The sequence below is a fragment of the Mercenaria mercenaria genome, chromosome 1 (genome assembly GCF_021730395.1).
Source record: "Mercenaria mercenaria strain notata chromosome 1, MADL_Memer_1, whole genome shotgun sequence".
In the NCBI taxonomy this organism is placed as follows: domain Eukaryota; kingdom Metazoa; phylum Mollusca; class Bivalvia; order Venerida; family Veneridae; genus Mercenaria; species Mercenaria mercenaria.
The window spans coordinates 100,123,785-100,184,732 of record NC_069361.1 but is presented as its reverse complement, the minus strand read 5'-3'; the positions used below and the strand labels follow the sequence as shown (position 1 = coordinate 100,184,732).

Sequence of the window (60,948 nt, the reverse complement as noted above, 5' to 3'; positions counted from 1 at the left end):
GTGCCACACATTCATGCGTAGTTATTTTAAAATCCATGCATGAATGACAAAGATATGGACCGGACATGCCCATCATTGCACTATCATGAAATATGACCTTTAACGTCTAAGTGTGACCTTGACTTTTGAGCTACGGACCTGGGTCTTGCACGCGACACGTCGTCTTACTGTGGTACACATTCATGCCCAATAATTTTAAAATCCATGCATGAATGACAAAGATATGGACCGGACACGCCCATCAATGCACTATCATGAAATATGAACTTTAACGTCTAAGTGTGACCTTGACCTTTGAGCTACAGACCTGGGTCTTGCGCTCGACACGTCGTCTTACTGTGCCACACATTTATGCTTAGTTACTTGAAAATCCATCCATGGATGACTAGATATGGACCCGACACGCCCATCAATGCACTATCATGAAAAATGACCTTTAACGTCTAAGTGTGACCTTGACCTTTGAGCTACGGACCTGGGTCTTGCGCACGACACGTCGTCTTACTATGGTACACATTCAGGCCAAGTTATTTGAAAATCTATCCATGGATGACAAAGATATGGACCGGACACGAAAATTGCGGACAGACCGACAGATGGTTCAAAAACTATATGCCTGATCCCTTCGGGGGCATAAAAAAAAAAAAACATCGAACATGACAAGTAATTGGCAGTCTCTTAAGTTAATAGAACATTTTTGTGTTGAAATGATGCTGACTGTTGATAAGTGCTTTTCTAAAAAAGACAATGAGACAAAATTCTAAAGCATCCATTTATTTGCTTTTTTATCAATTTGAATAAGTTTATGTGAAGTACCAATAACTTCTTAGAGAAGACAAATAATTAAGGCCTATAAGAATAGCGTTTTGTTAATTGAAGATATCTGCACATCACAAAACCACTTCAGCAGTTGAGCAAACACTTGTGCCATACACATTTCGGAAAACCTGGACCAAGGGGAGTAACTATTTCAATTAGTAATTTTAGTAAAACAGTATTGACTCCCCTTCTCCAAAAGCTCACAAGTGTAAATTAAGTCATGGTATCATAATTGTTCCTGTAAGAAGAAGTAAAATACTTCTTTGAGATTTATTGGTTTCTACCACACTTTGATATAAAGAAGTGTACAATGTATGTTTGTGTGTAACTGTGTACATGTTTGACCTAACTGATGTAAATTTTTGGTAAAAACTTCCAATGTTTTAGGGTATTCAAGTAGCAGTAAAAATATATTCGATATACTTATACTCCAATAGTTCACTGAAAAACATGTAAATGAAATGTCTGAAACGAACATCCACATCAGTCTTATTCATGTTTCAATTTAGAAGTACAATCATTTCAAAACATTTAAAATTTGTTGTTATTCTATTTAGAAAGTTAAGATTCTGCCACTATTACCATAACTGGTCTAAATACCAGAAATCTGAGAACTACCATATTTTTAATGTTTTTATTTGTTAAATATTTTTATTCATAAATATACAGTATTTTCTCCATTTACAGCAACCAAGAGATTTAGAATGCTGTCTGGACATAGGATCTTCACAGCCGGATTGAGGTTGGAGCATTTATTTGTATGACTCAGATCATAATTATTAATGCTCCAAAAAGATTTTTCTCTTTGTCACGAAGTACTTCTACATTTATACAAATGCAGTTAGACAAAACAATATCACAGAAATGCAATGCACATGTACACATTCAGCTATAAATAGAACAAAATATGAAATATGAAGAAGGAAAATATCAATGAATTGTCTCAATGAAAGAAAGGTGTATTCAGACATCATAATCATCTGTTTACCTTTTTGTATTTTGATAACTACATCTTTTTTATTCTTGGAGTATCTATCTAGTATTGCAGATCCTGGTAAGTTTTCAAAAGGCACTAAACTCCAACAAAACAAGTAACTTTTTAAAGAAAAATGCACATCTTCAAATCTCGTAATTCTTTATTCAATGAACATAATAATTATTTCTTTTTTAAGTCAATTAATGCATGATGACAGTTCTAATCCTCATCACTTCCCTCCTCTTCTTGCTCCTCCATGTCCTCCGCAGCCTCAGCTGCTTCCTGGCGTGCCGCTCTCAATGCTGCCTCCTCCTCGGGTGTCGGATCCTCAGCCTCGGTGATCTCGGGTCCGCTTGGGAACTCATCCATTATGTTAGGTACTGATGGTGGACTGTAGTTGTCTTGTGAGTACTTGTGTCCCCAACCAATGTAAACATTCTCAAATTTCCTACAAATACCACAAATAAAATGTTTTAAACAGTATTATATAGATAAAGCCCTGTTTATAGCTGACGTAATGTCTTATTTGTACCTTTCAATTTTCGTTCCTTCAACAGAGTATACCTTTAAAATAGTTTTTATTTTAAATTCTCCCTAAATTGATGAATATTGAAATATACCAATGACAATGTCTAGCTGAGATACAATAGTACTTGAACTTTAGGTAAAGTAAAAACTCAGAATACATGTATAACAGTTAACAGTAAATAAAGCATTAATATTTGTTTTTTCTTTTGCCTCTGGAAAGACTGTTACCATAACTAAGTACTTTATTTATCTATTTTGTGGTGGGTTTAACCTCGCACCAAGACTATTATAGGTCATATGGCCACTTTCCAACTTTATTGGTGAAGGAAGACCCCAGGCGCCACTTTGTGTATTATTTCATCATGAGCGGGCACCTGGGTAGAACCATCGACCTTCCATTAGCCAGCTGGATGGCTTCCTTACATGAAGAATTCAACGCCCCGTGTGGGGCTTGAAGGGAGAGTGATTTGAAGTCAGCAACCTTAACAACTAAGCCACGGAAGCCACACCATAACTAAGTAAGAACTTCTTACGGTATCTGACCAAAACTAATGTGTAAGCAGAGCTGACTTACTTTCCGGTGGCAAAAGCATGAGCACCAGGCCAGAGATTTGAGTGTATGCAGGCAATGGCATATTGTGGAATGAGATTAGATGAAAGTTTTGCTGTCCAAGGTGGTAAGTTGCCTATTTCAGCATCCTCAGACAGGGGTGTAAGGAGTGGTGGCCCCTGTTCAGGTTCTGGCTCATCCGGTTCTTCTCGTTCCTCCTCCTCTTCCTCATCCTCAAACTCGTCCTCGTTCTTCTGAACCGGATTCCACCAGACACATCGACCCTACATTATAAAAGATATATTGTAAATTGATACACCTACAAAACAAATAATACGAAAATGTAAGTCTTTATCAAATAAGTGAGACAGCAGTGTGAGACCAAAGTGACTAATTCTTAAATGTAACGTTGTAGATTCAAATTCCAATAAAACCTTGAAGGAAAATATAGTATACCTCAAAACTGTTTTGGAACCTTACAGAATTTTTGTGAATCAAATCAAGTATTTTCATAACAGAAGCTCCAGTATGATAAAGTGGGAAACAGCTGATGTATATGCCTGGAGCTGAATAAAGGTACCAAACTGTAGAACTTAGAAAATGACAAACCTGTGGCAGTATATGTTGTACATGATGTACCCAGTTTGACAATGAAGGGTCAGTGAGTTCTTTAGTTGGGATACCTTCAAAGTCAAGGTTCTCAACAAAGTTATCACGGCCTGAAAACAAACAAAATTATAATTTTTACAAGGACTGTTTAAGAATGACCAAACAACTGACTTGCCAAATTGATATGACGAAAGAAATTTCATAAATAAGTGTATTGACACCTCAGTTTCCTGATACTGAAATATGTCTTTTTGACAAATTCCAAATACACATAAACAGAATTTTTGTGTGTGTGTTTTTTTTAAAAATATGAGGCGACATCATAAAATGAATAACAAGAGGACCATGATGGTCCTGAATCGCTCACCTATCCCCACATGACCCAGTGTTGAACTGAGTATGAAGTCGTTATTTCTATTATTTGACAAAGTGACCTAGTTTTTGAGCACATGTGACCTAGATATCATCAAGATAAAAAATTCTGACCAATTTTCATGAAGATCCATTGAAAAATATGACCTCTAGAGAGGTCACAAGGTTTTTCTATTTTTAGACCTACTGACCTAGTTATTGACCGCACGTGACCCAGTTTCGAACTTGACCTAGATATCATCAAGGTGAACATTCTGACCAAATTTCATAAAGATCCCATGAAAAATATGGCCTCTAGAGAGGTCACAAAGTTTTTCTATTTTCAGACCTACTGACCTAGTTTTTGACCGCACGTGACCCAGTTTCAAACTGACCTAGATATCATCAAGCTGAACATTCTGACCAATTTTCATGAAGATCCATTGAGAAATATGGCCTCTAGAGAGGTCACAAGGTTTTTCTATTTTTAGACCTACTGACCTAGTTTTTGAACCTACGTGACCCAGTTTCGAACTTGACCTAGATATCATCAAGGTGAACATTCTGACCAATTTTCATGAAGATCCATTGAGAAATATGGCCTCTAGTGATGTGGAATAACTGAGTTTGAAGCAAATCCATCAAGACATAACAATAAAACTAACCAAGGTGTTGATGTTGATACTGACTGGAATGTTGATGCCTGGGCGAGTAGGATAGCTCTTCATAGCCTTTGTATAGTCCAGCTAAAAACCCTCTCTCTTTGTATTTGATAAGAATTATAAACCATCTGTTTAGATTTTGGTCCTTGGGATCAATTTTAATTGAATTCTTATTGACGGATATTTATTGTTATCACCTAGTGTGAAGGGGAGTGGTTGTCTGTTGATTAAGGTGTCAGCCACTCGACCTGGGGGTCATGGGTTCAAGATCCACTGGGGTCATAACCACACCGTCTCATATGACACCAGTACTGGTTTTTGAAGTTTTCATCACAATCAGGCAACAAGAGCTGTCAGTGGACAGCGCGCTTGACTATTCTCAGTGCTTTGATAGTATAATATAAGCAATGAGTAAAACTTTAACATTACAATAAGCATATTCTAAGTCAAAAAGGGGCCATAATTCAGTGAAAATGCTTGATAGAGTTGCCTCCTCCTTTTTTACAGACTGGGGTCATGATGGTTAACAAGTATGCAAAATATGAAAGCAATATCTCAATGGACTTCGAAAATATTTGGGATGGTACGCAAACTTTAACATTTGTGACGCTCACGCTCTCGCGGACCACAGGGCGAGTAGGATAGCTCCCCTATTCTTTGAATAGTCGAGCTAAAAATGAGCTAATGTCGAGAACTAAGAAATGATGATAGTGTTCTTATTTTTATTAAGAGGGGAAGGACAAAGGGGAATGCGAATTCTTTTTTAATGTCAATATTTGGGGAAAAAAGCATGATTTGAACACAATGGTTAAGGCATAATTATGGTTTTGGATGGTCAGCCAGTATTCCATGATATTGCATCAGTACTAACTTGTTCTTCACATGTAACTGACAACTTCCCATTTGGGAGAGAATAAACAAGATAAACTATGATCAGGAAGGCAAGGTGAAGAACATGTTTAAAGTTTATGGTAAAAATCTATTTCATGCAAGGCAATACATACACATTTTATTAGCAAGACAAATATGAAAGACATTTTTAAGTCAATAAATATATATTGTACACTATATACACAAAAGCACAAAATGCAGTGTAGCACAAAGATAAATAACAATAAGGTAACAAACATTAACAAACAGTTATCAGAATCTGCATTTACGTTGACAGTAGAACACGGTCATTGTGAATTTGGAATAAATCAGGAATTTTTACGCTGCCTACCAGATAACACATCAGTCTTGCACAGTACAGCTGCAAGACAGAAACAAAAATCCAACCAACATTTTTCATTGGTCTGACTAAGAATAGATTTTGCCCAACTTATTTCAAATTCACAATGAAATTATTGAAAAACACAGAACACTTATATTGCACAAATTATTGATGAATGATGAATAAATGAACTCAGAATTTATCACAGAAAAAAATGCAGAAAAAAAATATCACATGGAAGTGAATGAATATCACATTATTAAAGCCTTAACTTGAAGACATATCACAATTGTATAAACATCATATATCACAATTTGAATACTGCGTATGATTTCACATAACTATCTCAGAAATAAGGTAATTTCAAAATTTATCATAACCAAAAGTTTCTGGCCCTTAAATACTTGTGTCATATTCAATAAATTCATTTTAGGTAGTAGTAATAACAGATTCAATATAGCACATTACAAGTGGAAGATAATCTGACAGATATCAACAGTATTTTGTTCTGTCTAAGATGGAGGACAGTTGTTGTATATAGTAAGCATTGTCTTTATCTGGTTTACTAGCATCTCTAGCAAGCTGATGACATATTTCCATTAAACGACCTTCCATCTCCTTCTTCTGCTTCTTTGGACGTGTGTTGTTGCTACGATTACGTTTGTTGGCAAACCAGGATTTAACTTGACCGATTGAGATTCCGCCACGTTTTGCAAGATCTTCCTTTTCAGCTTTTGTAGGGTAGGGGTTTTCCAAATTTTTCTCATACCACTCATTCATGACTAATAAAGCATTATTACTCAGCGGTTCATTGTGGCGGCGACGCTTACTGTCCGAAGATGATTCACTTTCATTCTTTCGTTTGACAGCTTTCACAGCTTCAGCTTTTGTTTTCTTAGCCATCTGGTAATCTGCCATAGTTTTGAAATTTTTAATGTTAGTGTTTGTATTAGCTTCAGGTTTCTGCAAGGTTGATTGAAGATAGCCTCCTGGTTGCATTAGTAAATTGTCTTGCATGGGTTCATTGCACTGAGGTTTTGTTATAAACTGCGGAGTTGGAATTTTGAATTTTGGTTGAATGAATTGCTGAGGCATTGGCACAACATTTTCCTTGTTAAACTGATGTACATTTGCCACTCTAAGCACAGGTGAAGGTTGTGGTGTTGACGTCTGCTTACGCTGGAGTAGTTTGATGTTGCCATCCTGCAGTTGAATAACTGGTGACACGTTCAGATCAGAATTATATCCACTGTCATGTTTTGTATTATTGGAAGATTTATTTATAGATTCCTCGAATGCCGCTTTACAGTTGTAGTTCATTGCTAGAGAATGGTTTGGTCTTGGAGGAGAATCCAGTTGGTTTAGGGAGTTGAGAGCCATAAGGTACTCTGGCGTAGAACATCGTGTGAATTCTAGACCAGCAGTGTTCAGATTAGCCAGTGGATCATGGTGTTCAGTCTTGATCTGGTGTTGTGGTGTGTCTGGTCTGTCCAGGAATGGTGTATGGCTAGGTATAGGACGGTCCCACACATACTCGGGTTTCCATACGGGAGCTCCAATACAGTAATTACCCACATAGTTATGAATGTTAACACTTTGATGGTATGTGATAGTATTTGGATAAACAAACTCACATGCTGGATTGATAAGCGGCTGATGTGTGACCTGTGCTGGGTACTGGACTGGTGCAACACTCTTCACTGACTGACATTGGGCATTGGATTCTGGTTTCTGATTGGCTGAAAGTACAGATGAAATTTGTTTAAAAGAAATACAATAAAATGTCCATCTTATATTTTACTTTAGGTACAATTTTAAATATCAAATTTATTAAACTTGACAAAATATATTCTGTGTTTGTGGAGCTACATTCACAATCAAATGTCATGTGCTATACTAAGTATTGTGTTAGGTGTTTACCAGGACTCAGAAAAGTTACAAATTAGCAAAGCTAGAAATAGCTATAAAACCAATAACAGTCGATTTCAAATATAAAACAATTATCCCATCCAAATGGTTTATAAGACAAAAGACAGTCACAAAGAACGCAAAGAATGGAGATCTATGCAGTTTCAGTATGTTGTGAATTTCTGTGATAAGTCATTACTAAATTTGTATTATCAATAACATTAAAAATTCTGAAAAAAATATATTGTAAATTGTTGCCTTGGGAAGCTTTTGTAGAGATTCAATCTAATACAAATAGTTGTTACTGAGATATTGCTTGATAATTAGTTGCATGTAAAACTGATTTTGAAAAAGGGTCATAATTTAACTAAATTCAACCAAGAGTTGTCTAACTTGGTTATTTCAGTAGCTCTAGGAAGCCTTATATAAATTTTCAATTTAATACTTATAATCTTTCGATCTAAACACTTTAAATCAAAAGGCTGGATTTAGCTTTAGTGTTGAAAACTAAAAAATCTTTATTAAAACAATCATTTCATTACAGTTACATTATTCATTCATTTAAACAACTTGGTATTTCAAATAAATTTTACAAGAAACACTTTCTCATAAAACAAAATTTCCAAATAATTTGTATTTTGAAAATTTGATGAAAGAAAGTTAATTTTCTATCTATGAAATAAATTTGGGCATTCCAAAATGAGTGTTTTAATAATTCTTTCATTGATTTTCATTGCTTAAGCTAAAACATTCTGTCTTTCAAATGAGATATCTGTCATTTACTTCTTAAATGCATGTTAAAAATCAAAATGGTAGGTTTATGACCAGCAGTATTTATGGTCAGTTAGGAATTTTAATCTTGAAGATCTAGCAAAATTTCAATCTTCAACTTAGACAGAAAAAATATTTTGTGAACATGGGGCCAGGTCAAAATCCCCAATTTTAAGCCTTTAAAATGAAATGTTTTTTTCTTACCTTCACAATGATCCAGGTGTTCATGATCACTGTTGTCCTCGGTGATGGGTGAGAATGTCCATGAGCCAAAGCTCATCGTGCTTGAAGGCCGACTCATGTCCGCAGCATTCCCACAGTCCGTCACTTCATTGTCCATTGATGTGTATAAGTCATCTAGTGGTAGTGAACTCAGTTTATCATCAAAGTTTATAAAACTTATATCACTCAGATCTTCCATTCTTGATTAATAGATAAATAAATGGTGATAATTTATGTTGAAATTTATTCACTGATCTTATATTTCTTATGCAGATAATCTTTTCCTGAGGTGCAAATATCATGTACAGTTTATCCTTTGAGTGAAACTATTTTGAAAATTTTCAATGTCAAAGTTCATATTATAGCCCAAGTGGTAATTGTTAAAATTGTTCTGATTGGTCAGTGTGCCTTAATTCTGTCAGTTGATTGGGTAATATGATGATTGAGTGATGTACATGCTTAATTCAATGACGTGTGAAATACACAACTGGGCACCTTTGATTGTTTGTTTGTTGGGCTTGCAAACATATTGGGAAAGTGTTTACTTAGCTGTCAGTCAGAAATCAATCAACTATTGACAGACTATTAATTGGTTGGCTGGTCATTGATTACTCACTGATTGGACACAATTCATTCATGGCAGTGGCAGATTATTGACTTTTGTTAATTAATTGATATTCCTATTGTTTTAAAAATAAAAAAAAATGAACATTAATTATAATGTAAGTCTGATTGAAATAATATGAAAAAAAAACTTGTATAGGTATTATTTCCTTTTTATTTCAAGACATAGTTATATCTCATATGAAAAATTTCAGAACTTAGAATGTCCCTTTAAAAAATGCTACTTTGGTAATTTTCAGATGGGAAAAATTATATTTGATGTATATTTTGGAGGTATTCTTGATTAAATTTACTTTGGAATACTTAACTTAAAGGATTTTGCATAATTTAGATATTAGTTATTACAGTGCATGCCCATTTTAAAGCAAGAGTTGTAGGATGGGCCAGGGGAGCATATTTGGACCTGTTTGCCCTGGAATGGAAGCTGTTTTGCTATTTATAGTTATGCTGTAGGAAAATGTTAAACTTAATGCAATTGATATTGCAACATAATCAGTTTACAGAGCAGTACAAGAAAATAAAATAGAAAAATACCCAAGTAGTGCCTGAACATTTGAAAACTGATTTTTAATGTCTGCAACACCATTTTTAGCTCATCTGATTTTAAAAAAAAAAAAGATGAGTTATTATCATCACTTGATCTGCGTCGGCGTTGGCGTTGTCTGGTTAAGTTTTATGTTTAGGTCAGCTTTTCTTCTAAACTATCAAAGCTATTGCTTTGAAACTTGCAACATAACTCCATCCTGCTTTTTGCAAGAATTATGGCCCCTTTTGGACTTAGAAAATATCAGATTTCTTGGTTAAGTTTTATGTTTAGTTAAACTTTTCTCCTAAATTTTGAAAGCTATTGCTTTAAAACTTGCAACACTTGTTCACCATCATAAGCTGACCTTGGAAAGCAAGAAACATAACTCCATCCTGCTTTTTCCAAGAATTACAGGCCTTCCAGCCATTCCTAGTTTTTTAAAAGAGCTCCTAGTTTTTAGCTCGACTATTCATAGAATAGTAGAGCTATTGGACTCGCCCATGCGTCGGCGTCTGCGTCCGCGTCCCGATTTGGTAAAGTTTTTGTATGTAAGCTGGTATCTCAGCAACCGCTTGTGGGAATGGATTGAAACTTCACACACTTATTCATTGTGATAAACTGACCTACATTGCACAGGTTCCATAACTCTATTATGATTTTTTACAAAATTATGCCCCTTTTTCGACGTAGAAATTTTTGGTTAAGGTTTTGTATGTAAGCTGGTATCTCAGTAACCACTTGGGGGAATGGATTGAAACTTCACACACTTATTTACTGTGATAAACTGACTTACATTGCAGAGGTTCCATAACTCTATTTTGTTTTTTACAAAATTATGCCCCTTTTTCGACTTAGAATTTTTAGCTCGACTATTCATAGAATAGTAGAGCTATTGGACTCGCCCATGCGTCGGCGTCGGCGTCCGCATCCGCGTCCGCGTCCCGATTTGGTTAAGGTTTTGTATGTAAGCTGGTATCTCAATAACCACTTGTGGGAATGGATTGAAACTTCACACACTTATTCACTGTGATAAACTGACCTACACTGCACAGGTTCCATAACTCTATTTTGCTTTTTTACAAAATTATGCCCCTTTTTCATCTTAGAAATTTTTGGTTAAGGTTTTGTATGTAAGCTGGTATCTCAGTACTTACTAATGGGAATGGATTGAAACTTCACATACTTGTACACTGTCATGATCTGACATGCACTAAGCAGTCCCATAACTCTGCTCTTTTTTTTTTCAAATTATGCCCCTTTTTCGACTTAGAAATTTTTAGTTAAGGTTTTGTATGTAAGCTGGTATCTCAGTAACCACTTGTGGGAATGGATTGAAACTTCACACACTTATTCACTGTGATAAACTGACCTACATTGCACAGGTTCCATAACTCTATTTTACTTTTTTACAAAATTATGCCCCTTTTTCAACTTAGAAATTTTTGGTTAAGGTTTTGTATGTAAGCTGGTATCTCAGTACTTAATAATGGGAATGGATTGAAACTTCACATACTTGTTCACTGTCATGATCTGACATGCACTAAGCAAGTCCCATAACTCTACTCTTTTTTTTTTTCAAAATTATGTCCCTTTTTTTGACCTAGCAGTTTTTGGTTAAGTTTTTGTATGTAAGCTGGTATCTCAGTATCCACAAATTGGAAAGGATCGAAACTTCACACACTTGTTCACTGTCATGATATGACCTGCAGTACAGAGGTTCAATACCTCTACTTTGCATTTTACAAAATTATGCCCCTTTTTCAACTTTTGTATTAATTCAATTGACAAGGCTGTTGAATAGTCGAGCGTTGCTGTCCTCCGACAGCTCTTGTTTGGTTAAGGTTTTGTATGTAAGCTGGTATCTCAGTACTCACTAATTGGAATGGATTGAAACTTCACACACTTGTTCACTGTCATGATCTGACATGCACAAAGCAGGTCCCATAACTTTATTTTGCTTTTTTTCAAAATTATGCCCCTTTTTAAACATAGAAATTTTTGGTTAAGTTTTTGTATGTAAGCTGGTATCTCAGTATCCACTAATGGGAAAGGATTGAAATTTCACACACTTGTTCACTGTCATGATTTGACGTGCAATGCAAAGAGTCAATAACTCAACTTCGCATTTTACAAAATTATGCCCCTTTTTCAACTTAGGAGTTTTTGGTTAAATTCCTATATGTAAGCTGGTATCTCAGTACCCACTAATGGGAATGGATTGAAACTTCACACACTTGTCCACTGTCATGAGCTGATAAGCACTATGCAGGTTCCATAACCCTATTTTGCTTTTTTACTAAATTATGTCACTTTTTCGACTTTCGTATTCATTCAATCGACAAGGCTGTTGAATAGTGGAGCGTTGCTGTCCTCCGACAGCTCTTGTTTCTAAAATGCTCCTAGTATTCCTAGTTTTTCATTTGCAGCATTATGTCTGAAAGTTTCAATGTAGAGATGTTCAGCTGACTTGCCTGTGTTACTGGCAGTAGTGGTTTGGTGTCACTGATACATTTTGACTATGCTTAAGTGATGCCAAACAGGAACTGCAGAAGCAAATTTACAGTCAGCTGAACACCAGACCCTGAGCCATGGCCGGGCCAAGGGGGCCCATGCCCCCTGTTGGCTGAGAAGTGACCTATACTCATCAAAGATGCAACCTACTGTTTTGGCAAAGGAATAATTTTTTCTCAAAATTTAGACCCAGAAATGCACCAGAGGCCACCATTTCATACCTGAATTTCAAAATTTTCCAGGGGGAGAGCCCCCTGACCCACATCATCAAGAGGGGAGTTACCCCTCCATTACTTACTTATTTATTGACATTTAAGATCAATAGCATAAAACACAATAACGAAGGCAATAAATATAATATCACAGCATATAAAAACTACCTAAAAATTTAGACCTAAAAATTCACCAGAGGCCACCATTTCATGCCTGTATTTCAAAAATTTCCAGGGGGAGAACCTCCTGTCCCTCCCCCCTCCACCCTAAAATGAGGGCTGTACAGCCACCAATAAGTGGATGCAGAGGCCATCAGTTCATACCTGCATTTCAACAAAATTCCAAAACCCTCTAATATGGGCAAAGGCACCCTCCAATACCTCGCTAGGCTTCTTGGCGGTGACATCTTTGTTCTAGACTGGTGACCACTCCCCTCCCCCACCCAGTAAAAAATTTCTTTATAGCTTATATGTATAGTAATTGGATAGAAAAACAGCAACAAGGTAACACTTTATCTGATAATACCTCCTAGTTTTTGTCTCAGTATTCCTAGATTTTCCTAGTTTTTTCCTAGTTTTCTGCTTGAAAAATTCCTAGATTTCTCCTAGTTTTTTCAAATGTATTGCTGGAGAGCCTGGAATTATGGCTCCTTTTGGACCTAAAAAATATTAGATTTATTGGTTAAGTTTTATGTTTAGGTAAACTTTTCTCCTAAACTGTCAAAGCTATTGCTTTGAAACTTGCAACACTTGTTCACCATCATAAGCTGACCCTGTATAACAAGAAACATAACTCCATCCTGATTTTTGCAAGAATTATGGCCCCTTTTGGACTTAGAAAATCAGATTTCTTGGTTAAGTTTTGCGTTTAGGTCAACTTTTATCCTTAACAGTCAAAGCTATTGTTTGAAAACTCAGAGCAATTTTTCGCCATTAAAAGCTGACTCTGCACAAGAAGTACCGTAACTGCATTGCTTTTTGCAAGAATTATGGCCCTTTTTGGACTCATGGGTAGGACAATATTTCTATTATACAGAGACAAAAAAATCAGATGAGCGTCTGCACCCGCAAGGCAGTGCTCTTGTTAACTCTTCGAGATCTGAACAAAACAGCTAACCCACCATTAGTTCTTTAGCCAGTTATGTAAAATTTCTGAATCATTAGAATGTACAATTTTGAAATTAAGTCTGCACTTAGAACAATATGCTGTTGATAAGTTTTCACAATTTCAAAAAAATCTAATTATGCTATCATATAAATTTGGTCATTTTACAACTTCAACCCACCTTTGAGAAGCCACAAAAATACACTAAAACATCTAGAATTTACAAACTTGTGAAAAACGTTATGAGGGAAGAAAATGACAACAAAAACAAAATAATGGCATTGTCATGCCCTATCCTAAAAAAAACATTTAATATGTTTGTGAAATTGAAACATTTCCTAATAAAAAAAACCCCAAAAAAACCCACTTCCTTACTTCTTTAAATTGTATATCGTCAGTCTCAGTCGAAAGGGACGTATGTGCAAGATAACAACTTTTCGGAAGACAAAAAAACACCAAAAATTAGAAAAACAGCGTATCTGCAAATAGAAGTATACAATTTGAAATGTGTCAGAAAGACATAATTGCAAAAACTGTCATAAAAAACCACACCATTCCACTGCATGAATATGATTTAAAAGAATTCCAAATAGCTTCATTTATTGCATTTCATTTTTCAAACACTCAAAACTATGTACTTTCGTGCCAAATGGTGCTTTCATTGCAAATACGTCTTTTTCACCCGTTGGTGAAATTTATTTTACGTCCTTTCCTCGTGTGACAATTTTTGACCATTGTGATTGGCAGTTGTGTCCGATATCTTTGCAAAAGATGCTGGAACTCTTTACCTTTTCGTAAATGATTTAAAAAAACTTTGGCAAAAATGCAGGTACGTGCTTTTCTACTGAGAACGACAATATATTCATTTTCTGAAAACTTTTGTGTGTATTTTTGTGACTTTTTTGGATGAATTTTGAAAGTATTTGATATGGTATAATTACTTGGGATATGCTAATTGTGTTGATTAGTCATGAGTAAATGGCTGGTCATCAACGAAAAGGTTTCATTGTTGATGAATAATTTATTCTAATGCCACAGCAATTCTCCAAAATAAAGCTAATGCTATATTATAGTCATGCCTTGACAGAATTTGCATGCTTAGATCTGCTTTGTTCGCTGTTCAATCAGTATCTTTTTGGTATTAGCACCCCTTTTAACAGTTAATGGTACTGTCCAAATTAAAGGATGACAAGTTTGTTGTAGAAATTTAGCAGGGTAGAGGTTAAAATCAAAGTAAAATGTTTGTATGGTTTGTGAATGATCAGTATTGTGTAACTGTTAAGTTATCCCCGCCTTAACCAGTAGGATCAACAAAAACATAAATATTAGAATACCCAGCCATAGTGTGTTTTCTGTACAAATCCTGGGATGTTACAGTTGATTAGCATCAGTTAAAGTGACTTATACATTATTTTGCCACAGTATTAATTTACTCCTTAAACCAGTAGATGACAAAATTACTCAATCTAATAAGATCCAAGCACTAACGTGGGAAAGATTCCTGATTGTCCATCTTTTTCTTTACAATGTAGTTTTTCGTCGCATCTGTAAAACTCAGTACATGATAAAATAAAAGAATACATGTATATGTTTTCTTATTAATCTTTAGTTACATTTAAAACATATTTTTAACACAGTATATATTGTTTATGTTTTTCAGCCAATTCAAATTTTATGAGTCATGAGGAAATGGCATTGCCGACAGGCTGGTCAGTGGATTGGACATTCCGAGGTCGCAAGTATTACATAGACCACAATACTCAGACAACCCACTGGAGTCATCCACTGGAGAAGGAGAGTCTACCAACTGGCTGGCATAGGATAGAGTCTAAGGAATTTGGTGTATATTATGTGAAGTAAGTACAGGATCAGAACAGTGCTGAAACAGGTCATTTTCATCTCCATTTCTTTAAACATAAGTTATATATTACATACTTTTACAGATTATATACCAATAAAAGAAATTGTTCTTTGTTTCAACTACAGCATGAAAGCATATTTTTGACCCAGTTTTGCTATATATTATAACCTACAATTGCTGGATTGGATTAGAATGAAAGACATGTTTTACAGAATTTGTCTCCCTTTGGCAACTGGTCTGAATGGACAACTTTTCTGAACGGATATGGAGTTTTTATGGATAGGAAGGGTAGCCTATGAAAATTGCAAGGTCTTTCTGTGTTCCTGTTTTTCCATCCATCCAGCCATTAGAAATACCGTGTTAGGTCTAAAACATTGTCATGCATCAAGGGACTTTTAGGACTTGTGTGTTTGTTATGTACATTCCTAGTTTTTCAAACTAAACAATCAAAAAGTGATATTTTTGCTATATTTTGATATTTACCAATCTGCTAGGTTACTGGTATATTTTGTTCCCTCGTAAAATAATAGACTATCTTTTAGCAAGTATTTCTTGACAATACAATATAGTAGAGCCCCTTTAAGCAAGTCATTCTCTGTACCAGGTTTTTGCCCTTTCCCAGATATTCTCCTGAATATTTGATGCCTGAAAACTGGATACCAGGTTATTCTGGATATTTGACAACTTTGCAATGAAAAATGTATAAAACCTTTTATAAATACCTCCAAAAACTGGTTGTGGTATTTTTAGATCTGTAAAATTCGAACATTAAAATCTACTGCATGTCGCCCATTACGAAGAGGGGATTGTATAAAACTACAAACAAGAAATAATATAAAATGTCCTACTTTAGAGAAGAGGTAATAGGACATAATTGCAGTTTAATTACTGGGTAGAACAGTTGCACGTTTGCCAAGGTTTTGAATTCCTTCCACTAGATACCTATACAGAAAGCTAGGGCCCAATACCCTCTGTTTTAGAGGGGTTCTTCTGTATATATCTGAACATCATTACATAATTTAGTATGAAGTAGAATAAACCCTGATAACCTTTAGCCTGCTGGCGGCAAGTGATTCTGCCTTTGCGACCAGTGCAGACCAGGATCAGCCTGCACGTCCGTGCAGTCTGATCATGGTCTGCACTGTTCACTATTCAGTCAGTTTTTTTTCAGTGAACACCCCTTTGAATAAAAAGTGGTACTGCACAAATTGAATGATGGACCAGTCAATTTTAGAAATTTAGCAGGGTAAAAGTTAAAAACATATCAGTATTTTCAGCTTTTGATGATTGCTTACTAACAGACTATATTTTAGAAGAAACAGAACTGTATGTGAATTTGACATGTTTTTAGCTCACCTGTCATGAAGTGACAAGGTGAGCTATTGTGACCGCTTGATGTCCGTCATGCGTAGTCTGTCGTGTGTAGTGCGTCGTCCATCAACAATTTCTAAAAAAGTCTTCTTCTTGAAAACCACTGGGCAGAATTACACCAAACTTCACAGGAATTATCCTTGGGTGGCCCCCTTTCAAAATTGTTCAAAGAATTGAATTCCATGCAGAACTCTGGTTGCCATGGCAACCGAAAGGAAAAACTTTAAAAATCTTCTTGTCCAAAACCACAGGGCCTAGGGCTTTGATATCTGATATGTAGCATCATCTAGTGGTCCTCTACCAAAATTATTCAAATTATCCCCCTAGGGTCAAATATGGCCCCGCCCCGGGGGTCACATGGTTTATATAGACTTATATAGGGGAAACTTTGAAAATCTTCTTGTACAAAACCACATGGCCTAGGGCTTTGATATTTGGTATGTAGCATCATCTAGTGGTCCTCTACGAAGATTGTTCAAATTATTCCCCTAGGGTCAAATATGGCCCCGCCTCGGGGGTCACATGGTTTATATTGACTTATATAGGGAAAACTTTGAAAATCTTCTTGTACAAAACCACATGGCCTACGGCTTTGATATTTGGTATGTAGCATCATCTAGTTGTCCTCAATGAAGATTGTTCAAATTAATTCCCTTGGGTCAAATATGGCCCCGCCCTGGGGATCCCAAGTTTTACATAGACATATATAGGAAAAAAAGTTTTAAAATCTTCTTGTCTGAAACCACAACTCTTAGATCTTTGATATTTGGTTTGTAGCATTGTCTTATGGTCCTCAACCAAAATTTTTCAAATTGTACCCCTTGGGTGAAAAGAGGCCCTGCCCTGGGGGTCCTAAGTTTTATAAAGACTTACATAGGAAAAAGCTTTAAAAATCTTCTTGTCTGAAACCATACGACCTAGGCTTTTGATATTTGGTATGATGCATTGTCTAGTAGTCCTTTACCAAAATTGTTCAAATTATGTCCCTGGGGTTAAAAGAGGCCCCGCCCTGGGGTCACTTAGTTATTATGTTAGTTATATAGGAAAAATACTTAAAAAATCATCTGATCCTATTTCCAAGACTGTTTAATTATAATTACCTGATGACCCCACGACGTAATATGTCACTTGACTGTGACCTTGACCTACTTTCTTGTTTTTAGCTCACCTGAGCACAAAGTGCTCGGGATGAGCTATTGTGATCGTCCGGCGTCCGTCCGTCGTCCGTCCATCCACACTTTCCTTTAAACAACATCTCCTCATAAACCAATAAGCCAATTTCATCCAAACTTCACAGAAATGTTCCTTGGGTGAAGCTCTACAAAAATTGTTCAAAGAATTGAATTCCATGCAGAACTCTTGTTGCCATGGCAACCGAAAGGAAAAACTTTAAAAATCTTCTTCTCAAAAACCAGAAGCCCTAGAGCTTAGATATTTGGTGTGAAGCATTGCCTAGTGGACCTCTACCAATTTTGTTCAAATCATGACCCCGGGGTCAAAATTGACCCTGCCCCAGGGGTCACTTGATTTTACATAGGAAAATCTTAAAAAATCTTCTTCTCAAAAACCAGAAGCCCTAGAGCTTAGATATTTCACATGTAGCATTTCCTAGTGGACCTCTACTAAAGTTGTTCAAATCATGACCCTGGGGTCAAAATTGACCCCGCCCCAGGGGTCACTTGATTTTACATAGGAAAATCTTCAAAATTTTTCTAAAAATAAATCAGAAGGCCTAGAGCTTAGATATTTCACATGTAGCATTGCCTAGTGGACCTCTACAAAATTTGTTCAAATTATGACCCCCTGGGGTCAAAATTGACCCCGCCCCAGGGGTCACTTGATTTTACATAGGAAAATCTTCAAAAAAATTCTGAAAATAAACCAGAAGGCCTATATCTTAGATATTTCACATGTAGCATTGCCTAGTAGACTTCTACAAAATTTGTTCAAATCATGACCCCTGGGGTCAAATTGACCCCGCCCCATGGGATTACTTGATTGTACATAGAAAAATCTTCAAATTTTCTTAAAATAAACCAGAAGGCCTAGAGCTTAGATATTTCACATGTACCATTGCCTAATGGACCTCTACAAAATTTGTTCGAATCATGACCCCCGGGGTCAAAATTGACCCCGCCCCAGGGGTCACTTGATTTTACATAGGAAAATCTTCAAAATTTTTCTAAAAATAAACCAGAAGGCCTAGAGCTTAGATATTTCACATATAGCATTGCCTAGTGGACCTCTACAAACTTTGATCAAATCATGACCCCCGGGTCAAAATTGACCCCGCCCCAGGGGTCACTTGATTTTACATAGGAAAATCTTCAAAAATTTTCTAAAACTAAACCAGAAGGCCTAGATCTTAGATATTTGACATGTAGCATTGCCTAGTAGACTTCTACAAAATTTGTTCAAATCATGACTCCTGGAGTAAAATAGGCCCAGCCCCAGGGGTTACTTGATTGTACATCGGAAAATCTTCCAAAAAAATTCTAAAAATCATCAGTTTGACATTTGAAACATGTAGCTCATATTACTCTGGTGAGCGATCCAGGGTCATCATGACCCTCTTGTTTAAGATACAGTCTTGAAATTTGGATGACATGTACAGTTTTGCACACCGATCTTAAAACTGACTTTCAGTGACCATAAATATGACCTACTAACCTACTTTCTAATATTTTAGCATCAGTTTACTATTTTAAACATGTGGCTCATATTACTAAGGTGAGCGATTCAGGGTCATCATGACCCTCTTGTTTAGACCCTTTGATTACTAATTATGGTTTGATGTATGCCAGTATTAACTAAATAGTAAACATAAATATATTACAGCCACTACACAAAGCAAGCCCAGTATGCTCATCCTTGTTCCACTGTGATGGCTTATCAGTTTGGTCACCATAGTAACCAGTTACCAGTGACATCACAAGCCCAGCCTCGAGGAAACCTGGTACCAGCCAATCCCTATCTCAATACAGGTACACATTACAGACCAGTAAACAGTGAAGGGAGTGGTGGTCTAGTGGTTAAGGTATTGGCCTGTCCACAAAGGGGTTGTGGGTTAGTGTCCCACTAGGGTCATGACCACACCTCATGTGACACCAGTACAGGATTTTCAAGGAAGCAGACTTGAGTGTGGTTTAGATAAGCTTGAAGCTTTCATTACAATCAAGCTAAAATGAATTAGTGTAAACTAGACCAGTAAACGTTCACTTAGTCTAAGGAATAATTGACCAATCACAACTTGTTTAGGTTCCCATTAGACACACATGATCGTATGGCTTATTGTAACCATTTTCTTATTGGTACAAAAATTTACAAAATACATATACCAGTAATAGATACGTAGCTAAACAAAATTTCTCTGTTAAAGAAATTAAGGTGTATGCATTTGTCATTTAAGAAGTATTGTTCAATGAACATTATAATATAGGCAAAATTTAATGAATAGACACTAATAGGCCAACAACATTTGTGTCGCGCCATGAGATTTTTGGCCCAAATGCGGCGCTACGTCATTCGAGAAAAACCCGATTAAAGTTACGTCACAAAAATGAGTGGAGTTCAACACGTTTTCGCGTCAATTAATGCATTTTATCAATTAACACTATACTATTGGGACGATAAATGAATGAAGAGACAAACGTCATTTACCAAGCAGGTATTGTAACAGTTCCGTGTTTTGACATTTCGTTTCATTATCAAATAATTGACAATTTATCGCCCTTTGTATCAACACGCCATTTGTAAACATGAAAGGTCGTGTGAAAGGAAATTTTTAAACAGTAATTTGACGATTGATTTAAAAGGGATAATGAATGTCATTGAGCGATTTACTGGTAAGTAGTAATATTTACACAATATGTAGAGTTTTAAAATATTAATGAAATCCATATTGACCGTTTTGTCCTTCGAAAATATCCCGGAATTGTCATCTAGGCTTTAATTCTAGCTAAAAATATTCAGTTCAGAGATGTTTATTTGCTGTTACGGATCTCTGATGGTAATGGGAAATAATCAGAAAATTAAAACAGCGTCAGTTAAATTATGTCAGCCAGAACACCCGCAGTTTTTCAAAAAAGGAAATCACCCCCTCCCGGAAACATTTTACCCCCCTTCTCCATTCCACAACTGGGTTACCTCAAATCACCCCCCTTCCCATCAACTTCCTCCAAATATCTCCCTTCTCTTTCCCACCCATTGTCATACGAAATACACCCTTCCTCAGCTTGAGAACTGCTTCCACACTACATTTATAAACTAAATACACCCCCTCTCCCCCCTCCTCCGTTCCTTTTAACTGTAAATTACCCCCCTCCTATATCCTCCAAATAAGGGGGATTGGGGGGGGGGCATTCATGAAGCTTACTTTTTTCCACAACAGTTTTCACTCTTATTTCTGATCAGTGTGTCAGTATGAAAGACCAGTATGTCAAAAGTCACAGCCTTATCCATATTTATGTAGTGACTTACAGGAACAGTTGTCAGTTTAAATAAATTATTTCTTATTCATGTCAAACTCACTTCAATTAAAAAAGTATAAAGAATAGCTGTTTGTTTTTATTTTGTATAAAACAGATGCTCAATAGCTTTTCATGTAAGTTTGCATTCAGTTCATTTGGCCATGATTGTTGGATTCCTCATCACTACATAATGTTCTTTACAAGTTACAAACAACTTCTACACATTAATAAAAATTATTTTGCCTAAAAATAATTACATTTATTTTCTCACGAAATGAATGGATATCTTGTTGCTAGGTGTGTAAACTAGAAACTATCGTTGTTGTCAAGTGTTCTGGTTTTGTGATTTATTGGTTACCTGTCTAAACACAATAGAGTAATGATGAACGCCTTAGCGTCTGGGAACCACTCAAGCATTATATTAACTTCAGATCACGTGCAATATTCACAGTTGAATTTAAGGTGTACTGGCTAGCGTTTCAGATCGATGTTAAATTGAATAGCTAGATCTACATGCCACGTGGACGATACAGAGCGCGCCAGGAACGTAGAGGCAAGCCAGCTTGTTTGGAGGATGACCAAGGAAAGCAAACAAAAGACGGTGGATTTGCCAATAAATCTCATGCATCAAACAAATGCTGGTATGTCTTTTGTTATTGATTTGAAACACGCAAATAATTTTGTAGTCTAATAATTACCGTTCTTCCGTTGAGAATCTAAATATGGGGTGTGGCGGCCCTAATTCTTATGATTTGCAGATTCGAACCAAACCATTAGGGTTTCTCGTTTAACAACTGTAAAATTTGTTTTTCTGGTACTTCGAAAACACGAGATTCACAAATAGCATTTCCGCTAACTATTCGCAAGGTGCTCGTAGAGCAAGTTAGTGACGTCACGTTGCATAGGACGAGGACACTTTGCACATTTATTTCTAGCAATTAAATAGCATATTTGCAGAGGGTCTTACATTAATCTCGCCTTGGAATCTAAAAGGGACCGTTGAATTGTCTAAATAGTGAATGGCCCAGTATCATGAGTATGCGGGTTAAGTTTGGACGAGTTTATCGGAACTGGGCAGAAAGATTGTAAGGAAAAACTAGCGTCTTAGATAGTAGATAAATTTGTTTTATTATTTATACTAGTAGCTTTGTGTCAATTGATGTTCAAGTAATTTTTTATCATACATGCGCTTACAATCACCGGCTGTCATCCTGCGATAAGTAGCACAGGACCGGGAGAATCCACCGGCATGCGTGAAACGTAGGCACCTGCACAAGTCTGACCAGGTCACACAGCATAGTTCTATCGGGATCTTAAAATCAGCAAATTCACTAGTCAAAATTTATGATTTGGAAGTACTTACAAATTTGCCCCTGAATGATCTCATTAATGTATACGAGTCCACGTGCATTCAGATAATAAGAATTTAAGATCCACTGTTTAATTTCCGATTGGATAAAATCTAACATAAATAAAGAGGTCGAATTTGTTAGGGTTGCATGTCGACCTTTGAAATGTTTTTCTTTGTAATACAGGTAATATACAGCTATACAAAGTTGTCAGGTGTAAATTTAGGCTGTTCCTGGATAAATTGGTTGTGCAATGTTATTTGCAAACTTATTTATACAATATCTTTTCAGCATAGTTTTTAAAGGATAGATGAATAATTGCCTAATATTGCAGAAACAGAGTGATTGAAATGTAACCAAATACATGGATGTAGATTTACATACATATTGCTATATTAATTCAATAAAATGTTTAGACATTAAACACATTGTCTTGGCCTAGAATATGTCACGGTCAATTTCAAATTGAATTCTTGTGTACCTCTTATTTTTCATGCAAATCGTGTATAGTTACCGTCATTGAATACAAACGAATACAGTTCTTTAATATATAGATCTAGTTATAAATAGAAAATGATAACGTTATTAGAAAAGTTGAAAAAAGGTGCTTTTCTTTTCTTTATATTAAATCTGGTTTTTCTTTACAGTCAGTCAGTACGATTCAAAAGTAGTACAACTGTTTCGTAATGGATAATTGTTTCAATATTCGATTCCCCTTTTATCAAAGATATCGTTACAAATAATCTTACTTTATCTTTTTATTCATATCTACGTCAAATGCTCACAAGAGGTTTTAAAACAAAATGCATGCGGTCTTTTGTGTTAAGAAGTTGAAATGTATTTAACAGTTTTTTTTTTTTGTTTGGTGTTTTGGACCCGTCCGATACCGGAGAATGTTGCATTACTGCGTTTTTGTTTTGGAGTTGGAGAGGAATTTTTTTGTCAAAGCTCGAACTTTCGTACATGACCATTAGCTACATTAAATGTTTGAGAGGCTGTTTTTGCATTCCCTGTAATACATATAGTTTAAAGTAAACAACGCTCAATTGGTCTTAAACATTTCTTGGATATAAAAAAAAAAAAAAATCTGGGCGGACCGAGTTAGTAATGTTATGAACTTGCGGTCCAGCCCAACTATTTCATTATTCTTAGAATGTTTTGTTTTGTATACACAGTACATGTATTTTTTTAAAAAAGGAAGGAAGGTTTAATTGAATTAAGTCAAATCACCTTAATTATATTAATTAATATAGTTTGGGATTATATCGGTATGACCATGAGAATATTAGAGTAAAATAAATAAATAAATAAATAAATAAATATATAAATAATGTGGTTAGCTTTTCTACAAAATTTAAGGATTGTCATTAATTCTTGATAGACATTTGTTTCGAATTCTAACATACAGCTGTTACATATTTATTTTGAAGGGCTTTACTTCTAAGGTTACTTGTGTCAGGTAACATGTATTTTGGATGGTATTCACGGGGGATAACAGCAGATATAACTGTTTTTTTCAATTGTTCCCCATTGACAGTGTCACTGTTTTGTTTGTAATTAAAGATTATAATAGAATATCATAGTTGTAAATATAAGATAAGCTGGTATGTTTTAGGCCAATTCCAACATCGCGTATCATATTGTTCTTAACACTTCTTTTAAATTATCAAATTCTATTACAACATACTTGGCTGTTCAGGACAAGTTTATCATTTGTGTAGCGAATTTAGAAGGTTGTCACAGGAACGGGTAATACTGGGTTTAGTTGATCTATACCAGCTGTCCGCTAAGTTATATATTATAAAAAAAAAAAAAATCGTCTTATTTTTGGTATGGTCTGAGTAGGCAAATTGTCAACACCAAATCATTTTCGAATAGATCATATAACACATGTCAACGATATAAATTTGTATCACGATAATCGGTATTCGATGTTTGTAAGTCACATCAGACATCAAAAGAGCAAACCAGTTTTAAGCTTCTGCTTAATAAAGGTCAATTGTAGCCACAGTCTAAAACTTCTGGAATTCTTTTAGAAATGCGACACAACATTGTGTAAGTGTTGGCAGGGTCAAAACGGGTTTTTAAATCAGTGTATGTAGAATTTACAAATTAGTCAAAATTATTCGATGTTCAGATTCTTTTATATTTATGACGGGGCAATCTTAGCGAGTAGGGATATTGTCCATTATGAAAACTTATCTCAATAATTCCGTGGATCGCGCAAAATTTGTTGGATTAAGATCATCATTACCGAATTTGCTATATAAACAATTTAAGTCTAAATACATTAAATATTTCTTTGAATTGACAAAACTTAACTGATACTTTTACTAAAGACAGACATGTTAACGTCATTTATAGGCATTGGATTGAATCTGTATTCGTGTGCGTGTTGAAGATTTTGAAACATCATGTAAGTTTCAAGTTTATTCAAGTTCTCAGTTTATATACATACAAAAATACGAGATAAATACAAGTTTTTCAAAGAAAACATTTCATTTAGTCACGCAAATATGAAGGCAACACATTGACTTTGTTTTGAGGGAACTATTTATAGATATTCAAACACGATTACAAGGTTAAAATTGGGTCATGTTATGTCAGTCAGAGAAGTGTGTCGTTAACCGAAGCGAAGTGTAATATTGAAACAGACACGTGCTTGCCTGACCATTTATTCGTAATGGGACTTCAGTGCGATTGTGCTATCTATTTATAGAATGGTTTGTTGGTGCTACTGGACCGAGGAAATCTATTGTATGTACTATTAAGATTTGTATAGAAGTGAATTGTATATCGTCATGTCTAATACGACCAATTTCCGAACACGTTGAAAGGAGACAGTTTTTATCGCCTAAATTAATGGGGTAAGAGGTTGGATTCAGATTTTAAATTGATTGATTGGGACATAATTCTTTAACTCAAATTTGTATTCAAAGCAAATAAATTTTACCTAATCTATTACTTATTTCGTTCAAAGGTTGAACCTGAGTTGTATTATACACCATTATCACGAAAACAACGATTTGGTTAAAAGTTCTTTCTAGATAAAAAGGTCTTATACACAGGTTTAACGTGATTTCATTTAATCTGCACGTGATGTTGGCAAGATTTGCCGTGCATGTTATGTCTGTTAAGTTGCCAATTTATTTATATTTAAAGTTACATGGTTCAATTAGGTTCGTTTATAGAACAAATATAATTGTGATAAAAGTACTATATTTGATTTAAGAAATCTTACTCAGAATTTTTGGGGGATAAATTTTGGCAAATTTATTGTGGCCGAGAAAAATTCTGTCGACCGCGGGGGCGATCGGGCGTGCTTACGAACGTTGTCATAGTATGGATGTTACTGTGTAAAAGGTATTGCTCTAGTGCTTTGGCAATATCTGACTAGCCTTGCTTAAATGTGTCATAGCCTTGCTTATGTCATAGCCTTGCTCATTATAGTATAGTTGCCTTGCTTAGAATTACAGTACGTTGCCTTGCTCCGTTGGTCCGCTAAATATTCCTTCATTACTTTGGCAGCCAACCGTCGAGTTATGGGGAATGTTTAATTTACTGTGGTGTACTGTAGCCTTGCTCCGTTGGTCCGCTAAATATTGTGGTGTACTGTAGCCTTGCTCGCTTTGCTTAGAATCACAGTACATTGCCTTGCTCCGTTGGTCCGCTAAATATTGTGGTGTACTGTAGCCTTGCTCGCTTTGCTTAGAATCACAGTACGTTGCCTGGCTCCGTTGGTACGCTAAATATTCCTCATTACTTTGACAGCCAACCGTCGAGTTATGGGGGTGTTTGGTTTACTTTGGTGTACTGTGGTATCCCTTGCGTTCGTGTGGTGCTGATTGTTGCTTCCACAGCAAACCGTGGAGTAATGATGTGGTGCTTTACAGGCGCGTCTGGTTTCCTCCCGGTTGACAGGGTTACTACAAACAATGGAGTGGCCAAACTTTGCCATACTATTTATAATAACTTTCATATATAAGTGTGAATTACATAATTAAAGTTGTTGCTTGCAGTATCATATGCACCTATAATCAGTATAGCCTATGTGAATGTCATAATACCTAAATGTACAAATAAACATGTAGTAAACTGTGAATATTGCAGTTGTTTCTTGTGTAGAATTTCGGGTAGTAAAATAATAAAAATTATTTTGCCTAAAAATAATTACATTTATTTTCTCACGAAATGAATGGATATCTTGTTGCTAGGTGTGTAAACTAGAAACTATCGTTGTTGTCAAGTGTTCTGGTTTTGTGATTTATTGGTTACCTGTCTAAACACAATAGAGTAATGATGAACGCCTTAGCGTCTGGGAACCACTCAAGCATTATATTAACTTCAGATCACGTGCAATATTCACAGTTGAATTTAAGGTGTACTGGCTAGCGTTTCAGATCGATGTTAAATTGCCCACCCGCCACACCCCAATAATAAAAATTTCTGTTGTTATGCTAAAACTAATTATATTATCGCATTTTTAATTCTGCTATGGCAATCTGACTGTTCTGTGAAGTACTTATGTTACAGATGATATGCTGCCATTTGGATGTTAACATCGGAAGTGAACAGAATGCAGGCACCTTACACAGATACAGAACTGAACAGATTCCTGGGCTACAAATCAATCGTGAAACAGACAAATCCAATTTGGCATTAACTTTTTCCAGATGGCTGATGATGAGAAACCTAGATGACAGTTTACCAAGTTATGCATTGAGGACCAAAAGAAAAAAAAAAAAAAAAAAAAATATAGACATTTTAGTTATACAGATAAGAATTTATTTAAAGTGAATCTAAAATTCAAATTAATCTTCTTTATCCTTTTACTGATGTCACTCCTAATATATTAAGGGCCGAGAAAAATTCTGTCGACCGCGGGGGCGATCGGGCGTGCTTACGAACGTTGTCATAGTATGGATGTTACTGTGTAAAAGGTATTGCTCTAGTGCTTTGGCAATATCTGACTAGCCTTGCTTAAATGTGTCATAGCCTTGCTTATGTCATAGCCTTGCTCATTATAGTATAGTTGCCTTGCTTAGAATTACAGTACGTTGCCTTGCTCCGTTGGTCCGCTAAATATTTCTTCATTTCTTTGGCAGCCAACCGTCGAGTTATGGGGAATGTTTAATTTACTGTGGTGTACTGTAGCCTTGCTCCGTTGGTCCGCTAAATATTGTGGTGTACTGTAGCCTTGCTCGCTTTGCTTAGAATCACAGTACGTTGCCTTGCTCCGTTGGTCCGCTAAATATTGTGGTGTACTGTAGCCTTGCTCGCTTTGCTTAGAATCACAGTACGTTGCCTGGCTCCGTTGGTACGCTAAATATTCCTCATTACTTTGACAGCCAACCGTCGAGTTATGGGGGTGTTTGGTTTACTTTGGTGTACTGTGGTATCCCTTGCGTTCGTGTGGTGCTGATTGTTGCTTCCACAGCAAACCGTGGAGTAATGATGTGGTGCTTTACAGGCGCGTCTGGTTTCCTCCCGGTCGACAGGGTTACTACAAACAATGGAGTGGCCAAACTTTGCCATACTATTTATAATAACTTTCATATATAAGTGTGAATTACATAATTAAAGTTGTTGCTTGCAGTATCATATGCACCTATAATCAGTATAGCCTATGTGAATGTCATAATACCTAAATGTACAAATAAACATGTAGTAAACTGTGAATATTGCAGTTGTTTCTTGTGTAGAATTTCGGGTAGTAAAATAAATGAATATTTTTTAAACTTTAAAGACATTTTGTTAAGAAAGTCATGCTTTTGATTGAAACATATTACACTCATAGTATAAATCTTTGTGTTCTGTGTCCTGAGGTAACTAGCTAGGCCATCTTTATCTCACATATCAGCTTTTTTTTTAAAGTATTTTTTAATTTTACAGATCAACTATTGATGAACTACTGAGAAACATCTGGCATATTGCTATGACCTTAAACAAAAAAAGGAATTCTCAAGGCATGCCTACATACCACATGTTGGAAGAGTTTGTGGGTTTGTAATTTTCTGCATTTTTGCAGTTTTTCTATTGTAAGAAAGATAAATACATCTTAAGAATATATGCAAAAATAAATTCCTCTTAAAATAAGTACAAGTAGATTTATCTAAGTTAAATAAATCTTAAAATATCATACACATAAATGACCTGATTGTATTAATAGCATTTTGAAAGAAATCATTACTAGTCTAATAGATTCATTCAACAAACATATCTAGCATAAAAAGAGGAGAGTGGGGAAATATGCATAATGATTGAATATCATCATACATGTATTTTCCTAAGAAACTGTTGCAGTATTTGAGTATTTATTTAGTTAGACTGAATGAATTAATTCTTTTAAGTGTATGTCTACTAGTATGTCAGAAGATTAGCTAGTTTTTTGTATTCTTGAAAATTATGAAATTGATGGATGGATGGATACTTAGTAGTCATGCTTTTATGTAGATTACACAAAAAGACACTTTTATTTTTAAAAAATGCTTCACAGTATTCTATTCTATAACTTTCTACTTAAAGGTACTAATGTATTTTTGTTTTGCAGAATGGCTGAAGGAAGAAAGAATTTCCAGCCAGAAAAATAAAATTCTTTATGAATTTGTGAATGGAAATGAAACCCAAGGAACTAATATATTTGCTTACCATCCAGTTGAAAGTATGCCAATGGAATAAAGTGCAACTGTCAAAGAAGTGCACAAAATAAGGTCATGTTTTCTGCAAAAGTTCACCAAGCTGATTCAAACTACATATGGGAGTCAAGAAAAAAGTAAAACTAACTGAACTGCCACAGTTCAGCTGTGAGAAATGTTTGGTAAAAGTATGTTTTGTTGTCAGAACAGCAGTGAAGTGGTTAGAGTAAAACTGTCTTCATTGTTTAAGCAATACAGATTTTTTTTTAAAAAAACATACTCCATGCATAATATATCTTGAGTGCTCTTTTTTATTTAAATAATCATACAGTTTCAAGAAATTTGACAATAAATGCTATCTTTAATTTTATAAGAAAATAGTGCATTGTTGCCATGGTATTAAACATTAATCTGACAATAAATTATTGTAAAACATCTTTCATGTTTATATGTTCTATTTGTTAAAATAAATAATGTAAGGTCATATTCTTTTCTAAGTAGTAACTGCATCAACAAAACATTAAGTTATCTTTGAATCTGCCTTAAGGAGGTAGGTTACCTTTATATTTGTATGTGCGCATGTCCAACCGGAAGCTAACGTGACGATTTACGACGACGTTTACGACAAACTAAATGTGTTTGTATATTCATTCTTCTGAAAACAAATCATAGACCTGTCTTCGATCTGACGCTTTATGGTTTAATAATGCAGAAATAATGAATAAATTGCCGCAGAAAGGCTTCAAAACAATGTTGCCTTAAAATGACGTCATTGACGTCATGACATTACGTGTCAGTTACCGCGCAAAATTAATAGCTTTTATCTTGAAAGTACGTAATTCTGTGCATTTTCTTTATTCAAACTATTTTCAGATAACCATTATTTGCTGAAATATTTTTTATGAGTCTTTTGCTCTGAATAATAATCAATATTTTGCTTCTTTTATGTAGTTATATTGAAATGTTATGCGGAATGTAAGAAAATGGATGATGGTAACCAGTGTTATTTGGAATATAGTTTGGTGAGAACCTACTTGTTACGGCCATTTTCAAATAAAAAATCTAGCAGTTTGATTTGTAATACCTATTTTACAGGTTCCGTTGATAATTTGTTACTTATATACTAAAACTAAGATCTAAAATTGTTCAAATTTCAGTAGAAAATTGTGGTTTCTTGAATTGAATTGATGTTACCATGGAAACGAAGCCCGTGACCTATGTATCTAAATGTAAAATTCAAAAGTGTTGACACTAGTCTATTTAAGAAACACAGCTTCGGCTTTTTATTTTCATTTCAACAATATCCATGAGAATAATAGTAGCATGCTGAACGATTTTTCCATGAAAAATGCCAGACGAGGGGTACTGCTGTAAGTATTCTAAGCTTAGAAATTTGTTTGAATAAATGCAGATAACACGAAAATATAACTTACATTAGAAATAATATGTTTTAAAGCTACATCAACTAGAAAGATAATCTTATTCAATATTATTTTATAAGAAATTACGACAAAAAGCAAGATATAAGCCATTTTAAACATCTCTGTTGCCATGGTTACTTTAAACTTTAAGAAAAATAGGGTACCATGTATAGTGCTTGGTATTTTGCTAATAATATTCACCCAAATATTCCATGTTTGTCATTAACAGAATGGCACTGAAGCCGTCGAAAACCCCAATTTTTATACATAGTTGTTTAAAAATGAGAGAAAATGCGTTACCATGGAAACACGAGCCCCGCGACATATACATTTTAAGATTATATTAGAAAGCTAACGTTCATACTAGTAAAATTATAGATTATGCTGACTTCTACAGATATCAATGAAACTAAAATACACTGAAAAGTGTTAAATATCCACATTTTCCTTCTTCTTTCAATATGAAATACCTTTGGAGGGTCATGTTCTTCAAACCTGTATAAAAATTGAACTTGAAGGGACAGAGACAAACGAAACTGAGATTTTAGCAGTTAAAACTTCATATTACACGAAATACAAAAAGATGCTGCGGTTCAACTAATCTGAATTTACCCTTGTAACAAGGTAACCTACCTCCTTAAACTAGCAAGAGTTGTGTCGTGTGTATCAGAAAATTATGTATATCCCAAACAGTGTTACATCAATTTACATGAAATGAGGTTTTCTTACTTTTGAATATGAAATTAGACAGCTTTCAATGTATATATTATTTTGAAAAACACTTTAACATATTCAATTATTTCAAGAACTTGATAGAAATGGTACTTTTGGTAAGAAAATACATCATGGTTGCTATGGTAACGAGTCACTGATCAGTGTGACATCTGTACTACTACTTTAAGCAAAATCAGTTTTAATATTTCTAACAATTATATCTTTTTGCCTGATTTTCTGTCTAACAGTTACAAAGAAATATGTCAATGTGTCAAGTGTTCTAACAACAAGGTTAATTTGTCATAGTTTTGTCATGTTATCTAACCCGTAATCCAGTAAATCTATTTTTGTACAAAAGAAAGCCATATTAAGATTTTTGCAAAAAAAAAATGTTATCTTTAAACTCTGTCTGTACACTGAAAAATGTTGACGGTATATTAACTTCACTTTCTTGATGTAAATTTTGGCTGGATTTATCAAGGAACTATTCAAATTGGATTTAACAACTGTGTTGCCATGGAAACGATTTTAAGGGGAAAATAATATGTGTTTATATAAAAAAAATGAAACAGAAATAAATAAATTTAATTAACTGTATGTTATGTTTGATATTTCATTATGTATTTTTTTTTTTCATATTATTTTAAGAAGGAGTCTGAATAAAGATATTCTGCCTCTATTTTGATACAGTTAGACGAAAATATGGTGTCCGAAAGGCGGTAATTTCTCCATAACAACAGCTGATTTCTGTTGTCTAATAGCAGATTTTTACTTGGAACATGACAATCTGTCAGATTACCTGAAAACTCCATTTTCGACCAAAATCGCATTTGGGCCAAAAATCTCATGGCCTGACACATTTTTAGTCCACTACCGGTGGAACACCGGAGGGGGCTATAGGAATGCCCTCTGTCCGTCCGTCAATCCATCAGCAAATCTAGATCCTGAGATAACTCAAAAAGTATTCAAGCTAGGTTCATAAAACTTGGTATGTGAGTGGAGGGCAATATGTAGCTTACACATATACATGACTTATGCTTGTAGGTCAAAGGTCAAGGTCACTATTGAAGGTCAAGTAAAAATTGTTTCTGCTCCATAACTTTTATATGCACTGATGGATTATCTTAGTGCTACTCACACGCGTTACCTATGTTGAGACATGTCAGTGCATGATCTATGCTTGTCGGTTAAACTTGTCGGTTAAAGGTCAAGGTCACTGTTTCAGGTCAAGTAAAAATTTGTTTCTGCTCCATTATTTTTAATTGCATTGAAGGACTTTTTTAGTACTACACAGAAATGTTCCCCATGATTAGACTATGTGTCATGCATATGACCCATGGTTGTCAGCCAAAGGTCAAGGTCACTATTGAAGGTCAAGTAAAATTGTTTTGCCACTGCAATACTCTGTTTCTTGTTTCATAGGAAAGTTAGTGTTTGATTTTCAAGAAAAATATTTAAATCTTAGTATATATAACTAAATTAAAGAAAATGAGTCTTAATTGGGCTTCATTTTGTCTTATGTGGGCTTTGTTTCAAAACATTTTATGCCCCCAAAGGGAGGCATATTAGTTTTCAACTGTCTGTCCATTCGTTCGTCACAATGTTAACTTTTTGCATGAAGGCAACGTTAACTTTTTGCATGAAGGCACTTTCCTCGCGAACCACTTCACCCAGGACCTTCAAACTTCACATCCTAATAGTACTTATTGAGTACACGACCCCTATTGAGTTTGGGGTCAGAGGTCAAGGTCAAAGGTCAAGGTCAAAGGTCAAGGGGCTGCGGGGGCATTTGTCGCCATTAGTGACAGCTTTTGTTTATATAATAAAAACCATTGATTTCAAATATTCAGAAATGTTCAATAATTCAAATAAGAACTTAGGAGGCAGGGTGGGTGAAAATGAAATCGCTTAGAATCCTCATACTTGGCAAGTGACTGGTTAGACGGCCATAACATAAAATAACAAAATAAGCCTTTGTGTACTAATTACTTTTCCTATTCTGCTGATAAGATATGAATGAAACTGTATATGATTGTTCAGTACAAAGCCTACTGGTGTATATCTTACAGAATTCTGTTTTGGTTGGATGGTTCTAAGTAGAGTTGTGGGCCTTTGAAATAGAAATATTTACACTGTAGCACTGTTGTGTTTTCACCAGTTCTAGACATATTTAGGTACATAGAATGTGTATATCTATAAGTCTTACAGTATAAGATACCATGTAAGATTTATGATGGGCCAGATCAGACTAGTATGTCCAGAGTTATGTGTCCTTGATTTATCAAAAATGCTGTATTTCTCTAACTGTATGTTTACTCTTGAGCAACTTCATTTCTTTACCAATCCTAATAATATTTATACAGAATTTGGATGCAAATCAGGACTTTGTCAAATCTGATATAATATGGGTCAGATCAGATTAGAAGGTTGAGAGTTATATGCTTTGGAATTATGAAAAAATGCCATATTTCACTATTCACTCTCTAGCACCTTCTTTAAAAAAATGCTTGTAATATTTACACATAATGTGTATACTTGCAGAACCAATATCAAGTTAGAGTTCCAGTGAAGTTGGACTATTTGTTGCAGAGATACTCTTGATATATCCTAGTAGTATTTTGATGTAACATTTATATGCATTTACCAAATTGAAATGTGAAATAATAGACAAGTGTGTTGTATTTGTACTTAGTTTAGGTCTTCATACACTTAATCTTGAGGTAAGAGCAGTAGTTTACAGGTGAGCTTCTGTTGTTGAGTTATGATTGCATACAATGTACTATTTACTTCAATAATTTCACTTTCTATTTTTGCACAGAAAGGAACTTGTATCTTACTATTGTACTGCTTAACATTTATGTTTGTCTTTCTCTCAACTCATGGCTTTTTGCTATGCCCAGATATTACATATCTATTCTTCCTGCCATTTAAATGAATCTGTATGAGGAGAGGTGCACTTGTTTTTCAAAAGAAGTCTCTAGTTGTACTACTTTAAAGCCCTCATGTATAACACTAATTATATTTATTTCGTATATGTCGGGTAGACTGCATGTGTTATTTTCTTTCTGTTTATTGACAGAGATACCAGAATGGTTACGAGTTTACTCAAAGGCACCGCCAGAACATGACCACAAGTTAAAGGTACATTTTAATTTACATTTCTCATTAAATCTAACGTTGATCAGATTGATAGTTAAATGCCATTCATTTGATACAAACAACACAAAATGTTAACTTCAAGTCCTGCAAAATTCCATTTTTGCCAAAAAATGACACATAACATACACAGATATTTACCTTGTTTTGCTGTTTGAAACATTGCAGCTGTACCTGTAATAAGGTGATTGCAGATCATGTTCTTTTGAAATAAAACAGGATTTTTAAGGAATTTATACACGTCTGTACTTTGTTAAATGAGGATTTGTTGGAGAATGGTTAAGGTCAGAGATTTCGCATTACTGGTACTTGGTCTGCACTGCTTTGAATGTGAAACCCTACTTGTATGTAGAAGGTATGTAGAAATCTTGCTCCGTATTATGTTAGGAAATTATCCCTCTGGCATGTTGAGAGGTAGCAGTTCTGCCCAGATGTCTGGTTCTACTTGAAAAACTGTTTAGAGGGATACTTATATTTTTGTGCCCCCTCCCAGGGATCAGCCTACAAGGCGATTTGAGCGATATCGTCGCTTTATAGTCGGCCACTTTGCCTAATTATCGCCTCCGGGCGAAATCCAAGTCGCCGAGTTTTTCAGCGAGTTATTATCTGTTTACTTAAAGTTGCAAAACTTGATGCATATTCTAGATTAAATTATCGATAAATCCATAGTCAACCCCGCCTACTCGCCTGTCAAACTTCAGCCAATCGTAGCGTTAATATCTAACAGTGTCAATCAATAATATTGTAAGCCGCCGCCATTTTGAAAATTTTCAATCGGCGTGTAAAAAGCCGATAAACTTAACGAGAGCATGATTTTATGCAACAGTTGTATATTATTCTTTCATTTTATTAAAGATTACTTTAAAAATTATTTCAATTACCATAATTACGGTCAATTTCTGTAAATGAACGGCTCGGGTACTGTGGATAAAAAATGATTTCGCGGACGTCAGAACTGCCGTACAAAATATTGTAAAAAGATCGCCATTAACTACGAGTTTGGTATTATTTTCGAAAAAAATAATAAATAAATAAATTAAATGTATAAATCTGAACAAGTTGGTGCAAAAATCGGGCATTATAAAAGTACGAGAATCGAAACATTAATGAAAATTTTCACGCCGTTTTGATCGTGCACCTGTTAAATTTACGAATTTCGGACATGTAAATTTCGGATAAAAATTTAAAGGCGACTTTTTTATAGCTAAGTTTATACTTTATTTAGAAATTCATGAAAATGATAATGCAAGAATCAATTTCCTTAAATAATTACTGTTTATAAGTTACAGCTAGACCCACAGAAAGTGGATATATATAGGCAAGAAACTGAATGCTATGCCGATGCTTCTCCTTAAATTTCTCAACTTCTCCCTAAATTCTGTGGAGGGAGAAGTCACTTCTCCCTAAAATTTTGACCTAGGCTGATCCCTGCCTCCCCACCCCCCGATGAGTGGTGTGGGCATATAGATTTGGTCTTGTCCGTGTGCCCGTCAGTGCGTCTGTTTGTGTGTCCGAAGTTAGTGACGCGCCTACCTCAAAAAGTATTTGATATAAATTGATGAAACCTTACATGAGTCTTTATCATGATATGAACTTGCGCACCTCCTATTTTTCATCTGGGTCCTTCCCTTATTTTCAGAGTTATGGCCCCTGAAACAGTCAGAAATGCACATTTTCACCTTGTGACACACATAGCTCAAAATGTATATGATATAAATGGATGAAATCTTGCATGAGTCTTTATCAAGATGTAAACTTACACACCTCTTATTTTTGGGCTGTCTCCAACCCCTTTTTTTAGCTCACCTGTCACATAGTGACAAGGTGAGCTTTTGTGACCATCCTTCGTCCGTCCGTGCGTCAACAATTTCTTGTCTGCACGATAGAGGTTTCATTTATGATTTTATTTTAACCAAACTTGCACACAACTTGTATCACCATGAGATCTCAGTTCCTTTTTTGAACTGGCCAGGTCCCGTTATCAGTTCCAGAGTTATGGCACCAGAAAGGGCCAAAATTAGCTATTTTGACCTTGTCTGCACAATAGTAGCTTTATTTATGATTTGATTTTTACCTAACTTGCACACAACTTGTATCACCATAAGATCTCAGTGCCTTTCTTGAACTGGCCAGATTTTATTATGGGTTCCAGAGTGATGGCCCCTGAAAGGGCCAGAATTAGCTATTTTGACCTTCTCTACACAATAGCAGCTTCATTTATGATTTGAATTTGATCAAACTTGCACAAAACTTGTGTCACCATAGATCTCGGTGCCTTTCTTGAACTGGCTCGAACCCATTATGGGTTCCAGTGTTATGGCTCCTGAAAGGGCAAAAATTAGCTATTTTGACCTTGTCTGCACAATAGCAGCTTCATTTATGATTTGATTTTAACCAAACTTGCACACAACTTGTATCACCGCAAGATCTTGATTCCTTTTATTGAACTGGCCAGATTCCATCATAGGTTCAAGAGTTATGGCCCCTTAAAGGTCCAAAATTTGCTATTTTGGCTTTTGCAGCCATACAGAGACTTCATTTATGGTTTGATTTGATACAAACTTACAAAATATCTTCAACAACTATAAATCTTGGATTCCATGACGAATCTGTCAGATCCAATCGTAGGTTCCAGAGTTATTTTATATCTGATTACCTCCCCTGATTTTAATCAAAATGGATTTATATCAGTAAGTTCTTATAGGATAATTGAAGTTTCATTATTGTCATTAGTTGGACTGAGACAATCAGGGTAGATAACTATGGACTGATTTTATGTCAAATTACCTCCCTTTATTTCAAATTAAAATGGGTATATCTCCGTAACTAATGAAGATACTGATCTGAAATTTCATTTATTTCAACAGATGGACTTAGACAATCAGTGAAGATACATATTGACTAAATTTATGACAAATTATCTCCCTTTATTTTTTAGCTCAAGGTGAGCTTTTGTGATCGTGCAGCGTCTGTGCGTCCGTGCGTGTGTAAACTTTTGCTTGTGACCACTCTAGAGGTCACATTTTTCATTGGATCTTTATGAAAATTGGTCAGAATGTTCACCTTGATGATATCTAGGTCAAGTTCGAAACTGGGTCACGTGCCTTCAAAAACTAGGTCAGTAGGTCTAAAAATAGAAAAACCTTGTGACCTCTCTAGAGGCCATATATTTCACAAGATCTTCATGAAAATTGGTCAGAATGTTTATCTTGGTGATATCTAGGTCAAGTTCGAAACTGGGTCACGTGCCATCAAAAACTAGGTCAGTAGGTCAAATAATAGAAAAACCTTGTGACCTCTCTAGAGGTCATATTTTTCATGGGATCTGTATGAAAGTTGGTCTGAATGTTCATCTTGATGATATCTAGATAAAATTCGAAACTGGGTCACTTGCGGTCAAAAACTAGGTCATTAGGTCTAAAAATAGAAAAACCTTGTGACCTCTCTAGAGGCCATACTTGTGAATGGATCTTCATAAAAATTGGTCAGAATGTTCATCTTGATGATATCTAGGTCAAGTTCGAAAGTAGGTCACGTGTCCTCAAAAAGTAGGTCAGTAGGTCAAATAATAGAAAAACCTTGTGACCTCTCTAATGGCCATACTTTTCATGGGATCTGTATGAAAGTTGGTCTGAATGTTCATCTTGATGATATCTAGGTCAGTTTCGAAACTGGGTCACTTGTGATCAAAAACTAGGTCAGTAGGTCTTGAAATAGAAAAACCTTGTGACCTCTCTAGAGGCCATACTTGTGAATGGATCTTCATAAAAATTGGTCAGAATGTTCATCTTGATGATATCTAGGTCAAGTTCGAAAGTGGGTCACGTGTCTTCAAAAAGTAGGTCAGTAGGTCAAATAATGAAAAAACCTTGTGACCTCTCTAGAGGTCATATTTTTCATGGGAACTGTATGAAAGTTGGTCTGAATGTTTATCTTGATGATATATGTCAAGTTTGAAACTGGGTCAACTGCAATCAAAAACTAGGTCAGTAGGTCTTAAAATAGAAAAACCTTGTGACCTCTCTAGAGGCCATACTTGTGAATGGATCTTCATGAAAATTGGTCAGAATGTTCACCTTGATGATATCTAGGTCAAGTTTGAAACAAGGTCATGTGCCTTCAAAAACTAGGTCAGTAGGTCAAATAATAGAAAAACATTGTGACCTCTCTAGAGGCCATACTTTTCATGGGATCTGTATGAAAGTTGGTCTGAATGTTCATCTTGATGATATCTAGGTCAAGTTTGAAACTGGGTCAACTGCGTTCAAAAACTAGGTCAGTAGGTCTAAAATTAGAAAAATCTTTTGACCTCTCTAGAGGCCATATTTTTCAATGGATCTTCATGAAAATTGGTCAGAATTTTTATCTTGATAATATCTAGGTCAAGTTCAAAACTGGGTCACATGAGCTCGAAAACTAGGTCAATATGTCAAATAATAGAAAAAACGACGTCATACTCAAAACTGGGTCATGTGGGAACAGGTGAGCGATTCAGGACCATCTTGGTCCTCTTGTTATCTAAATGAATACACCTTAGCAGCTTCTAATGAGATTGGTTTGAAACGTTATTTATGTCTTCCATGGTAAGAAATAGTCATATTAGATAACTCTTGATTGAACATTTATCGATATGTATACTTTACTAATATATAGAGGATATTTGTTTGTTTTGAGTGAATATGGAATATATCTCACTGAGAAGTGAGAAAATTTCAAATATTTTCACGAGCGCGTAGCGCGAGTGAAAATGTGAAAATTTTCTCACTTCGAGGTGAGATATATTCTATATTCACGAAAAACAAACAAATTTTCTTTTTATTTTATGCTCAATTACGTTGAGATGTGCATTTTGCAACTATTTTAATCTCAGCGCGGGAAACAGACGCGCGTAAACAGACATGACGTCAGACGTGCTGTGACGTTATAAAGACGCATGCAACACAAAGTTCCATTTTGTTTTATTTCTTGCTGCATAACGGTATGAAATTCTCTTTAAGTAAAATAATTTGAATCGAGAAATATACTATAAAGAACAAAGTGCGGCTACAATTTTCATCCTGTTTTAAGCAAATAATTTAAAATTCATACGCAATGTAATGAGGGGGCAGAGCTATATTTCTCACAGTGTGAAAATATAGATTTCATATTTTCACAGTGTGAGTGATGAAATATGAAAATATTTAACTGATAGAATACAGTATTTCATTAGTTAGCATAAAATAAATTGTTGTATAGACTTGTACTCTGTATCTTCTACATGCATATACCAATGCATGATTACCTCCCCTAATTTTAATAAAAATGGATTTATCTCGGTAAATATTTATAGAACTCATTTGAAATTTCATTATTTCTTTAGTTGGACTGAGGCAATCAGGGTAGATAGCTATTGACTGATTTTATGTAAAATTACCTCCCTTTGTTATCCCCCGACGAAAGTCGGAGGGATATAGTTTTGGCGTTGTCCGTCCGTCCGTCTTTCCGTCCGTCCGTCCGTCCGTCTTTCCGTCCTTCCGTCCGTCCGGAGCCATATCTAGGAAATGGTTGGGAATATTTATTTAAAACTTCATATACATGTTCACCACTATGAGTTCTTGCGGCCCGTCAAGTTTCAGTCAGATTGCCCAAGTAACACCAGAGTTATGGCCCTTAGAAGTTTCTAGTGTTAACTATATAGGGTACTATAAATATGGCAATTTCTGCATCATAACTGTTGATATATTTCACCTAGAACTATGAAACTTAAACAGAATTTAGATCACCATAATGTGGTTGTGTACACACAATTTCGTTTGGATTTATTTGTAAATTTAGAGTTATTGCCCTTTAATTTTATAAAAATCCACATATTTGTACATAACAAACTTACCATTTGGTAGAATTTCATTAAATTTCTTTCATTCTTTTCCATGAACATTTATTGTAAACATGTGAAGTTGTGTACCCACACCTGGTCATCCCCTTACCTTGATCACACACCTCCCCCCCCCCCCCCCCCCCCCCCCCCAAAAAAAAAAAAAAAAAAAAATTCATTATTTTACATTTTTTTCAGACAAACTTCATAAACATGTTCACCACTATGAGGTTATGGGGCCCATCAAGTTTCAGACAGATTGCCCAAGTAACACCAGAGTTATGGCCCTTAGAAGTTTCTAGTGTTAACTATAATATAGGGTTCTATAGATATGGCAAGTTCTGCATCATAACTTTTGATATATTTGACCTTGAACTATGAAACTTTAACAGAATTTAGAGCACTATAATGTGGTTGTGCACACACAATTTTGTACGGATTTCGGAGTTATTGCCCTTTAATTGTCTAAAAATCCACATATTTGTACATAACAAACTTACCATTTGGCAGAATTTCATTAAATTTCTTTCATTCTTTTCTGTGAACATTTATTAGAAACATGTGAAGTTGCGCACCTACACCTGGTCATCCACTTGCCTTGGTCACACCCCCTCCCAACCCCCCTTCCCCCCCCCCCCCCCCCCCCCCAAAAAAAAAAACAAATAATTTTTTTGTTTTCATTTCTTATTTTAGATTTTTTTTCAAACCTTCCATGATTATTTATCAACATGCAAGTTCCCTCACCTCACTCCTCCATACAGTCATGCCCACCACTAATCATGCATCCTCTGCCCCCCCCCCCCCCCCCCCCCCCCCAACTTCACCCTTTTACCCTTTTTTTTATGCCCCCGAAGGGAGGCATATAGTTTTTGAACCGTCTGTCGGTCTGTCCGCAATTTTCGTGTCCGGTCCATATCTTTGTCATCGATGGATGGATTTTCAAATAACTTGGCATGAATGTGTACCACAGTAAGACGACGTGCAGTGCGCAAGACCCAGGTCCGTAGCTCAAAGGTCAAGGTCACACTTAGACGTTAAAGGATAGTGCATTGATGGGCGTGTCCGGTCCATATCTTTGTCATCGATGGATGGATTTTCAAATAACTTGGCATGAATGTGTACCACAGTAAGACGACGTGAAGTGCGCAAGACCCAGGTCCGTAGCTCAAAGGTCAAGGTCACACTTAGATGTTAAAGGATAGTGCATTGATGGGCGTGTCCGGTCCATATCTTTGTCATTGATGGATGGATTTTCAAATAACTTGGCATGAATGTGTACCACAGTAAGACGACGTGTCACACGCAAGACCCAGGTCCGTAGGTCAAAGGTCCTAAACTCTAACATCGGCCATAACTATTCATTCAAAGTGCCATCGGGGGCATGTGTCATCCTACGGATGTGCATTGATGGGCGTGTCCGGTCCATATCTTTGTCATCGATGGATGGATTTTCAAATAACTTGGCATGAATGTATACCACAGTAAGACGACGTGTCACACGCAAGACCCAGGTCCGTAGCTCAAAGGTCAAGGTCACACTTAGACGTTAAAGATCATTTTTCATGATAGTGCATTGATGGGCATGTCCGGTCCATATCTTTGTCATTCATGCATGGATTTTAAAATAACTATGCATGAATGTGTGACACAGTAAGACGATGTGTCGCGCGCAAGACCCAGCTCCGTAGGTCAAAGGTCCTAAACTCTAACATCGGCCATAACTATTCATTCAAAGTGCCATCGGGGGCATGTGTCATCCTACGGAGACAGCTCTTGTTTTTTTCATTTTTAATTTTCCATCAATATTTATAATCAACATGTGAAATTTTGTTTCCTCTCCCGTTCCCCCGCACCCCCACCCCCTAAAAAAATAAATATATACATATATAATTTTATTTCCATTCCTTTTTTTTTTTTTTTTTAAATGTTCAAAACCTTCAACATGTTAAGTTGTGACTGCACAAACCTTGCCCTCAGCCATGTTCAAGATATCTTACCTGTGTTCTCTTAAGGACATCTGTTCTTTTAAATTCAAATGTACATGTTAATCAGCAACACCTGGTGCCAAACCACTCAAAGACAATATTTCGTTCCAGTTAAACTTCAAGCTCACATTTCAATTAACTGCATTTAATATTAAAAGCTAAGCTTATTACAATAAGCATATCCCATTCAAAATAAATTCTTTAGTCAGGATCAAAGTATCATACATTTATTGTGTACTCTTTAATTAAACATTTGTTTTCTGTTAAATTGATTTTGACTAATGAAATTATTTGCTTCTTATTAACATCCTTAACTTTTTGACGGATATATTTTTTTGCCATTCCTCACCACAAACCCTTTCGGCGGGGGATACCAATTCATCGAATTTGCTTGTTTCAAGTTAAAATGGATGTATCTCAGTAACCAATGAAGATACTGATTTGAAATGTCATTTGTGCCATCAGATGGACTCGGACAATCAGGGTAGATAACTTTTGACTGAATTTACGACAAATTACCTCCTTATTATGTAAATGAATATATATCAGCAGCATCAAATGAGATTGGTTTTAAATGTTATTTAAGTCTTCCAGGGTAAGGAATAGTCATGTTAGTACAAAAATGCAGCATTTGAACCTAGGACCCTCAAACTTGGTACGGAAATTGGCCCTGATTAGGTCAAAAGGGACTGTTACAATAAAATGTTTATCCTGATGATATTTAATGTGTATGCCTATGTGCTCTATGGCAAAACTTGATCATATCATTTTGAGCAATGGTACTCAGGTGAGCGATACAGGGCCATCATGGCCCTCTTGTTAAAGCTATGGCCCCTGAAATAGTAAAAATAATGCACATTTTCACCTAATTATGTGCCTAGCTCAAAAAATATTGAATGTAAATTCATGAAACCTTGCTTAAGTCTTTATCATGATGTGACCTTGCACACTTGGCATTCTTCTTGAGAATCTTAGCGCTTATTACAGAGTTATGGCCCTTGAAATAGTCAGAATAGTGGATTTTTTGTTTGTGATGCTCATAGCTCAAAAAGTATATGGCCAAGAATAAAGAATCCTTTATCATAAAATGTTTGTTGAGGCTATATCCCTATTAAGACTGCAAACATTTGAATTATATCCCCTTATTTGTGACAAATGTACCAGTGGGAGGCACACCCTGTGTCCTACAGACACATTCTAGTTTAACTTTAATTCTGTTGATATGATAAAGCTCAAAAAGAAATATTTATATTTTTGTTTCAGTGGGATTTGTTCCAGTTGAATCAGATGGAAACATTTGATGCCATGTTGAATCGTCTCTGTAAACAGGAACTCGAAAAAATTGTGATGAGTTATGAGCGGTACCGAACAGGCCTTAATCGGGAGCTTGAAAGGCGGCGACAGGAAATGGCAAAAGATGAAGGTGATAACCAGACTAGAACTAATAATGAGAAGGATAGGCAGACACCTGTGACAAGTGGTGCAGCACAGGTTTCAAGGTCAAACTCTTCTGCTAGTGTCAAAGGTCAAGGTCAGGCTTTACGAGATCAGACAGTGCAATCAAGTGAAAGTAGCCTGTTTCAGCATGATCAAGGTACTATGTATGAAAATGAGAATATTTTACAGTTACAGAGACAGTTACAACAACAACAACAAGAGTTAGCTCAGCGACGATTGTTGGCACAGTTTCAAGAACAGCAGCAGTTGCAACAGCAGCAACAATTACAACATCAACAGCAGCAGCAGCAGCAACAACAGATGCCTAGTCAGGAGCAGCAGCTGCAATATCAGTATATGCTGCTTCGGCAGCAACAGTTGCAACAATTACAACAACAACAACAACAGCGCCAGCAGATGTCTCCCCTTCAACAGCAATATCAGCAACAGCAACAGCAAGCAGCTTATCAGCATCTGTTGCAGCAGCAACACCACTATCAGCAGCTACAACAGTTATATCAACAACAACAACAACAACAACAACAACAACAGCCTAGTCAGGCTCAGTATGTTGTTTCCCATCCAAATATCTTAATGACGCAAGGACAAATGGTGTCGAAACCATCGGTTCTCGGCTCACCACAATCAAATACACAAGTACCTGGTTCCCAGCAACTCTTCTATCAGTTGTCATCTAGCCAACAACAACAGCAGTTAAAGTCTCAGCAAGTTGGTGCTCAGCAACAATTACAAGGTCAAGGACTTTTGTCTCAACTTCAAGGTCAGGGTCAAGGTCAACAGGTTTTACAGTTGTCAGGACAGCAAGTGCAGTTAACTCCACAACAACAGCAACAGTTAACACCAGAGCAACAACAACAACTCCTGGCTCAAAATATAGAAACAAAAGTTTAGTTAGTTTCGAAAAGTTGTATAAATTTACATGTGATTTAAAGGGACTTGCTTCCAGAATAATGCCAAAATATCCTAATTTTCAAAACATTTGAATAGTTATGGTTATGTTTAAAATATTGTAAGAGACTCTTATAACACTGTTTTTACATTTTATTAACATTATGATGACATAGGGAACTGCTTCCTTAGTTTAAAAAATCTGAGGGCCAGCCCCTTTAAAATACTATAGTTTATTATTTATTTCCTGGTTATTTACTCCTTAGTCTTCCTGCAAACTGAATGTTATAATGAATAAGGATAGATTCACAGTAACTTTGATCTCACGTAGTTACATTTTTTTTTATAGTTGCTATGAAATATTATTTTAGTTGCTTTTTTATCTGTATGTATTTAGAAAAGAAAAACAAACATCTTGAAGCTTTAAAAGCTTGCATAAAGTAGTGTTATAATACATGTGTAATGTTACACACATATTGATAGGAATAAAGCTGAAGGTACATTAATTATAGAAACATTTGTATGATACATCAGAAAATGTTTTAATCCACCGAGATTCTGTGTAAGAAGTTAACAAAGATACATTATTATATGCTGATGGAAATATGTGTGTTTATACAATTTCATGTACTATAAAAGGCTACTTCATGAGGACATTAGTTTGTGGATGTCCATTTTTGCATGCGGATGCAAAGACATTGTTGTCCAAATGGCTGTCCGGTGTATGTGCATCCGTGCCCACGTCCGTCCATCCATCTGACATGCATGAAGTAATCTTGATTATATTTGGCATGAATGTTAACCTCATTGAGACAGAGTGAATTATTTCCCTTTGTTCATTAATTGGAGTTAAAAGGGTTTAAGAGTTTCCAGTTATTTTATAGACATATCTTAGACATGTTAAAATGGCATCTTTTTCAACTTAATGTTGTTTAATATTGGCAAAAATATAGATGAGCTGCACCATGAGAAAACCAACATAGGGTGTTTGCGACCAGCATGGATCCAGACCAGCCTGCGCATCCGAACAGTCTGGTCAGGATCCATGCTGTTTGCTTTCAAAGCCTATTGCAATTAGAGAAACCGTTAGTGAACAGCATGGATCCTGACCAGACTGCGTGGATGCGCAGATTGGTCTGGATCCATGCTGGTCGTAAAGGCACTATGTTGATTTTCTCATGGCGCGGCTCAGATGTCCCCTATTATTTTACATCAGTAATCACTTGTGTGAAACATTTTAAAATTCTTATGATGTTCTTTGGTCAGTGTGAATATTGTCAGTTTTATCATTTTATTATTTACTTGAAACAGGGTTACTACACACTAAATGACAGTGGCAGGTGTTACTACTATTGACACAATTAAACCTTTATTGGCATTGTTGTTTCATACCTAAACACAATAATAAATACTCAGTCATTTATATCATTATTATATTTAACTGGAATGAAATTGAATTTGTTGATATATAGAAATATTTTAGTGCAAAATTACACATGTGATATATAGAAATATTTTAGTGCAAAATTACACATGTGATATATAGAAATATTTTAGTGCAAAATTACACATGAAAATAACATCAAAAATGAAGTCACAAACAAGCAGCGTGCTGATATCCAGTTATAGTTCATACCTTCAGTTATTGGTATCGGAAATAGGATTTTGTTCTGTGCAAACTTGTAACTATTTGATAAATATTTATAGAAAGATGTATGATAAATGAAGTTAATTTACAGAAATAGGTAACCAGAAAATGCTTTTGATGCCTTGTGTTTTGTTTCGACAAGGTTAAAATGCATTTGTTACAGAGGCAGTTAATCCTGGCTGAATACCTTGGTTTTCAAGCTGTGTAAGGGGTTCAGAGCTGATATTTATGCAAAAAAAGAAAATGTCAGACTTTCCTGGGATAAATTGCAAGTTTCTTTCTTATATGTGTTAAGCATAAGCTCTGAATGAATTATTTGTTTTATGTTTACAAAAAATGTACTTGATCTACACATTGCTGATAAAATTCAGTTGAATTCACTAACTCTTCAAACTATATTTTGACAGTAGTCTGGATTAAGCTCCCCTGGCTATATGAATATAATATTAGTTCAGCACGAAAACATACATTAATGGGAGGATACCCTGTTAGTTTTGTGCCATGACGACTACCACAGTTTAACACAGAAGCACTGTTAATTTTCATCACCATGACGTGTAGATACTATTACTTTATTTAGTGTTTGGTCCCTTAATTGACTTTTTTCTTAAAAGCTCTTTTATAGTATAATCTCTATACAGCAACAATGGGGGGAGTGGGGGGTGGGGTGGGGAATAGCTTACCACAGGAAAGTGAGATTTTTTTGTTGTTTTACTGGTTTGTTGCTCAGAAGAGTTAAAATCTTTTTCAAGGATAAGATTAAGCTGGAAAAAACTCACCTCGTATGTAGTTATTTGCTCCACAGGAAAGTTTTCAATAGAGATCTTACTGTTTAATTAAATTTTTCTTACCCAGTTGTGTCATTACAAACAAGTCAGACTCAAACTTGTAGCCGATACGTGTTTCTTCCCTTGCATGTAGGTCATGACCTTAACACTGATCTGGATCGTTCATTCAAGGTCATTGTAACCTAAAACAGTTCAAAGTAGAGGTCAAACCTTGCAGGATTAATGAGCCGCACCATGAGAAAACCAACATACTGCATTTACGACCAGCATGGATCCAGACCAGCCTGCGCATTCACAAATGCACTGTGTTGGTTTTCTCATGGTGCAGCTCAATTTTTCCTGTTATCATTCCTAATCATTAAAGACACAATACCATCAGTGTTCAGCTTGTGCCATTACATTTGCAATAAGTTATTGTAATTTTTGTAGCTGCCATTATATAACAGTACTGCTGTGTATTATTTAAACTCTGCAAAAATAGTATGATGAGTAGAAAATATTTTCAGAGGTCGTTTTAGTTTATTTTCTGAATTTTAATTCTAAAATAAGGTATATACAGGTGTATGAAGACAAGGTGTCACTTCTGAAAATGTTTTACATGTTTTTATTCCGATGTAAATGAGATGTGAAACCAAAATTTGTAGTCCTGTTTGGCGCCATATAACCTATACTGTGTTGGTGCGCCGTAAAACCCAAATAAATAAATTACAAACTTGAAAGGTTTAGAAAGTATGTGACAGATGATAATTTTTTTCCATTGATAGTAGGTGTTGAAGTATTTCAATCATTGATAGTATGTTTTCTACTCCCACGGAATGTTTAGAGTAATAAATTAACTTGTAAGTTCTGATGGGCTTCGTTGGTTTGCAAAATTAACATTTTAAAGTACCAGGTTGAACTCAAGTATTGTATATTGGGATGTGATGTAACTATGTTTATTAGTAATTTAATTAAAAAGTATTCATTTTGATTAACAGATATTGAAATACATTCATAACTGAACTATGCAAACTAGCATATAAATTTATCTGTGATAATCAAGTTCAAGTTTTATATGTACAAACATTGTTAATTGTTTTCGATTGAAGCTTTTACAAGCTGGCATATTTAAAACGTTATGCATTAATGTAACATTCAGTTTTATGTGAAAATGGTTGTTTTTATACCCCCACAAAACGAAGTTTGGGGGGGTATATAGCAGTGAGCTTGGCGGTCGGTTGGTCGGTCGGTCCGTTGGTTTTGCATGGTTTCCGGATGATAACTCAAGAAAGGCTTGACCAATTTAAATAATTTTTGGTATACAGGTGTAACATCAGAAAATACTGGTCAAGTTCGAATTTGGGGTCAGTAGGTCAAAGGTCAAGGTCACAGTGACCCTGAACAGTTAAACGGTTTCCGGATGATAACTTGAGAACGCTTGGGCCTAGGATCATAAATTTTGGTACACAGGTGTAACATCATAAAATGCAGGTCAAGTTCGACTTTGAGGTCAAAGGTCAAGCAAGTTCGGCTTTAACATTGGCTTAGTTCTGTGACAAGGCCATATTGTGGGGGTATAATTCGTCACTCCTGTGACAACTCTAGTTTGCACAGACATAAAAATGAATTTAGAAACTGTTATTTTAGTCTCCTTTTTAGTCAAACAGAATTTATGTTAAAAGTGTTCACAGATTCTAGCAGGCAAGTAAAAGTATTAATGAGTGACAGTTTTTCTGATTTTAAGCGTATTTTCCCTATAAAGTCAGTTACTGTATATCTCAAATTGTTTACCTTATTATGTCGGTTATCTGCTGAAAGAACTTTATATAGTATATCAGACAATTATCTCAGCTGATTGTAAGATAAAACTGACACTAAACAGTGTGACACTGTCGTCTTGTGTGTTTGTATATTTTGATTTCCCCTAAAATTTAAAACATTGCTGAATAGTTGTTTCAGTTCCATGCACTTAAGTTATAAAAATGAGTTTGTAGACTAGTCTTAAAATGCAATGTTGCCATTGGCCAATTTAAAGATTGAAATCAGGCTTAACCAATCAGATTTTGGATTTCTGAGAGTGGTCTAGAAACTGGTAATAACCTCAGACACAGGAACAACCAGAAAGAAAGAAAAATAGCTACTGTGAAATCATTAATATTCGTGGGGTACTAATTTTCGTGGATTTCGTGGTTGAGTCAATCCACGAAATTTAATCCCAACGAACAAGTAAAATTCCCATTCATTTTATGTTCAAAAGTTGAAATCCACGAATTCTTATCCCCACAAAATTGCAGTTTTGACCAAAACCACGAAATTTCATGCCCACGAAATTAAATGATTTTACAGTATATCAGAAACACCTTGCATCAGCTGAAATTATTTTTTCTTTTCTCACAAAATACCATTTTATATCAAAGCCGGTAATATTTTAATTTTTTAAATGAATATATTTAAAGTTATTAAGTAGAATAAAAATATGACTATTAATTATATTCATGTAGTCTGGTATTAAAGTTTTGTTTTTATTGGAAAATTTCACTAGGCATCTGTTCTAAATTCGTACAAATTGGTAAGTGTGTACTTCTGCTGTAAATCAGGCCAGTAGTTTATCAGTAAACAGTAACTGGGATCCCTATATTTTGTGGTAGGGCATGAGAAAAAGACCATCTGGTTGGTCTTAAAATGTTGCATGATCCCTGTGTTACATGGGAATGCTCTGGTTCTGTTTGGTAAATATGTTTGCAAGGTCACCATAAGTCAAATAAGTCCAGTCTGTTTTGCTAGTAACTGTTCATTGATGATATCAGTAAAACTGAGGGAAACATAGTTTTATGCCTCATTTGTAATAGGTGAATAAAAATTTATTGAAGAAAATAAGGTGATGTCAAGAAGTCCTTTATCTGCACAAGAAATTGTTAATTTACAGATAGTTGGACACAATGTGATTTGTCCTGTAAAAGGGTCCTTTTGGTAGACTTTATCAAAATTCCTGTTGTCTTGTAGATCTGCAAGATACAGTGTTTTCTGTATATGGTATTTTTTCATGTGCAGGTGCTGTTTAAGGCTTCAGTAAGTTTTTCAGCAAACTATGTTACTGCTAGATTTTCCTTCATACATAAAATGTTAATGTGCAATGTAAGTCATCCCTTGTAATACAGTTGTTGTAGAGTTGTGCTATTTATTTATGAATAAAAGAACTGCATAAATATGTAATTACATTCCCATTGTAATAACTACCATAGAAACTATAAAGTTTCCGCTAGATATTGTGTGTTTACTAGACACGTGTCCTTCCATTAGTTAGTAAAAATTTTGTTTGTAAGTTGAAATACATAGTTTTAAAAAACAAAGTTATTCTTTGATGTTGAAGGTTTTTATACTCTCTGAAAGAGTGGGGCAAATAATGTGAACACCCATGGCGGGTTGCTGTCGGTTGGCATCCAACGCATGCCAGCTCTCTAAGTCGAACAGTTTTCATCTGATCTGGGCATAATATCTCGGCCAAGTTCGATAACCATCCAAATCGCCCCAGGCACTCTTGGATTATGGCCCTTTAATTACTTGAAAAACTGCAAATTTAGCCTTGTTCGCTCTCCTAGTTGAGCAGTTTTCATCCGATCTTCACCAAACTTGCTGACAATGTTTGTGGGCAAAATATCTCGGCCAAGTTGAATAACCACCCAGATCGCCCCAGGCACTCTTGGAGTATGGCCCTTGAATTAGGCCAAGTTCGATGACGGGCGTATTTTGTGACAGTCTGGCACTCTTGTTGTATTTTGAAAGAAACATTTAATTTCATCCAGTTCTAAACTTCAGTAAGATAAAGTTAGCAAATAGTCTATTCACCTCGAAGTTTGCATGTGTGTGTACATGTACCAGTGATATAAAGTATTCATGTTTTAGATACATCTATAGTCGACATAGTTTTTGTAGATGTTCAGTTCCCAATTTCCACAAAATGTGAACTCACTGTCTTCATAATGTGGAGACATAGAGTCAACTTGTCAGATGTTTTCATTGCAGTGCTAAATTATTGTGATTGTTGAAAAAATACACAAGTTGAAATTGATTTCTGTTGTTTTTAGCTCACCTGAGCACAAAGTGCTCAAGGTGAGGTATTGTGATCATGCGTGTCTGTCGTCTGTGCGTGTGTCAAGTCGTCCGTCGTCAACAATTATGTTTAAATGACATCTCCTCCAAAACCACTGAATGGATTTTGATGAAACTTGGCCTCGATGTTGCTTGGGTGGTCCTCTAACAAAGTTGTTCAAATGGTTCTGCTTGGTTGCTTATAGGGGCCGCCCGAGCTAAAAATAGAGAAATCTTCAAACGACATCTCCTGAAACCGATTTGATTTTGAAATAATTTCACACAAATGGTCCTTATATCACCCTCTGTCAAGATTATTCAAATTTTGATTCGTCAAAACTTGGCTCGAGGGCTTGGTGGTCCACATTTTCCACATATATGGTCTTATAGGGCGGAACTATAGAAAATCTTCTTAAACACTTCCAAATTGTTTAGAAATAATTTCACACAAATGGTCCTTTTCACCCTCTACCAAGATTTTCAAATTATACCGATTCGTCAAAAAACATGGCTGCCAGAGGGTGTGGTCACTTTTCCCTATATGTATATAGTGGAAACTTTAAAAATCTTCTTGTGTGAAACTACTGGTCCAATTTTAGAATAATTTCACACAAATGGTCCTTGTGTGACCCTCTACCAAGATTGTTCAAATTATACCGATTCCTCAAAAAACGTGGCAGCAAGAGGGCATGGTCACTTTTCCCTATATGTATATAGTGGAAACTTTAAAAATCTTCTTGTGTGAAACTACTGGTCCAATTTTAGAATAATTTCACACAAATGGTCCTTGTGTGACCCTCTACCAAGATTGTTCAAATTATACCGATTCTAAAAAACGTGGCTGCCAGAGGGCATGGTCACTTTTCCCTATATGTATATAGTGGAAACTTTAAAAATCTTCTTGTGTGAAACTGCTGGTCCAATTTTAGAATAATTTCACACAAATGGTCCTTGTGTGACCCTCTACCAAGATTGTTCAAATTATACCGATTCGTAAAAAAACATGGCTGCCAGAGGGTGTGGTCACTTTTCCCTATATGTATATAGTGGAAACTTTAAAAATCTTCTTGTGTGAAACTGCTAGTCCGATTTTAAAATAATTTTGCAAAAATTGTTCTTGTGTGACCTACAAATAGTATTCAAATTTTTCTGATTCATCAAATAACATGGCCACCAAAGGGTGTGGTCACTTTTCATCAACATCTTTTAGCTCACCTGAGCACAAAGTGCTCATGGTGAGCTATTGTGATCACGCTGCGTCCGTCTGTTTGTCAAGTCGTCCATCTGTCGTCATCATTTGTGTTTCAACGACATCTCCAAAACCAATGAATGGATTTTGAATAAACTTGGCCCTGATGTTCCTTGGGTGGTCCTCTACCAAAGATGTTCAAACGGTTCCGCTTGGTTGCACATAGGGGCTGCCAGAGCTAAAAATAGAAAAAAACTTCAAACAACATCTCCTCCTAAACTGTGGTCCGATTTTGAAATAAGTTTACACAAATGGTCCTTGTGTGACCCTCTACCAAGATTGTTCAAAATATTTTGATTTGTCAAAAAACATGGCCGCCAGAGGGCGTGGTCACTTTTCCCTCTATGTATATAGTGGAAACTTTAAAAATCTTCTTGAGTGAAACAGCTAGCCCGATTTTAGAATACTGTTACACAAATGGTCCTTGTGTGACCCTCTACCAAGATTTTTCAAATTATTTTGATTCATGAAAAAACATGGCTGCCAGAGGGCATGGTCAGTTTTCCCTATATGTATATAGTGGAAACTTTAAAAATCTTCTTGTTTGAAACTGCGAGCCCGATTTTAAAATTATTTTACACTAATGGTTCTTGTGTGACCTTCTACAAATACTGTATTCAAATTTTTCAGATTCATAAAAAAACCTGGCCGCCAGAGGGCGTGGTCACTTTTTATCAACAATTTTTAGCTCACCTGAGCACAAAGTGCTCATGGTGAGCTATTGTGATCACGCTGTGTCCGTTGTGCGTTCGTCAAGTCGTCTGTCGTTAACATTTGTGTTTAAACGACATCTCTTCCAAAACCAATGAATAGATTTTGAATAAACCAATGAATGGATTTTGAATAAACTTTGCCGTGATGTTCCTTGGGTGGTCCTCTACCAAAGATGTTCAGACGGTTCCATCTCCTCCTAAACTGATGGTCCGATTTTGAAATAATTTCACACAAATGGTCCTTGTGTGACCCTCTACCAATATTGTTCAAATTATACCGGTTCGTCAAAAAACATGGCCGCCAGGGGCGTGGTCACTTTTCCCTATATGTATATAGTGGAAACTTTAAAAATCTTCTTGTTTGAAACTGCAAGCCTGATTTTAAAATAATTTTACACATTATGGTTCTTGTGTGACCCTATACCAAGATTGTTCAAATTATTCCGATTTGTCAAAAAACTTTTCTACTCTGAATCAATAATAGCTAGAGCCTTGATATTTGGCGTGTGATATCAGATTTGAAATGTCTACTATATTTGTTCAAATTAGTGCCCCAGGTTCAAAAGTGTGTGTGACATGTATATAATAGAAGAAACCTAACTCTGTACTTATAAACAGGTATTCCCAGAGTGAATTAAGTTTGTTTTTTTTGCAAATTGTGTAATTATGACAAATTCTGGAAAAAACCTTCAAGGAGTTCAGGAGATAAGGAGCTCTCAAATTCTCTGTGTGAGCTGCTATCAGCCAGATACTTTTCCTAACTAAAATACTGTAAAAGCAGAAATTTTTGCGAGGGTTTAATTTTTGCTATATTCGCGAGGCTCTACATCTCGTGAAAAATAATCATCGCATAAATATTTACCATTGGTATAATTCAAATTAAAGTAGGATACCATTTTAACAATTTCTCGAATATTAAACCTCTCGAACGTACTCAAAATTTAAAATTCGCGGAATTTTGACCCAGCGAAAATATATGCTTTTACAGTAGTGCCAAACTCAGCACAGAAGGAATAATCTTTATGTGATGAATGTGTGATCACACCAGTATGGCACAAAGTAGCAGTATGTCTACGACAGATTCTAGCAAGGCTCGATTTGATTACCAGTTAAACAAAGGTCAAACTATGTATATTCTGTGATAAACAACGGTTGAAGTGCTGATTGGTAAGAGATCATAATTATGTCAATTACGACGTCAAATTGTCACATAATGTCCGATTTGTAACTACTCAGATAAATGAAGTCAAGCATAATTTTTACCAAACGTATGAATGAAACAATTAAGGTCTTGTTATTTATCGTCTAATTTACCATGGTTCATCATTCAGACCCTGGATATTTAACCACTTTGGCTAATGCCCTTGTTCAATTCTTTCGCATATGAACCGTGATAAATCGGGCGAGAAACCACTTGACAGCCTTGACTGTTTGATAAACAACAACACTTAACTGCATAGTTTATATTTAATGGACTGCAATGTCATAACTTAAACATACATTAAAACATTTCATACAAAATATAGCATGCCTTTTACTGCAAAACATCCAAGAGAAAAATTTAATGTTTTATATATACTGGTATATAAAATATAAATTGTAATAAATTGTAGTATAATTTAAAATCATAAATACACATGGAAGGCCACCTGATAAAACAATGCTTTATAAAAACATCTAAAAATAGTTCATATAATATTTACATTGTAGTTAAAGGCTAAAATCAATTAATATATGCAACAAAAGTGACACCTGCATTACAACATGCATTTTTCTTCCACATTTATTTATTTGGGTTTTACGGCGCACCAACACAGTACAGGTTATATGGCACCAAACAGGACTACAAATTTTGGTTCCACATCTTATTTACATTGAAAAAAAACACATGAGGTATGGAATCAAAATTTGCATACCTGCTTGAATCACAGAGTTACTGCAAAACCAAGTGTTAAGACCCTATTAGTCGCCTCATACGATCATGCAAGGGTAAGGCAGTGGTTCCAATTCTTTTCATACACAGATCGTCCCAGAACCACATGGGGGCAAATTCACAAAGTATATCTAAAGCAGATTTGCATAAGAACTGATGGATAGACACAGAAAAATCACCCATGTCTCCCCTCTATTTCATAGAAAGAATAAGAAGTAAGGCCATTGTAGATGGAGACAGGATTGGAACCGGCTTTGACATTTGTACAGTGCCTCATAAGCTAATATAAATATGAGCACTCTACACAATGTGTTAGATCTACCTCTATACAATGTGTTAGATCTACCTCTACACAATGTGTTAGATCTACCTCTACACAATGTCAAAAAGACTGTGCAACTAATGCAAAGAAACCAAGCTTAAGAAGTGTTACACCTTTTTACAATACCCACATGGCACAGACCATTGTTCACAGACTATAACACAGTTGATCAAAAATAAATGCTGGCAGTTTAACAAACAAATACTTAACAACAAAATTAAATCAATAAAAATCATAGGCTTTACAAAAAGCAACACCTACAGATCTACATTTATTGTATACACATTGAGCAAATAATGTCATGTATGAACCATCAAAGAAGAACAGATTAATTTAGTTACAATTTGTTATAATCTACATTTTAGTGCGTAACTAGCTGCAAATCTATTTCTTCCCTGTACAAGCCTTCTAAAAAGTACACCATGTTAACTGAAGACCTTACTTCCTTCTGCAAAGAACTACAAAGTTTCATTAAGATTGCTCAAGTAATATGGCTGCTAATGTGCTGTCAATGTGAAATAAGGCAACGCTGACTATTTCAAGGGCCATAACTACAAACAAACCTTAAAGCAGAAAGCCTGCAGTATACAAGACACAGTCATGTGGGCAATTATTTACCAACTGGGTGGAAAATCTTAAATGGATTATCATTTCAAGCCAACTGAAAACACATATACTGTGAACTGTTTGTAAAATATTGCCCTTAAAATTGGACTCAGTTTCACATTCCATTTGAGTTTACTTTGGTTGGTTCAGTGTGTCTGATTTTCGGCCAAACTCCACTTCAATATTAAACACGAGCACTTGGGTCTGTTAAACAATTTATATGTTATGCTATCTATTTATCATGACTATCCATTGAGTTTCACTTTCTTTTTGACTTTATTTGACTTTTTTGTATTGTCAACACTGCCCCTTCTACTTCCTGATGGTGACTCATCATCTTCGGTTGGACGTGCCATTACTGCTACATCAGCCTGATCATTTACATAATCCTGAAAGTAGAAGAAACAGATCTCTTTTGACATCAGGTCTTTTATGTACTAGTAACACCTTTAAACAAAACCAGAAAGGCAGATCAAGGCAGAATGAGGATATATTCAATCTACATACTTCTTTGACAAAAACATTTGATTGGTATTTATATATGACAACATCTCATTTACAATGGAGTTTTATGTGATATAATTCAGCAGTTAAAAAGCTGGTAATGGTGATCCAATGCACTTTGTGACAATTTGTCTTACACAGCCATGGATAAAAGACACAAATAGGAATGAAATGTGACAAACCCTGATTCTATGTAGTTTAGTTTCCAGTGACATTTCTTGTACAGGAATGTCTAGTCGTTTGTGACAGATCTCTGCTATATTATCTATAGCCATCATTATAACTCCCAGCTCCGTTCTCTACAAGGAAATGTTCAATACAAGATAAACTAGTCATGACAACTGTGATAATCTTTAAGGTAGCGGACCTGTGATGACAATCAGCAATTTCCGTGCGGTAACGTATTCTTCGTATGCAATTTCGGCATCCTTCGGCCATAACAAAAACTTATTTTTATAACAACCGGAGAATGCCGAAATTGTACATGTTGAATATATATTCAAAAGGAAACTGCGTACTGTCATTACCCTTGTAAATCTTCCCCCTATCAGAAAAACTAATTCCAAGGGGGGAAAAAACTGACTATGGGGGGAAGAACTGACTGGGGGGAAAACTGGGCAGTTACACCGGTATACTACCTTAAATGAACATATTTAGTCTTATATAAATTAACTAGTAGAAAACATTTATTTCTTGTGAAATGTTTTATTTTCTACTGTCGACTGGGTTATATTCATGACGCTTTTAGTTTTACTTACTGTGAAATAGCAATATTTTTGTGAGCCTTTTTCCCCCCCAAGGATTTTGTAGTTGCATAAAAACAAAAAAACTAATCCCAACAAACATATAAAACTCCCACTCAATTAATCTTCAGAAACTAAAATCCCCAAATTTGTACTCCCATCAAATAGCCACTTTAGCCAGAATCACAAAATTTCATGCCCACAAATTAAAATAATTTCACTGCAGAATTTGTTCTACACCTAAGTGAGGTTTTGAACCCACATCCATGAAGGGCAAGTGATTCGAAAACAGCAACCTTGCCCCTCATATTGAATGAAAGAATCAAATTGGGTATATAACATATGAAAGCTAATACTGGACAAATTTTGGCTTTTTTTTCTGAAAATGAAAACCGCCCAAGTCTTAGAAACTACTTAATAAATCTCCTTAACAGTAACTTAAAAGCATTAAAGTATTAACAGCTTATCACACACCTTTTCCCTGAGTCCACCTTTGGTAGCGTTATATTTATTTTCCATTTTCTGGTTACTGTCATTCTCCTCCTCGTGATGTTGTTGTAGTTTTGACAGTTCGCTGTTGATAGAGATGACCTGTTTATTGTGGGCAGTTTTCATCTGATCCAGTTCTGCTTTCAATATCTCAAGCTGTGTTAAAATATATGAGCCGTGCCATGAGAAAACCAACATAGTGGGTTTGCGACCAGCATGGATCCAGACCAGCCTGCGCATCCGCGCAGTCTGGTCAGGCTCCATGCTGTTCACTTTTAAAGCCTATTGGAATTGGAGAAACTGTTAGTGAACAGCATGGATCCTGACCAGACTGCGCGGATGTGTACATGTAGTCTGTCGCAAAAGGAAACAAATTAACATGTTAGGTATTATCAGCTATTTCCTCTGCCCCTGGATCTAAAAAGCTGGAATTATGGAAAGTTAGCAGATGATTTCTACATTACTTCAAACCACACTCTATAAATTCTTTACCTGCAATCAATTGGATTATTTTAACCATACCCTTGATAAATGCACATTGTGGAACTCTTTCTTACCAGCATCAACTGTACTACATACAGCCAATATCAAAGTCTGGTTTACAGGAGCTCCTTTTGAAACAAAATGTTTTCTTTCTCTACCCATTGCAAGGGAAATTATTTTCCTGGTAAAGTATGTTAGCTTGCAACTGTCCGAACTTTGGAGACATTTGACTGTGGAGTTTTACATATATGATCAGTTGATACTAAAACATTTGAAGTGAAAACAAGAGCTCCGCCAAGCAGGGCAATATACGCTTGAAGGGTTATATTATAAAAGGAGGCCGGAAGCAATATTCAAAGAACTTGACTGTTGAAGCCCGAAGGACAGGAACAACAAAGGGAAGACATTCAAAAAAAATTCTAAGTCCACAGAGTCTGCTAAAAAATCCTTACCAAGTACAGATATGTCAAAAAACACCTAAGAATTGGAGGTACCATCCATGTTGTACCACAGAAAAGTGGTCTAGTTTTTTCCTATGGTCAATGATAAAAAAGTTACAAAATAAGCTATTTAGAGTAACATAAAAGGGAAGTAATTCAATAAAAAAAATTATTCCAAGTTAACAAACAAGAGCTGTCAGAGGACAGCAACGCTTGACTATTCAACAGTCTTATCAATTGAATGAATATTAAAGTCGAAAAAGGGGCATAATTTTGTAAAGTTGCATCAGAAGTACATCCTGAAGGTTTTTAAACGATTTTTTAATCTCTAGTTATTGCAAAACAGAGTTATGGAACCTGAACAATGCATATCAGCTCATGACAATGGACAAGTGTGTGAAGTTTCAATTCATTCCCATTAGTGGGTACTGAGATACAAGCTTACATACAAAAACTTAACCAAAAAACTGCTAAGTCAAAAAAGGGGCATAATTTTGTAAAAACACAAAGTAGAGTTATGGAACCTGTGCACTGCATGTCAGATCATCACAGTAAACAAGTGTGTGAAGTTTCAATCCATTCCCATAAGTGGTTACTGAGATACCAGCTTACATACAAAAACTTAACCAAATCGGGATGCGGACGCTGATGCGGACGCATGGGTGAGTCCAGTAGCTCAATCTATTCTTTGAATAGTCGAGCCAAAAGGGGGATCTGTCAAACAGAAACAAGAGTATTGCAATACAGAGCAATATACACACTAAGCAAAGTCATATGAACTCTGACCCCCAAGCGTGACCTTGACCTTGAAGCGAGCCATCAAAAACATGCACTCTGCACATCGTCTTGATGTGATGAACATTTGTGTCAAGTTTCTTTAAAATCCTTCAAGCAGTTTACAGAGCGGACCCACAACAAAGTCATATGACCTTGACCTTAAAGTGAGCCATCCGCAAACATGCGCTCTGCACGTTGTCTCAACGTGGTGAACATTTGAGTAAAGTTTGTTTGAAATCCTTCAAGGACTTCAAGAGTCACAGAGCCAACATGAAATTGTTAACGGACAGAGAGACGGACACCAGTTTCATAACATAATATGTCTCTTCGGGCGTATCAAAAATAATGAGACAGAATATTTTTTTAAAACTGTTGCAAAAGGATTTCTTTTCTCCCCCTATTCATACCTCATCTGACATAGATTCCAGTTTACTGACTAGATGTACATTGGAATCACTGAGAGTACGATGTCGAGACATAAGTCCTTTCATTTTATCATCAGAGGCAGCTAGATAATCTTCTGGCATGACATCAATCACCCGCAATAAATAATCTTCAAACTTCTTGTACCTAGAAACTTTTTTCTCTAACCGTGCTAATCTGGAAGAAAATTTTATTCATTTCCAAATTAGATCAAAAAAGTAAAAGTAGATATAAAACATGAAATACTGACAAACCTATGCTCAATTCTACTAATGCGAACAAAATGCCATCATATTTTTTGCAAACATATCATAATTTTTTTTAAGCTCACCTGTCACAAAGTGACAAGGTGAGCTATTGTGACCGCTTGATGTCCGTCGTCCATCGTCAGTCGTGCGTCAACAATTTCTAAAAAAATCTTCTTCTTGAAAACCACTAGGCAGAATTACACCAAACTTCACAGGAATGATCCTTGGGTGGCCCCCATTCAAAATTGTTCAAAGAATTGAATTCCATGCAGAACTCTGGTTGTCATGGCAACCGAAAGGAAAAACTTTAAAAATCTTCTTCTCAAAAACCAGATGCCCTAGAGCTTAGATATTTGGTGTGAAGCATTGCCTAGTGGACCTCTACCAAGTTTGTTCAAATCATGACCCCGGGGTCAAAACTGACCCCGCCAGAGGGGTCACTTGATTTTACATAGGAAAATCTTCAAAAAAAATTAAAAAATAAACCAGAACGCCTAGAGCTTAGATATTTGACATGTAGCATTGCCTAGTAGACCTCTACAAAATTTGTTCAAATCATGACCCCCGGGGTCAAAAATTGACCCCGCCCCAGGGGTCACTTGATTTTACATAGGAAAATCTTCAAAAATTTTCTAAAAACAAACCAGACGGCCTAGAGCTTAGATATTTGACATGTAGCATTGCCTAGTGGACCTTTACAAGATTTGTTCAAATCATGACCCCGCCCCAGGGGTCACTTGATTTAACATAGGAAAATCTTCAAAAT

General features: G+C 35.7%; 4 protein-coding genes and 1 long non-coding RNA gene across 6 annotated transcripts in view; 2 read left to right on the top strand and 3 right to left on the bottom strand.

The window, feature by feature from the left end:
• Window positions 1-758: 758 nt before the first annotated feature.
• Window positions 759-5,677, bottom strand: LOC123528878 (radial spoke head protein 6 homolog A-like). The gene is made up of 4 exons (XM_053526059.1): window positions 5,656-5,677; window positions 3,483-3,592; window positions 2,898-3,157; window positions 759-2,243 (listed from the first exon to the last, which is right to left on the bottom strand). The coding sequence occupies exons 1-4, from the start codon at window positions 5,675-5,677 to the stop codon at window positions 2,015-2,017; spliced, it is 621 nt and encodes a 206-aa protein (XP_053382034.1). The 3' UTR covers window positions 759-2,014.
• On the bottom strand, window positions 5,448-8,911 carry LOC123528885 (uncharacterized). The gene is made up of 2 exons (XM_045308951.2): window positions 8,592-8,911; window positions 5,448-7,447 (listed from the first exon to the last, which is right to left on the bottom strand). The coding sequence occupies exons 1-2, from the start codon at window positions 8,806-8,808 to the stop codon at window positions 6,201-6,203; spliced, it is 1,464 nt and encodes a 487-aa protein (XP_045164886.2). The 5' UTR covers window positions 8,809-8,911; the 3' UTR covers window positions 5,448-6,200.
• Window positions 8,912-15,249: 6,338 nt separating this feature from the next.
• Window positions 15,250-46,284, top strand: LOC123528846 (bromodomain-containing protein DDB_G0280777-like). The gene is made up of 4 exons (XM_053518555.1): window positions 15,250-15,443; window positions 19,658-19,803; window positions 34,487-34,548; window positions 43,666-46,284. Exons 1-4 carry the CDS (start codon window positions 15,262-15,264, stop codon window positions 44,749-44,751), a joined length of 1,476 nt encoding a protein of 491 aa, XP_053374530.1. The 5' UTR covers window positions 15,250-15,261; the 3' UTR covers window positions 44,752-46,284.
• On the top strand, window positions 19,850-32,258 carry LOC128547025 (uncharacterized). The gene is made up of 3 exons (XR_008366265.1): window positions 19,850-20,664; window positions 28,530-28,639; window positions 29,188-32,258. It is a non-coding gene; the product is annotated as an uncharacterized LOC128547025 (long non-coding RNA).
• An 8,383-nt stretch (window positions 46,285-54,667) lies between the features above and the next one.
• The window catches only part of LOC123528908 (coiled-coil domain-containing protein 42 homolog), a 10,917-nt gene continuing 4,636 nt past the window's right edge, over window positions 54,668-60,948 (bottom strand). The window contains exons 4-8 of one of the 2 annotated variants that reach the window (XR_008366259.1): window positions 59,919-60,111; window positions 57,797-57,967; window positions 56,762-56,878; window positions 55,518-56,464; window positions 54,668-55,469 (exon numbers count right to left, since the gene is read on the bottom strand). Coding sequence is in view for 1 of the 2 variants with exons in the window: in XM_045308982.2 (XP_045164917.2) it covers window positions 56,321-56,464; window positions 56,762-56,878; window positions 57,797-57,967; window positions 59,919-60,111 (625 nt within the window). In the remaining variant the exon portion in view is untranslated. Of the gene's footprint in view, window positions 56,465-56,761; window positions 56,879-57,796; window positions 57,968-59,918; window positions 60,112-60,948 lie in introns of both variants that reach the window. The other variant, XM_045308982.2, reaches the window with a different exon arrangement.

Coding starts and splice junctions, on each gene's coding strand:
- LOC123528885 (XM_045308951.2), bottom strand. CDS start 8,808: ATGGAAGATCTGAGTGATATAAGTTTTATAAACTTTGATGATAAACTG. Junction 7,448..8,591: donor ACACCTGGATCATTGTGAAG/GTAAGAAAAAAA, acceptor CTGTACTTTCAG/CCAATCAGAAACCAGAATCC.
- LOC123528878 (XM_053526059.1), bottom strand. CDS start 5,677: ATGACCGTGTTCTACTGTCAAC. Junction 3,593..5,655: donor GACCGTGTTCTACTGTCAAC/GTAAATGCAGAT, acceptor GTTTGTTTTCAG/GCCGTGATAACTTTGTTGAG. Junction 2,244..2,897: donor CATGCTTTTGCCACCGGAAA/GTAAGTCAGCTC, acceptor TGGTATTTGTAG/GAAATTTGAGAATGTTTACA.
- LOC123528846 (XM_053518555.1), top strand. CDS start 15,262: ATGAGTCATGAGGAAATGGCATTGCCGACAGGCTGGTCAGTGGATTGG. Junction 19,804..34,486: donor CAATCCCTATCTCAATACAG/GTACACATTACA, acceptor GTTTATTGACAG/AGATACCAGAATGGTTACGA. Junction 34,549..43,665: donor AACATGACCACAAGTTAAAG/GTACATTTTAAT, acceptor TTTTTGTTTCAG/TGGGATTTGTTCCAGTTGAA.